Raw genomic sequence first — 71,727 nt, 5'->3', positions numbered from 1 at the left:
CCTCTTCAGGTGGTTGGGGAGTCCTTGCCCCAAGTGGAGGAGTTCAAGTATCTCGGGGTCTTGTTCACGAGTGAGGGAAGGATGGAGCGTGAGATCGACAGGCGGATCGGTGCAGCGACTGCATCACTGCAGCCGCTGCATCGGACCGTTGTGGTGAAGAGGGAGCTGAGCCGAAAGGCAAAGCTCTCTATTTACCGTTCGGTCTACGTTCCTACCCTCACCTATGGACATGAGCTTTGGGTAGTGACCGAAAGAACAAGATCGCGGATACAAGCGGTCGAAATGAGTTTCCTCCGCTGCGTGGCTGGGCGCTCCCTTAGAGATAAGGTGAGGAGCTCGGCCACACGGGGGGAGCTCGGAGTAGAGGAGCCAGCTGAGGTGGCTCGGGCAACTGTTCCGGATGCCTCCTGGGCGCCTCCCTCGGGAGGTGTTTCAGGCATGTCCCACCGGGAAGAGGCCCCAGGGAAGACCCAGGACACGCTGGAGAGACTATGTCTCTCGGCTGGCCTGGGAACGCCTCAGGATCCCCCCGGAGAAGTTAGAGGAAGTGTCTGGGGAGGAGGAAGTATGGGAGTCCCTGCTCAGACTGCTGCCCCCGCGACCCGGCCCCGGATAAAGCGGCAGAAGATGGATGGTTGCTCAGGGTCTTCTCATGAAAGGGGAGAGACTTGTGAAACCACCTTCAATGAGAGTGGATATTATACAACGTCTGCATGAAGGACACCAGGGCATTTCAAAGTGCAGGGCCAGAGCAAAACAGGTCGTTTGGTGGCCTAGCATCTCAGCACAAATAGGTTAAATGGTGGAAAATTGTGAAACATGTCAGAAACACAGGTTACAGAATCGTGAAGCTCTGCTGCCCCTGGCAGAAGGTCGGCATGGATCTGTTTGAATGGTCAAAAAAGCTGTATCTTCTTCTTGTTGACTTTTTCTCCAGATACATTGAAACAAACACACAACAGCAGAAGTTACTATTAAAGCTGTCAGAGACTTTTGCAAGACAGAGTTTCAGAGACTGTGTTTTCAGATAATGGGCCGCAGTTTTCGTCAGAGCAGTTCAGACAGTTTGCAAAAGTATCAATTCACACATGTTACGAGCAGCCCCAGATACCCCCAAGCAAATGGAGAGGCAGAGCGTGCTGTTCGCACTATCAAAGACTTGTGGAAAAAGGACAGTGACTACAACAGAGCGCTGCTGGCCTACAGGGCCACTCCACTGGAACATGGGTTCTCGCCAGCGCAGCTGCTCATGGGAAGAAACCTGCGCACCACTCTACCTCAACACACAACCAAGCTGGATCCTACATGGCCGGATTTACAGACTTTTCGAAAAAAGGATGAGGAAAGGAGACGTGAGCAGGCTAAACATTACAACCGTAGACACCGTGCCAGACCACTCCCAAAACTATCATCTGGACAGAAAGTGTGGATTACCACTGAGGAAACCACTGGATCTTTAGTTAGACCAGCCAATGCTCCCAGATCGTATGTGGTAGAGACTGACAGGGGTTTCCTGAGGAGAAACAGAAGGCACCTCAGACCGACAGGGACTATTACTAGTTCAGGTCGTCTGGTGAGACCTCCTGAGAGACTGAATTTGTAAAGATTCTAATGTTCCCATAAAATGCTGTTCTAAAGACATGTTAAGGTAAAATACACCTATGTTCAATACTAATGTGAAAAGAAATGCTTATGCTAAAATATGCTGTATATTTATGTTTATTTAAAATACTAAAATAGGTGTTTACTTTAAAGAGTATACCTTTAGCTAAAAGGAGGAGGTGTAGCGGTAGACTACTGTTCCCAGAATGCATTGCATCTAGGTTGTTGGGACTCCCTGTGATTGGAATAAACGTGCTTCTAAACCCAAGACGCTCGTGTCCCGAGTCTTCTTCATACAGTTTTTAGACAAATATTGAACATTTTCAACAACACATGTAGTACTCTGACACACATGCAGTACTTTCACACACATGCAGTACTTTCACACACATCCAGTACTCTGACACACATGCAGTACTTTCACACACATGCAGTACTTTCACACATATCCAGTACTCTGACACACATGCAGTACTTCCACACACATGCAGTACTTTCACACACATGTAGTACTCTGACACACATGCAGTACTTTCACACAAATGCAGTACTTTCACACACATGCAGTACTTTTTCCACAAATGTTGCACATTGCACTTCTTTACACAACCAAACTACATGTTATTGTTGTTGTTGATGTTGATGTGCTGGTATCCAAGCGTTACATTGCCGCCAGACTTTCTTCTTCGGACTTTCTTCTTCGGACTTTATTCTTCGGACTTTATTCTTCGGACTTTATTCTTCAGACTTTATTCTTCAGACTTTATTCTTCAGACTTTATTCTTCAGACTTTATTCTTCAGACTTTATTCTTCAGACTTTATTCTTCAGACTTTATTCTTCAGACTTTATTCTGTGTTTCAAAGCCCATGAGTTCAAAGCACGTTAGAACAGACTCGAACATTCCTTGGAATGAACGTTCCATTCCATGGCTCGAGCCTAACAAGAATAAAGTCTTTACTACACACATGTAGTACTTTTACGCAAGAATGCAGACACTCGCAATGGCTTCAGCCATTGCATATTATCTAGTTTACTTCTGTACCAACTCTGTGTTGCAACAATGGAATTTCCCTGTTGTGGGACAAATAAAGACTTCTCTTCTCTTATGTTTTCTCAGCTCGATGCCAATGATTTGACCCTTCTCAAACACACTGAAATATGTTCCATGACCATGGGATTTGTCTTTCCACATGGTTGTTTCAGAAATTAGAATCAGTTGAGTTTAAATACTGAAAGATCATCACTTGCAGCAGTTCTCCAGTGGGAGGCGCCACTTACTCTATTTGCTCAGTTCAATCTTAGTCTCCACTTTGTCTTGAGAAGTTCTTGTTTATTTTTCATGTGTTCAAAGTGGAGCTTTTGTGCTGTTGTTTCATAAAAAGAAACTTTAACCTTGAACTGATGATGTTTGTGTTTTTGTTTCCAACTGGAGTTTGACCTCAGTTAAACAACAAATGACCACATTTAGAAGCCAACGTCAGATTCTCTGGAACAAAGAAACAAAGATGAAGACAATAAAACGTTGACGCTTCAGTGACTCAGAGACTGAATACCTGAAGGGAGCAGCTCACGGCTGTTGTGTTTTTGGGTGTGTCTTGGTTTTATTACATGTGAACTATTAATAAACAAAGGCAGATTCCAGAGTCAGGCTCAACCTCTGACACTTCCTCCTGAGATCTGCTCCATCACGTCCTGAGACTGGCTTTAAACTCATGTGACGCTTTCTTTTCTACACTTCTGTTGTTGCCACTCTTCATTGCACTGTATTGTTTTAGGCTGATGCTTTTGTATTGCCTTTTGATTTGAAAGCACTTTGGGCGTGTTAAATATGAATATAAAGGCTCATTGAGTGACACCACTGGGTTGCCGGTTCAATTCCTGTTGGAGCAATGTCTCCTATTGATAAAAAAGAATGAATCCTTCAAAGTAATAAACTAATAAAATGGAAACAAGAACGTGAAGTCCCAGGTTCAGTTTGCCTCAAGTCACATCAACACTTTTGTGCTATTGTGCTCCTAAAACAAGAGAGGAGCACAAGTCAAGTCTGTGTTGGCCCTGGGTTGGCCCCTGTGGTGGCCCTTTTCCTCCTGACAGAGGAACATTCACATACTTTTGTTGTTTTGTTTCTTGCCTGAAATAAACAGCAGATGAACCTGCCTGAGCACCTGCAGGAATCATTAAGGATTTTATTTAAGTGACAGTCACAGGCTTTTGTTTCAACTGTTTGTTTTTCTCACGTAGTGCGCACAAAATCGAGCACAATGCGCTCGCCCACCTGCAAACACTCACTAACGCACTCCTCCACTCACGCACGCCCCGTGCATACTAATTAGTAGTAGGAAAATGGAACATTATTGTCGTAAACGGGCGAAGCACGTGCAAAAGTGGGCACTAAACGAGGCTTGTTTGTGCTAAGTGGCTCACAAATACGTTCCCCATCTCTTGCATGTTCCGTGCACATAAACATGTAATGCAAAAACAGAACACTATTACTGTATAGAGGGCCAAAAACACAAAGTGGGGGACCTCACTCAAAATTAACGAAAGTACCCGTCAGTGACCAGGGACCCACACCATGAAAATGCATCTGAAATACGTCAAAACAAAAAGGGTGGAGGTGTGTGTGCTATATTTAGAGATTAAATAATTACCCGCTGCTTGTCTTTTGGGGTGTTTTCATCATTTGAGTATGTCTCCTTTAAAATGGAGCTAAAACAGTCTCCATCCATTCTCTCCATTGTTTTATACAAGCCTCTCCAGCACTGCCAACGTTTTATGAACATATATTTATGAGATAGATGTAATAGATCAAATCAAAGCAGTAATAAAAACACTGAACACTTGATATTTTTGGGACTCTTTAATGATTTCATTCACTTAATTATCATATGATTAATTTAGACATGGTTTGTATTTTATGGAAATAAAAAATAATCTTATCCTTCTTTTCCTCTTTCTTTTCTCATTACGTTTACCAGTCATATGACCCACTGCCGTCACAATACTATGGTAGAACAATATGTCATAAAAATAGATGTGTAGCACTGTACTTTATAAGGCTGTGTTAAACAAGCATGAGAACAATCAAACTCAAAACCGTCCTTAAATATATGTTGTTGTTCTGACTCATTATCGTCATGGAATCTGAAGTCAAGTGATTACGTCAACAGGTTTAGTTGACGTGAAGGTGCAGGGCGTGACACGTAGTTATATTAACTGATGGAGAGCCTCAGCTCCACAGAAGGTTTTCAGAAGAGACTCAGGTGAAGCAGGAGAGACGATTCCCAAACCTCTGCAGCACACTCAAAACATGAAGAACACTCTGCTCCTTTCTCTGGCTTTAACCATCGCCCTGTCCATCAACTCAGGTGAGATTTGCTACAGTCCTGGTTTAGACCTGCTTTAGTCATGGTCTGGTCCTGGTTCAGTCCTCGTTTAGTCCTGGTTTAACCCGGCTTTGTTGCAGTCGCGGGCCTCAGCTGTACGACATGTTCTGATCCGAATGACTCAAACTGTGTGAGTACAATTTTGGCCCCGTGTCAAAATGGAGAGGTGCAATGTGTCTCTGCCACCATCCAAAGTATGTATACAATATTTAATCATTTATTTATATATTTCCTCTGATTCTGAACGCTCCTCTGATTCTGAACACTGTTCTTTCCATCACAGCCAAATCTGGCCCGAGCACCTCCACGACGAAAGTCAAAGGTTGTGCTGCGTCCAGCCTTTGTCCAGCCTCCATGACCCAGGACTTTTCTCTGAATGTTGGAAGTTCCCAAGTTTTGGCCAAAGCCGTTTGCTGCAGCAGCGACAACTGCAACACTGCAGACGCACCCGGTGAGTCATCCTGGTGTTCTATGTGCAGAAGGCCCCTGTGTTGGCCCCTGTGTTTGCCCCTTTGTTGACCCCTGTGTTGAACCCTGAGTTGAACCCTGTGTTGGCCCCTGTGTTGGACCATGTGTTGGCCCCTGTGGTAGCCCCTGTGTTGGCCCCTGTGTTGACCCCTGTGTTGTACCCTGAGTTGAACCCTGTGTTGGCCCCTGTGTTGGATCCTGTGTTGGCCCCTGTGGTGGCCCCTGTGTTGACCCATGTGGTGGCCTCTGTGTTGGCCCCTGTGTTGACCCATGTGTTGGCCCCTGTGTTGGCCCCCGTCTGACCTCTGAACTTTTTCACTTTCAGCTCCGTCCACTCCGGGCACTGGGAGCCTACAATGCTTCAGCTGTGACCCTACGACCGGCACCTGCAGCACAGGTCTGACCTGCAACACCCTGGAGAACAACTGCTTCAGCTCCAGAGGTCAGTAACATCTGGACACCTGCAGGGACAGAGCTGTACACCTGCAGGGACAGAGCTGGACACCTGCAGAGTTTTCTAAACTTTCTTGTGTGTTGTATTGCAGTGACTCCAAAGGGTAGCACGATGGAGGTCTTGGGTCTTGGCTGCGCTTCAGGAAACATTTGTGCTGCAGCAGCCGCACTCTCCTCGTCTCCTCTGCTTGTCGACGTTGGCACTGTCCATGGAACTCCAACCTGCTGCACCACCGCCAACTGTAACCCCCCGACCACCACTACTACTGCAGCACCTACAACAACTACTGCAGCACCTACTACTACTGCAGCACCTACTACTACTGCAGCACCTACTACTACTGCAGCACCGACTAGTAGTACTGCGGCACCTACAACTACTGCAGCACCTACTACTACTACTGCGGCACCTACAACTACTGCAGCACCTACTACTACTACTACTACTGCAGCACCTACTACCCCTACAACTGCTCCAACCGTCACCACAGGTCAGTCAAACTAATACATTTGGACTTGCAAAGTGCACATACTTTGTTTTGCAGTGTATCTTTTCTAAATATATATTTTGAATTTTTCAGCTCTAACCACCACAACCTCGACAGCTCCTACTTCTACCACCACCGCAGCTGCTACTTTGACTACTACTACTACTACTACTACTACTACTAGCACTACTGCAGGTACAGTGTTTGTCTGTGTGCTTGTGTTTCCACATTTGTTTTTGTCTTTTAGTTTAACACGTTTTATTTTTGTGTTTTCCAGGCGCCTCTTCAGTCTCGTCTCTGCTTCTGCTCCAGGTTCTCGCTCTTGTCCTCGCACTTGTCTTCTAAACACTCACATTAGAAGATCACAGTTGTATTTGACACAAACATTCATGTTGTAAGGTCTGTGCTCTGTGTGTATGATGAGTATTATTTGATTGAAATGTTGAAAGTTTGTGTTGACCAGTGAGGCCCTGAGGCCGAGGTGGACCCGGATCTGAAGGACATTTATTGCACTACTAATGCAAATGCAAATGTATTTATTTATTCATTATGTATCTATTTATTTATTTATGTTTAGAAATATTTAACAAACCAGAAATAAAAAAAATCATAATAAATCCTGTCTGATCATTTGGAATTAAATAAGCTTTGGTCACACATTCAATGTGACAGTTTCAATAATCTTCTACAACATTAACGGGGTTAGAGTTCATTCCCTTCAGAGGGTCATTGTTCCTCACACAGATATTCAGAGGGTCATTGTTCCTCACACAGATATTCAGAGGGTCATTGTCAAGAAATTAGACATAGAAATTAGACATAGGGTGCACTAACCCATCAGTGCACGTGGCACCAGGACACCCTAGGCCGGAGGTCAATGATCGACTTTGTTGTCGTGTCATCTGACCTCCGGCGGCGTGTCTTGGACACTCGGGTGAAGAGAGGGGCAGAGTTGTCAACCGATCACCATCTGGTGGTGAGTTGGATCCGCTGGCGGAGGAGGAAGCCGGACAGACTTGGCAGACCCAAATGCATTGTGAGGGTCTGTTGGGAACGTCTAGTGGAGCCCTCTGTCAGTAGGGTATTCAACTCGCACCTCCGGGAGAGCTTCTCCCATGTCCCGGGGGAGGCTGAGGACATTGAGTCGGAGTGGACCATGTTCTCCCAAGTTTCCCAAGTTTTGACCAAAGCCGTTTGCTGCAGCAGCGACAACTGCAACACTGCAGACGCACCCGGTGAGTCATCCTGGTGTTTTATGTGCAGAAGGCCCCTGTGTTTGCCCCTGTGTTGGCCCCTGTGTTGGCCCCTGTGGTGGCCCCTGTGTTGGCCCCTGTGTTGGCCCCTGTGTTGAACCCTGAGTTGAACCCTGTGTTGGCCCCTGTGTTGGCCCCTGTGTTGGACCCTGTGTTGGCCCCTGTGGTGGCCCCTGTGTTGGCCCCTGTGTTGACCCCTGTGTTGAACCCTGAGTTGAACCCTGTGTTGGCCCTTGTGTTGGCCCCTGTGTTGGACCCTGTGTTGGCCCCTGTGTTGGCCCCTGTGTTGGCCCCTGTGTTGGCCCCTGTGTTGGCCCCTTTGGTGAGCCCTGTGGTGGCCCCTGTGTTGACCCATGTGGTGGACCCTGTAGTGGCCCCTGTGTTGACGCATGTGGTGGCCCCTGTGTTGACCCATGTGGTGGCCCCTGTGGTGGCCCCTGTGTTGACCCATATGGTGGCCCGGGCACTGGGAGCCTACAATGCTTCAGCTGTGACCCTACGACCGGCACCTGCAGCACAGGTCTGACCTGCAACTCCCTGGAGAACAACTGCTTCAGCTCCAGAGGTCAGTAACATCTGGACACCTGCAGGGACAGAGCTGGACACCTGCAGGGACAGAGCTGGACACCTGTAGGGACAGAGCTGGACACCTGCAGAGTTTTCTAAACTTTCTTGTGTGTTGTATTGCAGTGACTCCAAAGGGTAGCACGATGGAGGTCCTGGGTCTTGGCTGCGCCTCAGGAAACATTTGTGCTGCAGCAGCCGCACTCTCCTCGTCTCCTCTGCTTGTCGACGTTGGCACTGTCCATGGAACTCCAACCTGCTGCACCACCGCCAACTGTAACCCCCCGACCACCACTACTACTGCAGCACCTACTACTACTACTGCAGCACCTACTACTACTACTGCAGCACCTACTACTACTAACGCAGCATCTACTACTACTACTGTAGCACCTACTACTACTACTGCAGCACCTACCACTACTACCGCAGCACCTACTACTACTACTGTATCCCCAACTACTACTACTGCATTCCCAACTACCACTACTGCAGCACCTACTACTACTACCGTAGCCCAAACTACTACTACCGCAGCACCTACTACTACTACTGCTGCCCCAACTACAACTACTGCAGCACCTACCACTACTACAACAACACCTACTACTACTACTACTACTACTACCGCAGACACAACTACTACAGCACCTACTACTACAACTACTGCAGCACCTACTACTACTACTACTCGAGCACCTACTACAACTACAACTGCTCCAACCGTCACCACAGGTCAGTCAAACTAATACATTTGGACTTGCAAAGTTCACATATTTCGTTTTGCTGTCCCGGTCTTCTTCATACATGGTGTCAGAAGTGGCGACCTTTCAGTCTCCGCGGCGTTTTCGGTGCAGCACTGTGCGGATAACTTGCAGAAGAAGTTTTCAGCAGTTTTTAGAGCGAAAAATGACCGTTGTGCGGGCGAAAGCAGTCACCAGCGTGAACTAACAGGTGTGTGCGCGCGCAGCCCCATCCACATGTCGGCGGAGGAAGAAGTGCAGAGCGACGGTGCATCAGAAAACTCCTGAACGCGACGACGCCAGGGATTCACAAAGAGAGATGGCGACCACTGTTCAAATAACTCCCCCAGAGACATTAGATTTTTCACGGCCTACAGATTGGCCAAAGTGGATCAGACGTTTTGAAAGGTTTACCAGATTTTGGCAAATCCCTCTCACGCCAGAGTCAAGGCCTCTCACAACTTTCATTACACCTTTTGCGAGGTTTCATTTCAAAAGACTTCCCTTCGGCATAGCATCAGCACCTGAACATTTCCAAAGGAGAATGTCACAGATGCTGGAGGACTTTGATGGTGTGATCTGTCATGCCGACGATGTGATGGTGTACGGCAGGGACAGACGGGAGCACGACCAGAGACTGCATTGTGTGCTTAAAAAGTTTCAAAAAGAAGGTCTCACACCTAACGAGAAGTGTGAGTTTGCAAAAAGTGAAATGATTTTTGTGGGACACAAAGTTTCGGCATCGAGGTGGATCCAGACATGGTAAAAACGAACCAGCAGCTGCCACAGCCCCAAAGTGTGGAGGACGTGCGCCGTCTCTTGGGCATGACTAACTATCTTGCCAAGTTCATGCCGCAGTTAGCCACAGTCACCACACCGCTTAAGGAGCTGCAGAAAGAGAGAAACAAGTGGATTTAGGCACAGCCGCAGGAAACGGCGTTTCAGAGAATAAAAGAAACCTTAAGTTCTCCGTAAGCGCTCGCTCAGTACTCCAGTACTAGTCGCTGTGGACGAAAGAATAAGCACTCATGGAGAGACTGCCCAGCTAAAGATGCACAGTGTCGTAAATGTCAGAAAAAAGGACATTTTGCGGTAGCTTGTCGTAGTAGTGAAGCAGCAGGTTTACGTGAAGTAACTGAAAATCTAAGTAATACAGACAGTGAAGATGAAGAGCTTGTGTTCTTAGGGGAAATAGGAACAAACAGGTCAGAACGCTGGGTTCAAAAGGTCAAGTTAAATGGGGAAAATGTTGAGTTTAAACATGACACAGGGGCAGATTTTACATCTATTCCAGAGAGACTGTACAGGCCAGACAGGGACGGAAAGCTACAGAAGCCTACAAAGAAACTACTAGGCCCAAGCAGTTACCCTCTTAAAGTTAGAGGCTGCTTTGGGGCGCAGTTGGTAGTAAAAGGGCGCACTACGTCACAAGATGTCTATCTGGTGTCAGGTCTAGTACAGCCATTGTTAAGTAGACCAGCATGTGAGGCTATATGTGACTGACCGTGGCTAAACCAGTTACAAATCTACCCGAGGACATTTTGAGTTACAGATTCTGAAAGTGTGAACTCAAAGCTTTCCAATGATGTCTCACTCATGTAGATCTGATAATATTTGAGTAAGTTGTGGTCATTTGAATGTATACAACTCTCAAACCCATTCACTGAGAAAACGGCTTCCAAAGTTTCTCACCGGAGTGAGCCCTGAGTCACAGGGGGGCTCATTTGCATCTCATTGAGATAAGCCCTCCCGCCTGTCACACTGACACCACCTCCCCCTACAGCTGTCACTAAAGACTCAAGAGGAGTGTTGTTATTGATGGTAACTGGACTTGAATCAGAATTAGAAGTTACTATATTAAAATGGAAATACTTGGATTACAAAAGGCCCTGAATAGAATCAAAGAATCAGAATAGAGTTCATTGCATTTGTCGATAAACATAATTCACAGGCGATTCAGTGCACCAACAATGGTGCACTGAATGATTCAACACAAACAACAAAAGATAAGATAAGATAAGATAGCCTTTAATGTTACAACGCAGTAGATACAGGGGGAAAGGACAGATAACTTATAGGAAGTTTAAAAAACACTCTTAATAGAAGAACTCTTATAAACAGATGCTAGGGCCAGGTATACGAACTGCAACGGGTCCATGGCTTTAAATATATGAGATAATAGATATGATATGTACACCACCAGAGTCCAATTACATCAGAGATCACATATTCATGTGCAATTACTGTCGGGATCACATGCAATGGTATTTATTTATTTGTCTATGGGAGTTTTTATTTATTTATAGGAGATCTTCTACTGAAAGCGTTTTTCAGACTTCCTATAAGTGATCTGTTCTTCTGTATCTACCTCTGTATCTACCTGCGTTGCACCAATGAAATTTCCCCATGTGGGACAATAAAGGAATATCTTATCTTATCTTATCCTCATCCTCTTCTTCCTCTGTGCACTCTTCTGTGACTCTCGGCTCTTGGCATCAAAGCTGTAAACAACTAACAGGACATTTAAGAAACAGGACATATTTAACTATATTTTTTTTTTTAACACAATGTGAGAGTTTCAATATAAATACCTGAAGTGCTGATAACTCTTGATCTTTGGAAGCCGTCTGAAGAAGGGACTCAGATGCTTCTGCCAGTCCAAGTTCTTGACAAACACTTTGCTATCCACCGTTCCAACAAGCTGTGGGATATTGAGGTGAGACTCAGGAGAGCTGTTTTCCACTACCTGATGACAAGGGCGACAATGTAAAAAAAATGAGAACAGAAGAAACATGTCTTAAGCAGAGAGCAGCACTGAAGTTTTGCCAGGCTAATGTTTACACATTACAGTAGTCAAATAATATAAACTAACCTCAGCGATGTCTTCCAAAATGTCAACCCTTCATGTATGCTCGCTTGATAAGTCCAAAGCCGCAATCAGGGGAGAATTTGGTGTGGCCAGCAATGAGGAAGTGGATGTCCATTGTGTTGTGAGAGTTGCTGTGACGTCATTTCCGGTGAGTGTGTCGCATTTTCCGAGCTGTTCGTTCTTAGAGCCTTTTACCGATTAATCCACGAATTATACACACTATTTACGCATCATATACACGAAAGTGAACGTTTGATTTCTCCGCAAACAATCCGGAGCCTCAAGCCGCTCGCTTTTCAGTATTTCGTGGATTAAAAAGCCCTCCTCACTTTCTAGCTCCAGCCTGAACTAGCCTAGCGTAGCCTAGCCGCTAGCGTCATGGCTGGATCTACCTTTACCTGTTTGAGCTGTCATATGTCGAGTCAGAACCCTGGCTCCTTCTCTGATGATAGGTGCGTGAAGTGCAGTGTAGTGGTAGTTTTGGAGGCCAGGGTTACGGAGTTAGAAGCGCGGATCCGCTGTTTAGAGGAGCTAAAGTCCAGTTATAGTTCGGTTTTAGCGCGAGGGCTACCGGACCGCGCTGCAGGGCGTAGCATTAGCATTAGCAGTAGCAGTAAGGCCGAGCTCAGCCCCTCAGCGCCTCCCGTGCAGCCGGGACTAGACCAGGAACAGAATAGGGACCATTTTGTGACAGTTCGGAGGGGACAAGGCGCTAAACGCCGAACCTCAGAGCGCCGTGAGCTTCACGTCTATAATAGGTTTTCTCCCCTCAGCGATCACATGCCCGCTGAACACACGAGAGAAACTCTTGTAATCGGGAGTTCTATTGTTAGAGACGTGAAGCTGCCAGCTGCTAGCGTTAGGTGTTACCCGTGGGCCAGAATGGGTGACATCGAAGGAAACCTTAGGATCTTAAAGCGGAGCAGGACCCGGTTCCGGCGAGTCGTGATTCACGCAGGCGGTAACGACGCCCGTCGGAGACAATCAGAGGTGCTCAAAGTTCAAGTAGCCGCGGTGTGTGACCTAGCGAAGTCGATGTCAGACACTGTAATATTTTCTGGTCCCCTGCCCAATCGGATCAATGCTGAATTGTACAGCCGTCTCTCAGCATTCAACAGCTGGTTATCCAGATGGTGCCCTCAAAACAACGTTGTCTTTATTGATAACTGGAGTGCGTTTTGGGGAAAGCCCGGGCTCATACGCAGGGATGGCATCCATCCGACTTCGGAGGGTACATCCCTATTAGTTCGGAATTTGACCGATAGTCTTAGTCGCGTTAAGTGACCATCTAGGGATGAGCCCCAGGTGCAGAGCAGCAGTTCAAGACGCTCCTCTGTCGCTGAACTCTCGCCCGTTCTGTTACATGTGAAGTGTTCAGATTCAAGACAGATAGAGACTGTGTGTGTCCCTCGTGTTCCTCGCACAAATAATGCCAAAAAGTCACATCTCAGAAAAAATATTTCAGGCGTCAGACCAAATAACTTAAGGAAAATAACAATCACAAATGACACAAATATACAAATGAATAAACATGTAAAATGTGGACTGCTAAACATTAGAGCAATTTCCTCCAAATCGCTCTTAGTTAATGAATTAATTAGTGACTATAACATAGATCTTCTAGCTCTAACTGAAACGTGGCTTCAACAAGATGACTACGTCAGACTAAATGAGTCCACCCCACCCAGCCATGTTAACTTTCAGACTGCCAGGAGCACAGGCCGAGGTGGTGGTGTGGCAGTGATCTCCCACTCAAGCCTACTCATGAGCCCTAAAACTAACAATGCATTTCACTCATTTGAAAGCCTTATGCTGTCAATCACATGTCCAAATATGAAAAACCAAAAAGGAGTTTTGTTCATAGTTATCTACCGACCTCCTGGTCCCTATTCAGAGTTTTTAACAGAGTTTTCTGACTTTATATCAAACTTAGTGTTAGCCTGGGATAAAATAGTTATAGTTGGAGACTTTAATATCCACGTGAACATGAGTGATGACGCTCTCAGTAATGCCTTCAGCGCCTTGTTAGACAGCATTGGTTTCACTCAGAATGTAAATAAACCGACTCACACTCACAAGAACACTCTGGATCTTGTCCTAACGTATGGAACAGAGATTAGTGACCTCAGTGTCCTCCCTCAAAACCCTATATTGTCAGATCATTTCCTAATTACCTTTCAGTTTATTCTTAAAGATCATCCAGTCCCACAAAATAAAGTTATAATGAAAAGGACAATATCTGAAAAATCTATCTCAAAATTCAAAGAAATAATAGAGCCAATATTCAGTGACATGTCATGTGATCCTGCTGAGAATAGTTTTAGTCCCAGTTTAAGTGATCAATGTGTCGACTTGACCATGAATTCTCTGAAGTCTGCTCTTGACGTTGTCGCGCCGTTAAAACAGAAGGTCATTAGGCCAAAGCGCGCCTCCCCATGGTACAACCAAGAACTGCGTTCACATAAACAAAAAGTTAGAAAGTTAGAGGGATTATTTCGTCGCTCTCACACAGAAGAATCCCTAAAAGCATGGAAAAGTTGCCTGCTGTCTTATAAGCAGGCTCTGCGTAAGGCCCAAACCAGATATTATTCAAATCTAATAGAAGTCAACAAAAGTAACACTAAATTCCTTTTCAGCACTGTAGCTAGGCTAACAAACTGTCACAGTGCAGTAGAGCCCTCAATCCCAGCTACACTTAGCTCTGATGATTTCCTCCTATTTTTAATAATAAAATAAAAACAATCAGAGATAAATTAGATGAAATTACCCCCGCTATTAGCCCTGAACTAGCCCAAGCTGTAAATCTAACGTCCCATATAAATCCACCTGTAAACTTAGAAAGGTTCACAGCTGTTGATCAAGCAGAGATAACTTCAGCCATTATGTCCTCTAAAAGCTCAACTTGTGTCCTAGACCCCATTCCAAGCAGACTCCTCAAAGACATTCTCCCCCTAATTATAGACCCTATTCTTAATATAATAAATACTTCACTCGAAAGTGGCTATGTTCCACAGTCCTTCAAACATGCAGTCATTAAACCTCTTCTGAAAAAGCCTAATCTAGATCCCGACCTATTGGTAAACTACAGACCTATTTCAAATCTTCCCTTCGTCTCTAAAATCCTTGAAAAAGTTGTAGTAAAACAGCTTTGTCGCCACCTGCAGGACAATAACTTATTTGAGGTTTTCCAGTCAGGGTTCAGAGCCCACCACAGCACTGAAACTGCACTAGTTAAAGTCACAAATGATTTGTTATTAGCCGCTGACGATGGACTGGTCTCAGTCCTGGTTCTGTTGGACCTGAGCGCAGCGTTTGACACCATTGACCACAACATTCTACTGCAGAGGTTAGAATGTGATGTAGGTGTTGGAGGAACAGCCCTCAGCTGGTTTAAATCCTATCTATCTGATAGGTTCCAATTTGTTAATGTAAACCAGAGCTCCTCACCATGCTCTAAAGTAATTTACGGTGTGCCACAGGGTTCGGTACTCGGTCCAATTCTGTTTACTCTTTATATGCTGCCATTAGGCAACATTATCAGAAAGCATGACATTAACTTCCACTGCTATGCAGACGACACTCAGCTGTATTTATCAATGAAACCTGATCAGAGCGATCAAGTAGACAGACTTAGTGCTTGTGTGAAGGAGATAAAAACCTGGATGACACTAAACTACCTGCTTCTTAACCCTGAAAAAAACGAGGTCATTGTGCTTGGCCCTAAGCATCTACGAGACTCTCTATCTGAGCAGATAGCCACACTGGACAATGCTAGTGTAGCCTCCAGTTCTACTGTAAGAAACCTTGGAGTCTTATTTGACCAGGAGCTCTCATTTAAAGCTCATATAAATCAAGCTTGTAAAACAGCCTATTTCCATTTGCGCAACATTTTTTCCCAAAGAGGTTTTTTTTGTAGTTTTTCCTGGCCGAGAAGGAGAGTCTAGGGACAGAGGACCCTGGGACATCGTCCCTCGCCACCACAGACATTGTCTGACTCCCTCGCCACCACAGACATTGTCTGACTCCCTCGCCACCACAGACATTGTCCGACTCCCTCGCCACCACAGACATTGTTGATTCATTTCTCCCTGTGGCCCTCAGAGGCAACTGTTGTTGTGATTTTGGGCCTTACAAAAATAAATTGATTTGATTTGATTTGATTAGTGAAGCTTACCCCCGGCTGCAGAGGGTTGGACGGAAAGTGTATCTGTAGTAGACAGAGAGAGAGAGAAAGGAGATTAGATTAATACATATGACATTTGATTAAGACGTATATGTCTCTATAATTGCTATTCTGCATTTGCACTATTATTAGTACCTGCTGTGCAAAGTCAAAGCTGTAATGCATCCTGATGTCTTTGCTTGCTGGCGGTGAGGGTCCAAAGACAGCACATTAGATTCTGTTGTAGAGATCTATGCGTGGCCTGCAGCTTCTGATGTGTGGGAGAAGCTGTTTCCACAGTGATCTGAAGCTTGATGTACAAACTGCAGGGTCACCTTAAAAACAGATGTTGCTTATGGTTAATTATACTCTAATCATTAAAACATGAAAATCACCAAAATAATGTTTTACACTTACCACGCTCCTTAGCAGACTTGACGTAGAGACAGGTCATGTCAGTCAGGGTGTCTTTGCCAATTCTGAAAAGGGGAAAAAAAGGATTAGGGTTAACAGTAATATGGGAATAACACGCTTCACAGATAACAGTTCACATTGTGACGTTAACGGTGTATTTAAGATGCAAAACGCGGAGATATTGGGACATCTGCCCTCGGCTAGCGGGGCTAGCTAGCTCACTTGAGATAACACGGCTCGTAAAAGCAAAACACTTGCAGAACAGCACACCAAAACATAAACTAACACTCGAGTTTAAAACCGGCGCACATTAAGTGATTAAAAGCGGGTGTTTTAGTCACAAAGCTTACCTGGTTCAGCCGTCCTGTTGTCTCTCCCAACACCGTGCACAGAGAGACACACAGGAAGCTGATAATGGCCAGGCAAGCGCGTGATTGGTTCGAGTGACGCAGTGCGTGCGTGACGTGCTACGTACGTAAGCCACGTGACCAGAAGTGGTATCGGGAGTTGTAGTTTTTTTCTCTTCCCACGCCGAAAAATAACCCGATAACATAGCAAAGTTTAGCTTACAACTTAGCTCCGAATAGCTGCGTTTAGCTCCGGGCTGTGGGGCTAACAGCCGGTTTAGCACCATAAAACACACACAAAGCACGACCCACACAACCCACGGGTCAAGAAATACTACATAAGTATATAATTTGTACAGACAAAACGCCGAAAAATAACCCGATAACATAGCAAAGTTTAGCTTACAACTTAGCTCCGAATAGCTGCGTTTAGCTCCAGGCTGTGGGGCTAACAGCCGGTTTAGCACCATAAAACACACACAAAGCACGACCCACACAACCCACGGGCCAACCCACGCCGAAAAATAACCCGATAACATGGTGATAACAGCAAGTAGTCACATTAAGCCCGTATTGCAGAGTGCACTGAAGCAACATGTTAGCTTAGCATTAGCTCCACCAGAGCAGACAAGTAAGATTCTAAAGTGATCACGAGACCGCCTTAAAACACAGCGTTAAAGCAATAATTTAGTAGTAAAGTAAAAGTGTACCTGAGTAAACAGTTCCGTTGCAATGTAGTCCAGGAAATGTAAGCTCTGAAGACTGTGCTCTGCAGACGGTCTGGAGTAATGAGAGGAAAACACGGAGCAGCAGCTGCCATGCGGATCACTGTTGATTGGTGGAAAATGTAAACAATACGTTGGCTAGAAAAAGGTGACGCCCCCCAGGAGAGCAGGAAAAAGACCCGAAAACTCCACATTTTTAACAGCTTAATGTATACGTTTAAGACAACCAATAGTGTTATCTGAAGCACACAGGGGCTTATTCATGACTTCAACTAGCACATTCTGCAAAAAAATGAAAATCACACATTTGAAGAAAAAAATCTTTTTGGGGTTTATCTCAGTTTCACCGAGGCCGACATGGTCCGGCATTTACGGCGCTCAGTCACATATGACTGGTGTACAGAGTAGACAGTCAGTGAAACTGAAACAGATTTCAGATCAGCTTACCCCGATGTGTTTAAGGGTTTAGGCAAGCTGAAAGAACCGTATCACATAGAGCTAGGGCAGGGTGCCATACCTGTGGCCCTGTCTGCCCCGCGACATCTTAAGTTCTCCGTAAGTGCTCGCTCAGTACTCCAATAATGCAGACACAAGAGTAGCTGCGGATGCATCGCCATACGGTATTGGAGCCGTACTCTCTCAGAAACAGTCGGACGGTTTGTGGCGGCCGGTGATCTACATTTCAAGAGGACTAACCGACACAGAGAGACGCTATGCCCAAATAGAAAAGGAGGCACTCGCTGCAACAATGGCATCTGAAAGACTTTCTTCTTAACTCATGGGACTACAGTTCACACTGATTACGGACCACAAGCCTTTGGTCCCTCTTCTGAGCACAAGAGGCCTGGATGTCCTACCTCCACGCATCCTGAGATTCCGCCTCAGGCTGCTACGATTCTCATTCAACATTGTCCATGTGCCTGGAAAAAACCTCGTCACCGCTGATGCCCTGTCACGAGCTCCTCTGGCTGGTCCGCTGGTCTCCAGTTGGAGAAAGAGGTAGAGGTTTTTGTGGACTGTGTAGTGTCTCAAACAGCGGGGGCTCGCCCATAGGGGGCGCTGAGGCGCCGCCCCACCTGACCTGACTGCCTGTTTTTATTTTATTTCATTTTTTAAATAATCTCTCATTTTGAAAAAAAACATCTGTGTTAATTAGATGCTATTGATGATTTTGCTTTATGGGTTTTGAACTCTCCAGAATTATATTTACATTAACTTTCAAGTTCCACGTTTAAAACGTGAACGCTTATCATGTTTGGTGTAGTAGCCAATAGGCTGTCTTGGCGGGGCGCTTGTTCGATCAGCCCCATTGTGCTGTATTTAAGCCAATGGCTCCCCTGTTGCTAGGCAAAAAAGAATACATATCCGCCAATCATCGTCGAGGAATTTTATGGGTTTGGGGCGCTGAAGACTAGCGCCCCAAAGTACCAAGATGCACCGCTGCAGCTGCTTGTTTACAGATGTTTTCATTCCAGCAGCGAACTGTGTAAAATGGCGACGTCGGATGAATTTGCCGCAAATTCAGTCAAATCTGCATCACTTTGAAGAAGAACTTTTGAGGAAAAGCTCATTTTAAAACAACTCGGACCTGACAAGCCAGAAGTGAACATAACCCAACAGACGAGCGAAAAGGGGAAAACATTCACCAGAACCTTTTCCCGAGATTGTGCGGGTGATAGTTGGACTCTGTCTTCATGGCAGGGATCACCCAGGGGTTCACTCACAGGAAGGCTATCATTTTTTTTGTGGTGATGAAATTGTGATATTTATAGGAAGTTCTAGTATTGTGCTCAGCCATGTGGATTCATGATGTCATTGTTTACATAGAGTAGATTGAAGAATAACCGAACAAAACTCTACTCCTGCTTGGCTCGCGGGTGCAATACTACATGCCGTTTCATTATATTTGGTAGGATGAAGGACACATTAGTTGTGAATACAATCACAGAGTTTGAAAGGTATTTTCCGTTAATAGCGGAGTGACAGCCGATTAAACAAAGTGATGCCGGCTAGCGAGCTAGTTTTAATGTGAGCACACTAGTTTTAACTGAGCGCTATGCTATTGCATGGCTGATTTGATTTTTTGTTTGGGATGACACACTGTTGTGGTAAATTAGTAGTTAGTTGTGGTTTTAGCAAACACCACTGTCGTACTTTTTACGATTACCGTAATTAACAGCCATATCGCGCAACAGATTTTCTCGTGCAGGCCACTTTACCTGGGGGGGAATCTCCCGCTTTACTACGTGTTATCGCCCCCTGGGATGACAAATAGGTTGAGAAGTATGCCTAAAATGCACCAGAATGCAGGAAATCACATCTACGAAATTCTAAATTTTAAATAGCCCCACCTAAAAAAGAAATCACCAGCCGCCACTTGTCTCAAATCACAGCCACAGAAAAAAGAGACCTTTGCAAGACAGAGTTTCAGAGACTGTGTTTTCAGATAATGGGCCGCAGTTTTCGTCAGAGCAGTTCAGACAGTTTGCAAAAGTATCAATTCACACATGTTACGAGCAGCCCCAGATACCCCCAAGCAAATGGAGAGGCAGAGCGTGCTATTCGCACTATCAAAGACTTGTGGAAAAAGGACAGTGACTACAACAGAGCGCTGCTGGCCTACAGGGCCACTCCACTGGAACATGGGTTCTCGCCAGCGCAGCTGCTCATGGGAAGAAACCTGCGCACCACTCTACCTCAACACACAACCAAGCTGGATCCTACATGGCCGGATTTACAGACTTTTCGAAAAAAGGATGAGGAAAGGAGACGTGAGCAGGCTAAACATTACAACCGTAGACACCGTGCCAGACCACTCCCAAAACTATCATCTGGACAGAAAGTGTGGATTACCACTGAGGAAACCACTGGATCTTTAGTTAGACCAGCCAATGCTCCCAGATCGTATGTGGTAGAGACTGACAGGGGTTTCCTGAGGAGAAACAGAAGGCACCTCAGACCGACAGGGACTATTACTAGTTCAGGTCGTCTGGTGAGACCTCCTGAGAGACTGAATTTGTAAAGATTCTAATGTTCCCATAAAATGCTGTTCTAAAGACATGTTAAGGTAAAATACACCTATGTTCAATACTAATGTGAAAAGAAATGCTTATGCTAAAATATGCTGTATATTTATGTTTATTTAAAATACTAAAGAGTATACCTTTAGCTAAAAGGAGGAGGTGTAGCTGTAGACTACTGTTCCCAGAATGCATTGCATCTAGGTTGTTGGGACTTCCTGTGATTGGAATAAACGTGCTTCTAAACCCAAGACGCTCGTGTCCCGAGTCTTCTTCATACAGTTTTTAGACAAATATTGAACATTTTCAACAACACATGTAGTACTCTGACACACATGCAGTACTTTCACACACATGCAGTACTTTCACACACATGCAGTACTCTGACACACATGCAGTACTTTCACACACATGCAGTACTTCAACACACATGCAGTACTTTCACACACATGCAGTACTTCCACACACATGCAGTACTTTCACACAAATGCAGTACTTTCACACACATGCAGTACTCTGACACACATGCAGTACTTTTTCCACAAATGTTGCACGTTGCACTTCTTTACACAACTAAACTAAATGTTATTGTTATTGTTGTTGTTGATGTTGTTGTTGTTTTATGGCGGCTGGTATCCAAGCGTTACATTGCCGCCAGACTTTATTCTTCAGACTTTATTCTTCAGACTTTATTCTTCAGACTTTATTCTTCATATTCTTCAGACTTTATTCTTCAGACTTTATTCTTCAGACTTTATTCTTCAGACTTTATTCTGTGTTTCAAAGCCCATGAGTTCAAAGCACGTTAGAACAGACTCGAACATTCCTTGGAATGAACATTCCATTCCATGGCTCGAGCCTAACAAGAATAAAGTCTTTACTACACACATGTAGTACTTTTACGCAAGAATGCAGACACTCGCAATGGCTTCAGCCATTGCATATTATCTAGTTTACTTCTGTACCAACTCTGTGTTGCAACAATGGAATTTCCCTGTTGTGGGACAAATAAAGACTTCTCTTCTCTTATGTTTTCTCAGCTCGATGCCAATGATTTGACCCTTCTCAAACACACTGAAATATGTTCCATGACCATGGGATTTGCCTTTCCACATGGTTGTTTCAGAAATTAGAATCAGTTGAGTTTAAATACTGAAAGATCATCACTTGCAGCAGTTCTCCAGTGGGAGGCGCCACTTACTCTATTTGCTCAGTTCAATCTTAGTCTCCACTTTGTCTTGAGAAGTTCTTGTTTATTTTTCATGTGTTCAAAGTGGAGCTTTTGTGCTGTTGTTTCATAAAAAGAAACTTTAACCTTGAACTGATGATGTTTGTGTTTTTGTTTCCAACTGGAGTTTGACCTCAGTTAAACAACAAATGACCACATTTAGAAGCCAACGTCAGATTCTCTGGAACAAAGAAACAAAGATGAAGACAATAAAACGTTGACGCTTCAGTGACTCAGAGACTGAATACCTGAAGGGAGCAGCTCACGGCTGTTGTGTTTTTGGGTGTGTCTTGGTTTTATTACATGTGAACTATTAATAAACAAAGGCAGATTCCAGAGTCAGGCTCAACCTCTGACACTTCCTCCTGAGATCTGCTCCATCACGTCCTGAGACTGGCTTTAAACTCATGTGACGCTTTCTTTTCTACACTTCTGTTGTTGCCACTCTTCATTGCACTGTATTGTTTTAGGCTGATGCTTTTGTATTGCCTTTTGATTTGAAAGCACTTTGGGCGTGTTAAATATGAATATAAAGGCTCATTGAGTGACACCACTGGGTTGCCGGTTCAATTCCTGTTGGAGCAATGTCTCCTATTGATAAAAAAGAATGACTCCTTCAAAGTAATAAACTAATAAAATGGAAACGAAAACGTGAAGTCCCAGGTCCAGTTTGCCTCAAGTCACATCAACACTTTTGTGCTATTGTGCTCCTAAAACAAGAGAGGAGCACAAGTCAAGTCTGTGTTGGCCCCTGGGTTGGCCCCTGTGGTGGCCCTTTTCCTCCTAACAGAGGAACATTCACATACTTTTGTTGTTTTGTTTCTTGCCTGAAATAAACAGCAGATGAACCTGTCTGAGCACCTGCAGGAATCATTAAGGATTTTATTTAAGTGACAGTCACAGGCTTTTGTTTCAACTGTTTGTTTTTCTCACGTAGTGCGCACAAAATCGAGCACAATGCGCTCGCCCACCTGCAAACACTCACTAACGCACTCCTCCACTCACGCACGCCCCGTGCATACTAATTAGTAGTAGGAAAATGGAACATTATTGTCGTAAACGGGCGAAGCACGTGCAAAAGTGGGCACTAAACGAGGCTCGTTTGTGCTAAGTGGCTCACAAATACGTTCCCCATCTCTTGCATGTTCCGTGCACATAAACATGTAATGCAAAAACAGAACACTATTACTGTATAGAGGGCCAAAAACACAAAGTGGGGGACCCCACTCAAAATTAACGAAAGTACCCGTCAGTGACCAGGGACCCACACCATGAAAATGCATCTGAAATACGTCAAAACAAAAAGGGTGGAGGTGTGTGTGCTATATTTAGAGATTAAATAATTACCCGCTGCTTGTCTTTTGGGGTGTTTTCATCATTTGAGTATGTCTCCTTTAAAATGGAGCTAAAACAGTCTCCATCCATTCTCTCCATTGTTTTATACAAGCCTCTCCAGCACTGCCAACGTTTTATGAACATATATTTATGAGATAGATGTAATAGATCAAATCAAAGCAGTAATAACAACACTGAACACTTGATATTTTTGGGACTCTTTAATGATTTCATTCACTTAATTATCATATGATTAATTTAGACATGGTTTGTATTTTATGGAAATAAAAAATAATCTTATCCTTCTTTTCCTCTTTCTTTTCTCATTACGTTTACCAGTCATATGACCCACTGCCGTCACAATACTATGGTAGAACAATATGTCATAAAAATAGATGTGTAGCACTGTACTTTATAAGGCTGTGTTAAACAAGCATGAGAACAATCAAACTCAAAACCGTCCTTAAATATATGTTGTTGTTCTGACTCATTATCGTCATGGAATCTGAAGTCAAGTGATTACGTCAACAGGTTTAGTTGACGTGAAGGTGCAGGGCGTGACACGTAGTTATATTAACTGATGGAGAGCCTCAGCTCCACAGAAGGTTTTCAGAAGAGACTCAGGTGAAGCAGGAGAGACGATTCCCAAACCTCTGCAGCACACTCAAAACATGAAGAACACTCTGCTCCTTTCTCTGGCTTTAACCATCGCCCTGTCCATCAACTCAGGTGAGATTTGCTACAGTCCTGGTTTAGACCTGCTTTAGTCATGGTCTGGTCCTGGTTCAGTCCTAGTTTAGTGCTGGTTTAACCCGGCTTTGTTGCAGTCGCGGGCCTCAGCTGTACGACATGTTCTGATCCGAATGACTCAAACTGTGTGAGTACAATTTTGGCCCCGTGTCAAAATGGAGAGGTGCAATGTGTCTCTGCCACCATCCAAAGTATGTATACAATATTTAATCATTTATTTATATATTTCCTCTGATTCTGAACGCTCCTCTGATTCTGAACACTGTTCTTTCCATCACAGCCAAATCTGGCCCGAGCACCTCCACGACGAAAGTCAAAGGTTGTGCTGCGTCCAGCCTTTGTCCAGCCTCCATGACCCAGGACTTTTCTCTGAATGTTGGAAGTTCCCAAGTTTTGGCCAAAGCCGTTTGCTGCAGCAGCGACAACTGCAACACTGCAGACGCACCCGGTGAGTCATCCTGGTGTTCTATGTGCAGAAGGCCCCTGTGTTGGCCCCTGTGTTGAACCCTGTTTTGGCCCCAGTGGTGGCCCCTGTGTTGACCCCTGTGTTGACCCCTGTGTTGAACCCTGTGTTGAACCCTGTGTTGGCCCCTGTGTTGAACCCTGTGTTTAACCCTGTGTTGGCCCCTGTGTTGGTCCCTGTGTTGGCCCCTGTGTTGAACCCTGTGTTGAACCCTGTGTTGGCCCCTGTGTTGGTCCCTGTGTTTGCCTCTGTGTTGGCCCCTGTGTATGCCCCTGTGTTGGCCCCTGTGTTGAACCCTGTGTTGAACCCTGTGTTGGCCCCTGTTTTTGCCCCTGTGGTGGCCCCTGTGTTTACCCCTGTGTTGAACCCTGTGTTGAACCCTGTGTTTACCCCTGTGTTGGCCCCTGTGTTGGCCCCTGTGTTGACCCCTGTGGTGGCCCCTGTGTTGTCCCCTGTGGTGGCCCCTGTGTTGACCCCTGTGTTGAACCCTGTGTTGAACCCTGTGTTGAACCCTGTGTTTGCCCCTGTGGTGGACCCTGTGGTGGCCCCTGTGTTGACCCATGTGGTGGCCCCTGTGTTGGCCCCTTTGGTGGGCCCTGTGGTGGCCCCTGTGTTGACCCATGTGGTGGCCCCTGTGTTGACCCATGTGGTGGCCCCTGTGTTGACCCATATGGTGGCCCCTGTGTTGGCCCCTGTGTTGGCCCCCGTCTGACCTCTGAACTTTTTTACTTTCAGCTCCGTCAACTCCGGGCACTGGGAGCCTACAATGCTTCAGCTGTGACCCAACGACCGGCACCTGCAGCACAGGTCTGACCTGCAACACCCTGGAGAACAACTGCTTCAGCTCCAGAGGTCAGTAACATCTGAACACCTGCAGGGACAGAGCTGGACACCTGCAGGGACAGAGCTGGACACCTGCAGAGTTTTCTAAACTTTCTTGTGTGTTGTATTGCAGTGACTCCAAAGGGTAGCACGATGGAGGTCTTGGGTCTTGGCTGCGCTTCAGGAAACATTTGTGCTGCAGCAGCCGCACTCTCCTCGTCTCCTCTGCTTGTCGACGTTGGCACTGTCAATGGAACTCCAACCTGCTGCACCACCGCCAACTGTAACCCCCCGACCACTACTACTACTGCAGCAGCACCTACTACTACTACTGCAGCCCCAACCACTACTAGTGCAGCACCTACTACTACTACTACTGTAGCACTTACAACTACTACCGCAGCACCTACTACTACTACTGCAGCCCCAACTACAACTACTGCAACCGCAGCCCCAACTACTACTACCGCTGCTCCAACTACTACTACCGCAGCACCTACCACTACTACTGCTGCCCCAACTACTATTACCGCAGCACCTACTACTACTACCGCAGCACCTACTAGTACTACTACTGCAGCACCTACCACTACTACCACAGCACCTACTACTACAACCGCAGCCCCAACTACTACTACCGCTGCCCCAACTACTACTACCGCAGCCCCAACTACTACTACTGCTGCCCCAACTACTACTACCGCAGCACCTACTACTACTACCGCAGCACCTACTACTACTACTGCAGCACCTACCACTACTACCGCAGCACCTACTACTGCAACCGCAGCCCCAACTACTATTACCGCAGCACCTACTACTACTACTGCAGCACCTACCACTACTACCACAGCACCTACTACTACAACCGCAGCCCCAACTACTACTACCGCTGCCCCAACTACTACTACCGCAGCCCCAACTACTACTACTGCTGCCCCAACTACTACTACCGCAGCACCTACTACTACTACCGCATCACCTACTACTACTACTGCAGCACCTACTACTACAACCGCAGCCCCAACTACTACTACCGCAGCACCTACCACTACTACTTCTGCCCCAACTACTACTACCGCAGCACCAACTACTACTACTGCAGCACCTACCACTACTACCGCAGCCACAACTACCGCAGTCCCAACTACAACTACCGAAGGACCTACCACTACTACTGCAGCACCAACCACTACTACTGCAGCACCAACCACTACTACTGCAGCACCAATTACCACTACTGCCGTTGTCCCTACTACTACTACGGCTGCCCCAACTACAACTACTGCAGCACCTACAACTACTACTGCAGAACCTACTACTACTACTGCAGCCCCAACTACAACTACTCCAGCACCTACTACTGCAACCGCAGCCCCAACTTCTACTACCGCTGGCCTAACTACTACTACGGCAGCCCCAACTACTACTACCGCAGCACCTACCACTAATACTGCTGCCCCAACTACTACTACCGCAGCACCTACTACTACTACCGCAGCACCTACTACTACTACTGCAGCACCTACCACTACTACCGCAGCACCTACTACTACAATCGCAGCCCCAACTACTTCTACGGCTGCTCCAACTACAACTACTGCAGCACCTACCCCTACTACCGCAGCACCTACTACTACAATCGCAGCCCTAACTACTACTGCCGCTGCCCCAACTACTACTACCGCTGCCCCAATTACAACTACTGCAGCACCTACCACTACGACCGCAACCCCAACTACAACTACAGCTGCTCCAACTACAACTACTGCAGCTCCTACCACTACTACTGCAGCCCCAACTACTACTACTGCAGCCCCACCTACTACTACAACAGCACCTACTACTACTACTGCAGCCCCAACTACTACTACCGCAGCCCCAACTACTACTACCGCAGCCCCAACCACAACTACTGCAGCACTTACTACTACAACCGCTGCCCCAACTACTACTACCGCAGCACCTACTACTACTACCGCAGCACCTACCACTACTACCGCTGCCGCAACTACTACTACTGCAGCACCTACTACTACTGCCGTTGTCCCAACTACTACTATTGCAGCACTTACCACTACTACCGCAGCCACAACTACCGCAGCCCCAACTACAACTACTGCAGCACCTACCACTACTACCGCAGCACCCACCAGTACTACCGCAACACCTACTACTACAACTGCAGCATCTACTACTACTAACGCAGCCCCAACTACTACTACTGCAGCACCTACCACTACTACCGCAGCACCCACCAGTACTACCGCAGCACCTACTACTACAACTGCAGCACCTACTACTACTACCGCAGCCCCAACTACTACTACCGCAGCACCTACCACTACTACCGCTGCCCCAACTACTACTACTGCAGCACCTACTACTACTGCCGTTGTCCCAACTACTACTATTGCAGCACTTACCACTACTACCGCAGCCACAACTACCGCAGCCCCAACTACAACTACTGCTGCACCTACCACTACTACCGCAGCACCTACTACTACTACTGCAGCCCCAATTACTACTACCGCAGCCCCAACTACTACTACCGCTACCCCAACTACAACTACTGCAGCACCCACCAGTACTACCGCAGCACCTACTACTACAACTGCAGCACCTACTACTACTACCGCAGCCCCAACCACTACTACAGCAGCACCTACCACTACTACCGCAGCACCTACTACTACTAATGCAGCCCCAACTACTACTACTGCAACCCCAACTACAACTACTGCAGCAGCTACCACTACTTCAGCAGCACCTACTACTACTACAACAGCACTAACTACTACTTCCGCTGCCCCAACTACTACTACCTCAGCCACAACTACAACTACTGCAGCACCTACCACTACTACCGCAGCACCTACTACTACTACTGCAGCCCGAATTACTACTACTGCAGCCCCAATTACTACTACCGCTACCCCAACTACAACTACTGCAGCACCTACCACTACTACCGCAGCACCTACTACTACTACTGCAGCACCTACTACTACTACTGCAACCCCAACTACTACTACTGCAGCCCCAACTACTACTACTGCAGCCCCAACAACTACTACTACAGCACCTACTACTACTACTACTACTGCAGCACCTACTACCCCTACAACTGCTCCAACCGTCACCACAGGTCAGTCAAACTAATACATTTGGACTTGCAAAGTTCACATACTTTGTTTTGCTGTGTATCATTTCTAAATATATATATTTTAATTTCTCAGCTCCAACCACCACAACCTCCACAGCTCCTACTTCTACCACCACCGCAGCTGCTACTTTGACTACTACTACTACTACTACTACTACTACTACTACTACTACTAGCACTACTGCAGGTACAGTGTTTGTCTGTGTGCTTGTGTTTCCACATTTGTTTTTGTCTTTTAGTTTAACACGTTTTATTTTTGTGTTTTCCAGGCGCCTCTTCAGTCTCGTCTCTGCTTCTGCTCCAGGTTCTCGCTCTTGTCCTCGCACTTGTCTTCTAAACACTCACATTAGAAGATCACAGTTGTATTTGACACAAACATTCATGTTGTAAGGTCTGTGCTCTGTGTGTATGATGAGTATCATTTGATTGAAATGTTGAAAGTTTGTGTTGACCAGTGAGGCCCTGAGGCCGAGGTGGACCCGGATCTTATTGCACTACTAATGCAAATGCAAATGTATTTATTTATTCATGTATGTATATATTTATTTATTTATTTATGTTTAGAAATATTTAACAAACCAGAAATAAAAAAATCATAATAAATCCTGTCTGATCTTTTCAAATTTAATTAGCTTTGGTCACACATTCAATGTGACAGTTTCAATAATCTTCTACAACATTAACGGGGTTAAAGTTCATTCACTTCAGTGTGTCATTGTTCCTCACACAGATATTCAGAGTGTCATTGTTCCTCACAGATCTTCAGTGTGTCATTGTTCCTCACACAGATCTTCAGCGTGTCATTGTTCCTCACAAAGATCTTCAGCGTGTCATTGTTCCTCACACAGATCTTCAGTGTGTCATTGTTCCTCACAAAGATCTTCAGCGTGTCATTGTTCCTCACACAGATCTTCAATTTAATTTATTTTTGTCACGCCCAAAACCACAACAGTTCCCTCTGAGGGCGACAGTGAAAAACAGATTAAAGAATGTTCATAGAGATGAGGGACGATGTCCCAGAGTCCTCTGTCCTTAGCTCCTCCTTCTGCAGGAACAACTACAAAATCTCCTCCGGAAAAAGTATAAACCTGGAGGAGTTCCACAGTGAAGGAGAGATCTGACTCTCACAGACGGACGCAAAAGAGACAGTGGAGCTGGAGCCACTCAGGAGGAGAACCAGTTCTTCAGGAGGAGATCCAGTTCTTCAGGAGGAGAACCGGTTCTTCAGGAGGAGAACCAGTTCTTCAGGAGGAGAACCAGTTCTTCAGGAGGAGAACCAGTTCAGAACCAGCTGTTCAGGAGGAGAACCAGTTCTTCAGGAGGAGAACCAGTTCAGAACCAGCTGTTCAGGAGGAGAACCAGTTCTTCAGGAGGTCGTTAGCAGCTAATGCTAATGCGAGTGGCTATGCTAAGAAACGTTAGCCTCATTTCCAACTCCAAACTATATTTTAGGATCAGACACAAAGTCCGTGCTCTTGAAAGCTTTGAGGGTGTGTCCGGTGCAGGGGGCGTGTCCGGTGCAGAGGGAGTGTCCGGTGCAGAGGGAGTGCCCGGTGCAGAGGGAGTGTCCGGTGCAGAGGGCGTGCCCGGTGCAGAGGGAGTGTCCGGTGCAGAGGGCGTGTCCGGTGCAGAGGGCGTGCCCGGTGCAGAGGGAGTGTCCGGTGCAGAGGGCGTGCCCGGTGCAGAGGGCGTGCCCGGTGCAGAGGGAGTGTCCGGTGCAGAGGGCGTGTCCGGTGCAAAGTATATACATTTGGATGCAGTACACAGTGGTCTCATACATATATATTTTTTACTTCATAACATTGTAAACATTATGTACTTTGATAAATTGTATACATTTGTCAAATCAAATCAAATCAAATCAATTTATTTTTGTAAGGCCCAAAATCACAACAACAGTTGCCTCTGAGGGCCACAGGGAGAAATGAATCAACAATGTCTGTGGTGGCGATGGAGTCAGACAATGTCTGTGGTGGCGAGGGACGATGTCCCAGGGTCCTCTGTCCTTAGACTCTCCTTCTCGGCCAGGAAAAACTACAAAAAAAACCTCTTTGGGAAAAAAGCGTAGAAACCTGGAGGAGTTCCAGTGAAGGAGAGATCCGACTCTCACAGACGGACAGACGGACACAAGGGAGACTGGAGCTGGACCCACTCTTCAGATGAGGGACCGTCTGAGTCGAGCTGGACCCACTCTTCAGGCAGATGAGGGACCGACTGAGGCGAACTGGACCCACTCTTCAGGCAGATGAGGGACCGACTGAGGCGAGCTGGACCCACTCTTCAGGCAGATGAGGGACCGTCCACACAGGGCAGGGACCACTTCACCAGGGGAGGGGCATCTGGGTCCACAGGTCCTCAGGAGTGAGAGAAAGAAAAGAAGGCGGTGAACAGTTTGCAAGTGGAATCAAATAATAAATATTGTTTGATAGCATAAGTAGTCAGAAGAAGAAGAGGATAGTGCTCAAGCTGTCATACTTCCCCCAGCATAGTTACTCCTAGGGCAGCGTAGCTAAAGCTGTGGGTTTATGTTTCTGTTCCTAACTACTCTGACCATAAGCGATTTCGAAGAGGAACGTTTTAAGCCTGGACTTAAATGAAGAGACTGTGTCAGCATATTTAACATGGACAGGAGCTGATTCCATAACACAGGGGCTTGGTAGCTAAACGCTCTACCTACTACAGTACATTTAGAGACTCTTGGCACCACCAGAAGGCCGGTATACTGAGAGCGAAGAGCTCTGTTTGGATGATATGGTTCTATAGCATCTTTGAGGTAGGATGGGGCCATGTCATTTATGGCTTTGTAGGTCAAGAGTAGAATTTTAAATTTGATTCTAAACTCGACGGGGAGCCAGTGAAGAGACTTCAGCACTGGCGTAATGTGCTCTCTTCTTTTTGTTCCTGTTAGTAATCTTGCTGCTGCATTTTGAACCAGTTGAAAGCTTTTTATGGAGCTTTTAGGACACGCTGCAAGCAGGAGTTACAGTAGTCTAATCTAGTCGTTACAAATGCATGGATAAGTTTTTCAGCATCACTTTTAGGCAGGATTCTTCTGATTTTGGCTATGTTGCGCAAATGGAAATAGGCTGTTTTACAAGCTTGATTTATATGAGCTTTAAATGAGAGCTCCTGGTCAAATAAGACTCCAAGGTTTCTTACAGTAGAACTGGAGGCTACACTGACATTGTCCAGTGTGACTATCTGCTCAGATAGAGAGTCTCGTAGATGCTTAGGACCAGCACAATGACCTCGGTTTTTTCAGGGTTAAGAAGCAGGTAGTTTAGTGTCATCCAGGTTTTTATCTCCTTCACACAAGCACTAAGTCTGTCTACTTGATCGCTCTGATCAGGTTTCATTGATAAATACAGCTGAGTGTCATCTGCATAGCAGTGGAAGTTAATGTCATGCTTTCTGATAATGTTGCCTAATGGCAGCATATAAAGAGTAAACAGAATTGGACCGAGTACCGAACCCTGTGGCACACCGTAAATTACTTTAGAGCTTGGTGAGGAGCTCTTGTTTACATTAACAAATTGGTACTTATCAGATAGATAGGATTTAAACCAGCTGAGGGCTGTTCCTCCAACACCTACATCACATTCTAACCTCTGCAGTAGAATGTTGTGGTCGATGGTGTCAAACGCTGCGCTCAGGTCCAACAGAACCAGGACTGAGACCAGTCCATCGTCAGCGGCTAATAACAAATCATTTGTGACTTTAACTAGTGCAGTTTCAGTGCTGTGGTGGGCTCTGAACCCTGACTGGAAAACTTCAAATAAGTTATTGTCCTGCAGGTGGCGACAAAGCTGTTTTACTACAACTTTTTCAAGGATTTTAGAGACGAAGGGAAGATTTGAAATAGGTCTGTAGTTTACCAATAGGTCCGGATCTAGATTAGGCTTTTTCAGAAGAGGTTTAATGACTGCCTATTTGAAGGACTGTGGAACATAGCCACTTTCGAGTGAAGTATTTATTATATTAAGAATAGGGTCTATAATTAGGGGAAGAATGTCTTTGAGGAGTCTGCTTGGAATGGGGTCTAGGACACAAGTTGAGCTTTTAGAGGACATAATGGCTGAAGTTATCTCTGCTTGATCAACAGCTGTGAACCTTTCTAAGTTTACAGGTGGATTTATATGGGACGTTAGATTTACAGCTTGGGCTAGTTCAGGGCTAATAGCGGGGGTAATTTCATCTAATTTATCTCTGATTGTTTTTATTTTATTGTTAAAAAATAGGAGGAAATCATCAGAGCTGAGTGTAGCTGGGATTGAGGGCTCTACTGCGCTGTGACAGTTTGTTAGCCTAGCTACAGTGCTGAAAAGGAATTTAGTGTTACTTTTGTTGACTTCTATTAGATTTGAATAATATCTGGTTTGGGCCTTACGCAGAGCCTGCTTATAGGACAGCAGGCAACTTTTCCATGCTTTTAGGGATTCTTCTGTGTGAGAGCGACGAAATAATCCCTCTAACTTTCTAACTCTTTGTTTATGTGAACGCAGTTCTTGGTTGTACCATGGGGAGGCGCGCTTTGGCCTAATGACCTTCTGTTTTAACGGCACGACAACTTCAAGAGCAGACTTCAGAGAATTCATGGTCACGTCGACAAATTGATCACTTATACTGGGACTAAAACTGTTCTCAGCAGGATCACATGACATGTCACTGAATATTGGCTCTATTATTTCTTTGAATTTTGAGATAGATTTTTCAGATATTGTCCTTTTCATTATAACTTTATTTTGTGGGACTGGATGATCTTTAAGAATAAACTGAAAGGTAATTAGGAAATGATCTGACAATATAGGGTTTTGAGGGAGGACACTGAGGTCACTAATCTCTGTTCCATACGTTAGGACAAGATCCAGAGTGTTCTTGTGAGTGTGAGTCGGTTTATTTACATTCTGAGTGAAACCAATGCTGTCTAACAAGGCGCTGAAGGCATTACTGAGAGCGTCATCACTCATGTTCACGTGGATATTAAAGTCTCCAACTATAACTATTTTATCCCAGGCTAACACTAAGTTTGATATAAAGTCAGAAAACTCTGTTAAAAACTCTGAGTAGGGACCAGGGGGTCGGTAGATAACTATGAACAAAACTCCTTTTTGGTTTTTCATATTTGGACATGTGATTGACAGCATAAGGCTTTCAAATGAGTGAAATGCATTGTTAGTTTTAGGGCTCATGAGTAGGCTTGAGTGGGAGATCACTGCCACACCACCACCTCGGCCTGTGCTCCTGGCAGTCTGAAAGTTAACATGGCTGGGTGGGGTGGACTCATTTAGTCTGACGTAGTCATCTTGTTGAAGCCACGTTTCAGTTAGAGCTAGAAGATCTATGTTATAGTCACTAATTAATTCATTAACTAAGAGCGATTTGGAGGAAATTGCTCTAATGTTTAGCAGTCCACATTTTACGTGTTTATTCAATTGTGTATTTGTGTCATTTGTGATTGTTATTTTCCTTAAGTTATTTGGTCTGACGCCTGAAATATTTCTTCTGAGATGTGACTTTTTGGCATTATTTGTACGAGGGACACGAGGGACACGAGGGACACACACAGTCTCTATCTGTCTTGAATCTGAACACTTCACATGTAACAGAACGGGCGAGAGTTCAGCGACAGAGGAGCGTCTTGAACTGCTGCTCTGCACCTGGGGCTCATCCCTAGATGGTCACTTAACACGACTAAGACTATCGGTCAAATTCCGAACTAATAGGGATGTACCCTCCGAAGTCGGATGGATGCCATCCCTGCGTATGAGCCCGGGCTTTCCCCAAAACGCACTCCAGTTATCAATAAAGACAACGTTGTTTTGAGGGCACCATCTAGATAACCAGTTGTTGAATGCTGAGAGACGGCTGTACAATTCAGCATTGATCCGATTGGGCAGGGGACCAGAAAATATTACAGTGTCCGACATCGACTTCGCTAGGTCACACACCGCGGCTACTTGAACTTTGAGCACCTCTGATTGTCTCCGCCGGGCGTCGTTACCGCCTGCGTGAACCACGACTCGCCGGAAACGGGTCCTACTCCGCTTTAAGATCCTAAGGTTTCCTTCGATGTCACCCATTCTGGCCCCCGGGTAACACCTAACGCTAGCAGCTGGCAGCTTCACGTCTCTAACAATAGAACTCCCGATTACAAGAGTTTCTCTAGTGTGTTCAGCGGGCGTGTGATCGCTGAGGGGAGAAAACCTATTATAGACGTGAAGCTCACGGCGCTCTAAGGTTCGGCGTTTAGCGCCTTGTCCCCTCCGAACTGTCACAAATTGGTCCCTATTCTGTTCCTGGTCTAGTCCCGGCTGCACGGGAGACGCTGAGGGGCTGAGCTCGGCCTTACTGCTACTGCTAATGCTAATGCTACGCCCTGCAGCGCGGTCCGGTAGCCCTCGCGCTAAAACCGAACTATAACTGGACTTAAGCTCCTCTAAACAGCGGATCCGCGCTTCTAACTCCGTAACCCTGGCCTCCAAAACTACCACTACACTGCACTTCACGCACCTATCATCAGAGAAGGAGCCAGGGTTCTGACTCGACATATGACAGCTCAAACAGGTAAAGGTAGATCCAGCCATGACGCTAGCGGCTAGGCTACGCTAGGCTAGTTCAGGCTGGATCAAGCGCGAAACAAGACCGAGATGACCACGAAACGAGCATGAGACACACGCGAATCAAGCGCGAAACAAGACCGAGATGACCACGAAACAAGCATGAGACATGCAAGCCTCGAAATAACGGGCCGGACACGGTCAATGACCGGCGCAAAAATCAGTTTTGACCGACTCCAAACTCAAGGTTCCGGACACTATGACCGACGCAATTTTTTTGCCGTAATATATATTTTTAATAGGGAAAAACAGCGCGGTGAACATGCCCAAAGCGATTCCTCTGCACAAACTCGGGCGCGCTGTACTACAGACCACGATTATTGCTGTAGTTCTACAGCGGTATCTGTCCGTGATCTAATGTCGATGAAAGCGGGCATCTGATTGGCCGCTGCGTTCGGTTGTGTTCGGTTGTACTCGGAAATGCCCAGTCTAATTTTGCGCCACAAGTGATTTCGAGGTTGGCAGGCGTCAATGTTATGAAGGCATGGTTGTAACGGTGAATTTACCATGTCAGGCTGCAATACCAAACCCGGCCACTAGGGGCGCGGCGCCTAATGAGCAGACAAACTTTCTTTGTGTTTTTATTCTTGATATGTGCCTCGGAGATGTTGTTAGCTCTTCCCTTTAGCCCCGTTTTTGTGTGTTAGTAGTTAGTGTGCGTCCATGAGACAGGTGGGTGTTTTGCTGTGCTTTATTGTGGGGTTAGAGATGAAAGTCGGAATGCTTGGTGTTGTTACAGAGGTTTAATATGCATATTACCTGGACCAGCTTCCAGCTAAGAGCTAAGCGCTAACGCTAATGCTAAGATAACCTGTAATTCCGTGTTCTTTAGCTAGATCTTGCTGGTATCATTTGGGCCTCTGTATTTATAAGTCAGCCTTATATGCATGTCCTTTAGAGTATGTTTCCTTTGGTGCCATTAGGGTAGTCTGATTATTATTTGTGAATAGATTAATAGTAGAGGCTTTGAGGCCTATCCTTTTTCATGAGGCTGCAGAGTGCTTGTTTATGTCCTGTTGGAAACTATATATGTATGTATATATATGATTGTTTATATATTGTCATTTAAGTAATCACCGTTTATTAGTATTATTATTAGTATCAGAGCACTGCTTGTGTTATTGCTACTGGATTACTTTATATGGAAATTGTTCTAATATTATGTTTATCGGTTTTGTTTACAGAACCACACACACACACATACACACACACATAGACGCTCATTATCTTCAATAAAAGGAAGTAACAATCCATCCTGCTTCAGTGCATTCTGACCGATGCCCACTCCGCGATCACAACTCTACTGAACTTGCCAGTAGGAGTGAAGCCCTCTTTTAAGATTGAGGTGTTTCAGAAGTCTCTCTTACAAATTGTGGTCCTTCGAGCTGGATAAGGGTGATTACGGAGTGAAGATGGATTATGATCTTCAGAGGAGCGGTGCCCGTCCACGGAGAACAGTACGACCTCCGGGATGAATGAGAGATTACGAGGGATACACAGGGCAACCTGCTCCACCAGAGCAGCACAGATCAGAGGGAGTCGCCGAGATGACACCCCTCCCACCTCACCAGGGACCATTGCAGGAAGTATCTCATCCCAGAGGTATGTTGGAACATCTGTCCCACACGAGTTCATGAACATTGTGCAGCAGCTACAAGAGGACAACAGGCGTCTTCAGCTGACGGTTACGGATATGAGGAGGCAACTAGATCGTGGCCCCTATTCTACTGGCCTACACCCAGTGCAGGCGGCAAGCGTCAGTAGCATTTCACCCAATGACACCTGGCTCTCCTCACATCCTCCCACCCAGACTTCACTGCATCAGGGACAGCCCACTTTACATGCAGCACAAGGATGTACTGAGGAACCAGAGGAGTGGCCCATTCCCCCACCTCCAGTTCATCTCCCATGTGACAATCCTGACCCCCCACACGTGAAGTTTGCTCCACCCCCCCAGCCACCGGCCATTGCCCAAGAGCTCAGCCAGCGTCTGCAGGAGCTACATGTGCAACGTACCGCAGCTGCAGTTACCACTAATACGGACACCCAAAACCGTGTGTCACAGCTCGCCCCAATATCTCAGACTTTTAGCACTAGTGTGGTGGGCAACATACTCTCTCCTCAACAAGTGTCTACCCCTACTCTGCCACTAACCACAAGGGAAAAGACCTACCGAGGCCCAACACCATCAATCCCAGAGTTCACACGAGCTGACCCCAGACAATTTGCTTGTTTAAGACTGGCTTTGGACAATATTCTCCCAGCCGACGCTACGGAGAGATTTAAATACCAGGTGTTACGTGATCACCTCCACTTTGAAGAGGCTCTTCTGGTTGCTGACTCCTACAGTAACTCTGTTCGTCCATACACTGACACCATGGCCTCCCTAATCAAGCACTTTGGTCAGCCACACCACCTGTCACTACAAAGAATAGCAGAGTTGATGGATGAGCCCAACATTCGCTCCAATGACATTACAAGTTTCAGAAAGTTTGCTCTAAGAGTTCGAGCACTAGTCGGCATGTTGGAGCAGCTCGGTCAAGATGGTTGCATAGAGCTACAGTGCGGGTCTCATGTGGCGAGACTCTCCAGGAAACTTCCTCAAGAACTACGAGCTGCCTTCCGCCGCTACCTCTATCCACAGAATAAGGGTGTGCCCTCACTGTAAGACTTTGCTGAGTGGTTGGAGTATGAGCTGGTCATTCAAGAGGGTGGAGATAGAGTCGACAAAGCTGACGAGAATCCAAGAGACAGAAGCAGCACGAGAAGAGATAAAAGAGCTTCAAGAGGGACTACCACAGTATTGCTTGGCGCCACTCAAGACGCCGCACCCCGAGAGCCCCCAGCCCCTCCTACTCCAGAAGGTCAGAACAGGCCCAAAGCACCCTGCATTTTCTAGAACAGTGTGCCAACTTCAAACTGCTAGCAAAGGAGCAGAAGACCAACTGGATTAAGTCAAACAACCACTGCTGGCGCTGTGGGCGGAACCATCAAGCCGCTCAGTGTCAACTTAGAGTGCAATGCAGGACATGCAAAGGTAAACATCTTGAGGCCCTGCACGAAGTGAACCTGCGTCCAACTGCACCCAGACCAGCAAACCAAATGGGAACTGAGCCCGAGTCCAAACCATCCACAGATGTTCTCTATCTAGATCGGCAAGCAGGATGCAACTAAGTCCTCCTAAAGATCATTAAAGTTATCCTGCAGAACGGTGGGCACACACTCGAGACATTTGCAATCCTCGATGATGGATCGGAGAGGACAATTCTGCTACAAGAAGCCACTCAAAGGCTGCAACTACAGGGGATCCCTGAGAGTCTCTCACTGCGCACTGTGAGAACATTACATGGGGCATCAGTGACCTTCAAAGTTTCGCCAGCCAATCAGCCAAGTAAGACCTTCACCATTGAGGGTGCCTTCACTGCAGATGATCTAGGCCTTGCTAAGCACTCATATCCTGTAGCAGCACTTCAGCAAAAGTACAGACATTTGCGAAAACTACCAATACATCCCTTTGCAAATGCACAGCCACTGCTACTGATCGGCTCGGACTGTCCCCACTTGGTCACCCCAATCCAACCTGTGTGCCTTGGTCCCCCAGGAGGCCCCGCCGCAGTCAAGACCAGGCTGGGTTGGGCACTACAAGGACCCGTTACGTCTATCCGACAACACAGTCAACCCCAACAATGACTCTTCCTCTCAACTGCATCCCACCAAACAGAGCTCTTCAGTCAGGTGGAAAAGTTGTGGCAACTTGACATTCTGCCTTACAGAAATGAGAAGCTTGGCACCCGGTCCCTGAGAGAGCAACAAGCCATGAGTCTTCTAGATGCAAAGACCACCAGAGTGAATGTGGAAGGTATAAATCGATATGCCACTCCCCTCCTACGTGTCAACAACATGCCCATACTATCTGTGCAACACGAGACAGTCCTCCCCAGTTTGCGGGGCACTGAAAAACGCCTCAGCCGATCCCCAGAGAAAGCTGCAGCTCACCAAGCAGAGATTCAAGAGCTAACAGATAAGCACACCTGGCGGTACGTGACATCAGTCTAAAATGCCGCGGATGACCTGACCAGAGGAAAAAGACTACAAGAACTTGTCAGTCCATCTCGCTGGGCATGTGGACCCTCATTTTTATTGCAACCGCCACAGCAATGGCCAGATCACCCAGTTCCCCCATGTGAAGACTTTGTCGCAGAAGAACGCCGCAGGCCCACCACATGCCTTGCCACATCTCTGAACAATGACCCAGTGCCTGAGGCTGAACAATTTGACAGTTTCAGCGACCTATTAAAGGAGACAGCAAAGTGCCTTCATGGGGCGGCCAGCGTGCCTGGAGACAGCCTTTCAGCAGACGACTTCAAAGCAGCCAAACTTTGCATCCTGAGATCTGCTCAAAGGGACAGTTTCCCTGACAAAGTTCAGAGCCTTTCAGCAGGGAAACCAGTGCTTGCAACGAGTCGCCTCAACACCCTGGCTCCTGAGTTTGACCAGTTACTGCAGCTCATACGAGTAGGTGGCCGACTCAGACGCTGCCAGGACATTGAAGCTGATGCCATGCATCCTGTAGTCCTGGAACCGAAGCACCCTGCGACTAGGTTACTCATCAAGCAGGCAGACACTGAGCTGAAACATCCCGGGGCAGAGAGAGTGTTTGCCGAACTGAGAAGGAGATTCTGGATCTTGCGCGGCCGTGAAGCCATCAGGCGGGAACAACGTTCCTGTCCAGAGTGTCAGAGGTGGAGAGCCAAGCCAGTCAACCCAAAAATGGCTGATCTTCCTCTCTCCCGCCTTAGGGTAAACCAGCCAGTCTTCTACTCCACTGGCATTGACTGCTTTGGCCCAATGCAAGTTAAAGTTGGACGAAGAAATGAGAAGCGCTGGGGCTTGCTCTTTAAATGCTTGACAACTCGAGCTGTCCATATTGAGGTACTGTCCAGCATCAACACTGACTCTTTCCTAATGGCACTAAGAAGATTTATCTCTCATAAACCTGCAGAGATACTGTGCGATCAAGGCACCAACTTCCGAGGTGGCGACCGGGAGCTACGGGAAACCTTCAACGCCCTGCATCCACCCTTACAGGCCCAACTAGCAGAGTACCAGATCAAGTTCCGCTTCAATCCTCCAAGTGCTCCACACTTTGGTGGGTCCTGGGAGCGGGAGATCAGATCCATCAAAGCAGCCCTAACATCTACTCTGGGCTCCCAAGTCGTAAGCTCAGAAGTACTCCAAACCGTGTTGATTGAGATAGAGGGAATACTCAACTCGAAACCACTGGGGTACGTGTCTTCTGACCTGGCCGACTCAGATCCCATTACCCCAAACCTGTTGCTGATGGGGCGGCTCGACCCTTCCCTTCCCAAGTGACGTATCACGATTTGGACCTGTCAAGTTTTAACGGACCGTTTTTGGACACACTTTCTGCGCCGCTACCTGCCAGCCCTACAAACTAGATCCAAGTGGCAGAAGGACACATCGCCCATTCAAGTTGGCACGGTAGTGATGATCAAAGACCCTCAACTACCCAGGGCGTCTTGGCCTGTTGGAAAGATCAGCAAAGTTTTCCCAGGCGCTGATGGTTCAGTTTGCTCTGCCGAAGTCAAAGTGAGGGACCGGACATATGTGAAACCCGTGAGTCGGCTCATTCGACTCCCTGCGGTGCCGGACCAAGATGGACAGTAAAGGCACATACTTCAAACTTGCTGGCACAAGTTTGGGGGCGTCAATGTTATGAAGGCATGGTTGTAACGGTGAATTTACCATGTCAGGCTGCAATACCAAACCCGGCCACTAGGGGCGCGGCGCCTAATGAGCAGACAAACTTTCTTTGTGTTTTTATTCTTGATATGTGCCTCGGAGATGTTGTTAGCTCTTCCCTTTAGCCCCGTTTTTGTGTGTTAGTAGTTAGTGTGCGTCCATGAGACAGGTGGGTGTTTTGCTGTGCTTTATTGTGGGGTTAGAGATGAAAGTCGGAATGCTTGGTGTTGTTACAGAGGTTTAACATGCATATTACCTGGACCAGCTTCCAGCTAAGAGCTAAGCGCTAACGCTAATGCTAAGATAACCTGTAATTCCGTGTTCTTTAGCTAGATCTTGCTGGTATCATTTGGGCCTCTGTATTTATAAGTCAGCCTTATATGCATGTCCTTTAGAGTATGTTTCCTTTGGTGCCATTAGGGTAGTCTGATTATTATTTGTGAATAGATTAATAGTAGAGGCTTTGAGGCCTACCCTTTTTCATGAGGCTGCAGAGTGCTTGCTTATGTCCTGTTGGAAACTATATATGTAAGATAAGATAAGATAATCCTTTATTGTATGTATATATATGATTGTTTATATATTGTCATTTAAGTAATCACCGTTTATTAGTATTATTATTAGTATCAGAGCACTGCTTGTGTTATTGCTACTGGATTACTTTATATGGAAATTGTTCTAATATTATGTTTATCTGTTTTGTTTACAGAACCACACACACACACACACACACAGAGAAACTTATGTACGCTCATTATCTTCAATAAAAGGAAGTAACAATCCATCCTGCTTCAGTGCATTCTGACCGATGCCCACTCCGCGATCACAACTCTACTGAACTAGCCAGTTGGAGTGAAGCCCTCTTTTAAGATTGAGGTGTTTCAGAAGTCTCTCTTACAGTCAATCTCCTCAGTCTTTTTAAAGTTGTTTGCAACAAAAGCTGTAATTTTGCACATTAGGGACAATGTCAATGTGGAAGTATCCAAGGGCCCCAAGGGCCCCGCCCCCTTTGGAGTTGTTAGCATCGTGGCAATGTGTATATGTTAGTAGTTTATTTTGTAGGCTGTTATTTTATATATTCCACAAGATCTCCTTGTGTCAAATGCTGTAAACAGTATTTATTTTGTATCTAATAAACATTATTATAATAAATTATACAGTTTTAAAGATCATGATCTCTGGTTTACATGAATTCCGTATTTGTGCTCTTCATATCAAATAACAGATAAAAGTACTTTAAATTGTTTTACATGCTAATAACCAGGTTTAAAACAACACATTTATCTTGTTCTTATGACGCCGCGATGCAGCGCGTGCTTGCGGGCCCCTGAAATTGCTGGGGGGCCCCTAACTTTTTTAGGTAGGGGGCCCCCCTGGCCTCTAACTTTGAAAATCTATTTCTCAGCCTGTAAATGATAACGAGACATGTTAATAAAAGTTCATTTTTCATCAATTATGTCATTTTGTTTTCCTTTCCTTGTGACCGATTCAGAATTAGCCATGACAGGTACAAAATGATCGGTACCTGTCATGTTGACAGGGACGTAAAAAAATAATGATTTCAAGGCTTGGACATGCTGTGTATTTAATGTGTATTATTGTTGTGAATTGTAATGTGTATTATTGTTGAATTAAAACTGCATTATTGTTGCATTAAAGGTGTATTATTGTTGAATTAAAACTGTATTATTGTTGCATTAAAGGTGCATTATTGTAACATTAAAGGTGCATTATTGTTGCATTAAAGGTGTATTATTGTTGAATTAAAACTGTATTATTGTTGCATTAAAGGTGCATTATTGTTTGCATTAAAGGTGTGTTATTTTTGGATTAAAGGTGCATTATTGTTGAATTAAAGATGTATTATTGTTGAAATAACGGTGCATTATTGTTGGATTAAAGGTGTTTTATTGTTGGATTAAAGGTGTATTATTGTTGTATTGATTGATTGATTGTTTTAGTTGGGGACGGCGCGATGAGTCACGTGACGCATGAAAAGATAAACACACATTCTTTTCCAAGCGCCACTGTTTCTGAGATAACGTCACTCCTTCCAAATATTATGGCTAAGCATGGAGGAGCTAAACAGCTGATTGTGCACGTGGGTGCAGTGGACATGCGGCGGGAACAGACTGAAGTTTTGAAAAAATACTTCTTGAAGTTATTCGACGTGCTTGATAAAATGGAAATCAAAACATTCATAAGTGGACCTCTTCCAAACATCGACAGGAGGATAAACAAGTTTAGCCGGCTTCTTCAGCTGAACACATGGCTGTCCAAAGAGTGTTCCCCGAGAGGACTACACTATATTGAGAACTTCTATCTATTCTGGAAACGAGAGGACCTGTTTAAGAGAAATGGCCCCCACCTATGCAGAGGTGGAGTGAGGGTGCTGACAGAGAACCTGCTCCACGCTCTGAGGCATTGGACTGGGCCTGGACAGGGTCCTGAGCAGATAGTTAGAGAAGAGAGGAATGAGAGAAGAATTCCTGCTCCATCAGCCAGAGACCGAGCCAATGTTTCAACATCAAAAGCACCACAACCTCAGCCTCCACCAAAGGATTCATCAGCAGCTGCTCCACCACCACCAGCAAAGGATTCAGCTCCAGCTGCTCCACATTCACCTCCACCGCCTCCAGCAAAGGAACAATCTTCAAAGGCCTTGGACCCATCTGTGACAAGCCCAACAACATCCCTGTCATCGCCCCTGCCTTCACACCAGCCCTGGGTTCCCCCTGCAACATCTACTCCCACTAAAGATTCATCATTCTCCTTCTCATCTCCACTCTCACCCATGGGCCTTCCCAGCCATTTTGAAAGTCTGATCAAATCAGGCATTAAGATGGCTCCACTCACGCCCAATATAGCAAGGGCTATGCCGACTACACCAACAAAAGCCCCACCACCCATCCCCCCTCGCCTTTCACCTGGTATCTCCCATAGCTTGGATGCACTGGGTCTCAGCGTTGCCGGGACTTATTGTCACATTAAAAATCAAACCAACCCGGGGCCCTATGTAAAAAGAGCCCCCCCTAGTGCTATTTCTTTAGCCACATCATCACAGAGATGGAAAAACAAAATGCGAGTCAGGCCCAATCTGAGAAATGTGATTCATATTCCCTGTGAAAAGATAAAGCCCAGTCTCACTGAAACTAGTCTGAAACTTGCTGTGCTAAATGTCAGATCCTTATGTAACAAATCTCTCTTAATTAATAATTTTATTTCTTCTTATAATCTTGATTTTATGTTTTTAACTGAAACATGGCTTGACAAAAACACAGGAAATGTAGTTCTGATAGAATCTGCTCCACCCAACTTTAAGTTTGAATCTGAAACACGAGAAAACAAAAAAGGGGGTGGAGTCTGTGCTGTCTTTAGAGATGAAATAATTACCCGCAGGTTGTCTTTTGGGGTGTTTTCATCATTTGAGTATGTATCCTTTAAAATGGAGCTAAAACGGTCTCCATCCATTCTCCTCATTGTTTTATACAAGCCTCCCCAGCACTGCCAAAGTTTTATTGATGATTTTACTGAGATGCTTTCAGTCATATGCACAGACTTTGATGGTTTGGTCATTACAGGTGATTTCAATGTGCATGTTGATTATATTTGTGACAGAAACGCTAAAGAGCTTGATGCTGTCCTTGAAACCTTCAGTCTTACTCAGCATGTGAGAGGCCCCACCCACAGCAAAGGACACACTCTAGATCTCATAATTACAAAGGGGGTAAATATTTCAAATGTTAATGTGATCGATGTTGCTCTGTCTGATCATTTCTGTGTCTTCTTTGACCTGTCTGTTTCTCCCAAACCTCCGGTTGGTCCTGCAGTTGTTCAGAGGAGACACATAAGTGAAGGCACAGGTGCACTGTTTATGGAAATGATAAACTTTGAAAATGTCTCATGTTCTAATGTAAATGATTTGTTGAACTCTGTTACATCTAGTGTTTTGAATGTTCTGGACACCATCGCCCCTATAAAGGCTAAAATGGTTAAAAATAAGCGGAAGGCGCCGTGGAGAAATGATGATTCGGTCAGGGCACAGAAAAGGGAGTGCCGCAGGGCCGAACGGAAATGGCGCAAGTCAAAGCTCCAGGTTCAAAAAGAGATTTACAAAGAAAAGCTGAACATGTACAACCTAATCTTATGTAGAACTAGGGAAAGATATTTTTCTGAAATAATTGGAAGCTGCAGTAACAACTCGCGTGTCCTGTTTGCCACAGTAAACAGATTAACAAACCCTCCAGCTCAGCTGCCGTTAGAACTCATTTCCACATCCAAGTGTAATGAGTTTGCATTATTCTTTAATGACAAAGTTCAGGGCATTAAAACTGCTATAAATCCCACAATGCAAAAAAATACCCTAAAACCACCAAGACACTTAGAGCTAACTCACTTTGCACCAGTAACTGACAAAACTGTCCATGAGATCATCACCAGTCTGAGTTCATCTACATGCTGCCTTGATGTGTTACCCACCAAATTTCTAAAGTCTGTGCTGAACAGTTTGTTAGCACCACTCACTCACATAGTTAACATGTCGCTTCAATCTGGAACATTCCCAATGTCTTTGAAAACTGCGGTCATAAAGCCTCTCCTAAAGAAGAGCAGTCTTGATGCCGCAGTACTGAGTCATTACCGGCCCATCTCTAATCTGCCATTTTGGGGCAAAGTCCTTGAAAAGGTTGTTTACCAACAGCTCACAGATTTCCTCTTAATAAACAACTCATTTGATGTTTTTCAGTCAGGTTTTAGACCTTATCACAGCACTGAGACTGCTCTTGTCAAGGTGACAAATGACATCCGCCTGAACACTGACACGGGCAAAGCCTCAGTCTTAATTCTGTTAGATCTGAGTGCTGCTTTTGACACTGTCGATCATGGGATCCTCTTACAGAGACTAGAGGACTGGGTGGGCATCACTGGCACTGCCCTAAACTGGTTAAGGTCCTATCTGGAAGACAGGAAGTACTTTGTTGAAATTGGTAGCTGTGTCTCAGACCACATGACCCTGCGTTTGTCTCCAGTAGATTAGACTACTGTAACAGCCTGCTCACTGGTCTCTCCAAACGAGCTGTAAAACAGCTGCAGTACATCCAGAACGCTGCTGCTCAGGTCCTGACTAGAACCAGGAAGTATGATCACATTAGTCCTGTTCTCAGGTCTCTGCACTGGCTCCCTGTGGCTCAGAGAATAGACTTTAAAGCAGCTCTGCTTGTGTACAAGTCTCTCCATGGCCTAGCACCAAAGTACATCTTGGATATGTTAGTGCCATATGAACCATCTCGGACTCTGAGGACCTCAGGGACCGGCCTCCTGCTGGTGCCAGAGTCAGGACTAAACATGGGGAATCTGCGTTTCAGTTTTATGCAGCTAAAATCTGGAACAGTCTTCCTGAAGATGTGAGACAGGCTTCTACTCTGACAATGTTCATACGTTCATACGTCATAAGGCGCTGGTACAGCTGGCAGCCCGGTGTAAACGCTCTCTCTTCTTTCTCACACTTGTTGTGCTTTATCTCCTATATTTTGTAAATATAGTTAGTATGTTTTTTCTACTTTACTGTACGATAGGGACACGCGCTGGAATAGTTTTTTAATTCAACTGTTTTTGACTTTTTTCGGCTGGATTTGAGCGTTTTTCGTTGCGTTCGTTGTGTTGTTGTGACGTGAGCTAGCTCCGAGCGAGCCCACCAGCCCCCCCCCCCCCCGCGCCCTCCGGCCGCGCTAAAGTACGGCGTGTCGTCGGTACACGTTTATATACACGTTTATATGAAAGAGGAACTTCACGAACGATCGGGACACGCACTGGAATCGCTTTAAATTAACTTGTTTTGACTTTATTCGGCTGGATTGAGTGTTTTCGTCGTGTCGTGGCGATGTGTCTTGGCTCCGGCCCCGCCCCCCGGCTCCGGCCCCGCCCCCGTACCGTGTTTACACAAAGGAGGAACTCATGAAACTGCGGAGAACAGTCGTCTTACCCGGAGATCGTCACGTTATCCCGGCGCAATACTGACCTAACCTAATACTGATGTGCAGTTCTGTCGTATGTGCAATTACTGTGAAATTCATGTGCAGTCTATGTGCTGTCGTGACACATATTCATGTGCAATTACTGTCGGGATCACATGCAATGGTATTTATTTATTTATTTGTCTATGGGAGTTTTTATTTGTTTATAGGAGATCTTCTACTGAAAGTGTTTTTCAGACTTCCTATAAGTGATCTGTTCTTCTGTATCTACCTCTGTATCTACCTGCGTTGCACCAATGAAATTTCCCCATGTGGGACAATAAAGGAATATCTTATCTTATCTTCAAATCTAAGCTAAAAACAGTTTTGTTTAGCTGCGCATATGACTGAAGGGATTTTTTCTTTGCACTCTTCTCTTTTGTTTGTGATTTTATTAGTTTAGAAAATCAGTTGGATTGATAATTTTTATTTTAGTTAATTTTATTGTAGTTAATTTTTATCGTTGCACTCTTCTCTTTTGTTTGTGATTTTATTAGTTTAGAAAATCAGTTGGATTGATAATATTTAATTTCGTTAATTTTATTGTATTTCTGTAATTTCTTTGTGATTTGAATGCATTTTTCCTGCTGTGTGAAGCACTTTGAATTGCCTTGTGTATGAAATGTGCTCTACAAATAAACGTGCCTTGCCTTGCCTTGCCTATTAAAGGTGCATTATTGTTGTATTAGAGGTGCATTATTGTTGCGTTAAAGATGTATTATTGTTGAATTAACGGTGCAATATTGTTGGATTAAAGGTGTATTATTGTTTTATTAAAGGTGTATTATTGTTGCATTAAAGGTGCATTATTGTTGTATTAGAGGTGCATCATTTTTGCATTAAAGGTGTATTATTGTTGTATTAATGGTGCATTATTGTTGGATTAGAGGTGCATTATCTTTGCATTTAAGGTGTATTATTGCTGCATTAAAGGTGCATTATTGTTGCATTAAAGGTGTATTATTGTTGCATTAAAGGTGCATTATTGTTGCATTAAATGTGTGTTGTTGTTGTTGTATTAAAGGTGCGTTATTGTTGGATTAAAGGTGTATTATTGTTGCATTAAAGGTGCATTATTGTTGCATTAAATGTGTGTTGTTGTTGTTGTATTAAAGGTGCGTTATTGTTGCATTAAAGGTGTATTATTGTTGGATTAAAGGTGCATTATTGTTGTTTTAAAGGTGCATTATTTTTGGATTAAAGGTGTATTATTGTTGTAATAAATATGTATTATTTTTGTATTAAAGGTGCATTGTTGTTGTATTAAAGGTGCATTGTTGTTGTATTAAAGGTGTGTTGTTGTTGTATTAAAGGTGCATTATTGTTGTTTTAAAGGTGAATTATTGTTATATTAAAGGTGCATTATTGTTTAATTAAAGGTGCATTATTGTTGAATTAAAGGTGCGTTATTGTTGGATTAAAGGTGTATTATTGTTGCATTAAAGGTGCATTACTGTTGCATTAAAGGTGTGTTATTGTTGTTGTTGTTGTTGTTGTTGTTGTTGTTGTATTAAAGGTGCATTATTGTTGAATTAAAAGTCCATTATTATTGCATTAAAGGTGTATTATTGTTGTATTAAAGGTGCATTATTGTTGTTTTAAAGGTGCATTATTTTTGCATTAAAGGTGTATTATTGTTCTAATAAATATGTATTATTGTTGCATTAAAGGTGCATTATTGTTGCATTAAAGGTGTATTATTGTTGCATTAAAGGTGCATTATTGTTGCATTAAAGGTGTGTTGTTGTTGTTGTTGTTGTTGTATTAAAGGTGCATTATTGTTGAATTAAAAGTGCATTATTGTTGGATTAAAGGTGTATTATTGTTGCATTAAAGGTGCATTATTGTTGTTTTAAAGGTGCATTATTTTTGGATTAAAGGTGTATTATTGTTGTAATAAATATGTATTATTTTTGAATTAAAGGTGCATTGTTGTTGAATTAAAGGTGTGTTGTTGTTGTTGTTGTTGTATTAAAGGTGCATTATTGTTGAATTAAAAGTGCATTATTGTTGTATTAAAGGTGTATTATTGTTGTATTAAAGGTGCATTATCGTTTTGTTAAAAGTGCATTATTGTTGGATTAAAGGTGTATTATTGTTGGATTAAAGGTGCATTATTGTTTATTAAAAGTGCATTATTGTTGGATTAATGGTGTAGTATTGCTGCATAGGAAAAGCTTCAGTTGTATCATCTGGACACTGTTTTGTCATTCTCAAGCTGCAGATCTAGTCTGAGTAAATCCTGCCCACCAGGGGAAACTTAAAACAGTGCAAACAAACAGTTTAACAAGAAGTAAAGTCGATATAGCACGAACAAAAGTAAAATTAGCCACAAAAGTGGAGAAATATCAATTATTTCAAACATAATACACAGCCCAAGTCTACAGGGGGCAAAGGTCACGTAACAGTATCCTCTTTTCAGGGACAATAAGGAAACTTAAAGGACACATATCATGCAAAATGTACTTTTTTAACATTTTAACATTGTTCCTCATCACAGAGACACAGACATTCTCTTGGGGCATTTTAGAGTTTACATTTCTTACCTAACCTACGTTTGCACGTGGGAGGACATCGGAAAGAACCCACAGTAACAATTTTTTTAAAACTCTAATTTTGCCCCTGCAGCTATCGAGAATAGTACATTTATATTTGAACTGCCCTGTGTTTGTAGAAAGTTTTATTGATTTGACTGAACAAACACAGTATGTGTGAGTTGCAGGTGTCCTGACTCGACCTGAGCTGCTGTTTGAGCTGATCACACAGGTGATATTCTCATTGATCACGTTCGCCTACAGAGTCAACAGGTCTGTGGACGACGCAATCAACCTGGCTCTCCACTTCACTCTGCAGCACCTGGACTCCCCGCACCACCTGGACTCACTCTCATCTGGCTCATCTCGGACGGGGATGAGTCTGTTTACAGGAGGGAGGTGAACCAGCTGGTGTCCTAGTAACAACCTGGAGTTCAACGCCCAGAAAACAGTGGAGATGATCGTGGACTTCAGCAAAGTCACAGCCCCCCAGCCCCCCCTCAACCATCACAGACTCTCCCATCTCCACTGTGGAATCCCTTCGCTTTCTCTGCACCACCATCACCCAGGACCTGAAGTGGGGGCCCACTATCAGCTCCCTCATCAAGAAGGCCCAGCAGAGGATGTACTTCCTGCGACAGCTGAGGAAAGCAAAGCTGCCAGCGGAGATGATGGTGCAGTTCTACACGGCCATCATTGAGTCCATCCTCACCTCCTCCATCACCTCCTCCATCACCTCCTCCATCACCGTGTGGTACGCTGGATTCACATCCTGGGACAAACAGAGACTACAGCGCCCTCTGCTGAGAAGGTGATCGGCTGCAGGCTTCCATCTCTGCAGGACCTGTACGTCTCCAGGCAGTGTTGGGAAAGTTCACTTTCTACATGAACTAGTTCAGTTCATAGTTCATAATTCAAAAGTTTGAACTAAGTTCACAGCTCCAAAAAATGAACTAGATCAGTTATTTTTTTCAATATTATGCTCTTATTTTTCTAAATTATTTCCACAGCCCAAATACAACCACAGGCAGCAATTATTTTATTAGTTTAATGTTGAAACTATGTGTCAGATTTCATCTTCATCCAATTTTGAATCCTTACCCAGGATTTACATTCACATTGAAGGGACAGACTTCCCCATGTGTTGCTGTCTCTTCAGCACCACACTAGCAGCAGCAGCAGCAGCTTTCAGCCCCACATTATATTCTCAAAAACATGAGGAAAAACTTGCTGGGCAAAGTTTGTACAGAAATGTTAGATTGTTCCCATCCTCTCCGACCGTATCATAAAACTCACGTAACTGCTCGTAGCAGGGCGACTCCTGCTGCTCTGTTGACACATGTCGCGGTCGCGTCAATGCTGCTTTGTGTTTTGATGCGCATGCGCAGTGCGGTGCGACACGTGAAATCTCTGTCCGTCTCCGCGATCTATCGCCTCTACAACTTTGGAGCTCTCACAGTTGCCAGACACAGGCTCTTTTTGGGCAACTTAACGGTGTTTTTCGCCTGGAAGTCTCTAGAAATCTGACACCTTATTGAGCGATAATAAAAAGAATGAATTTTGCCATTCACAGACACCAGAATGAACGCGTTCATATTATCGTTCGTCAGCAGTAAAACCGTTCGTTCAGCAAAATTATGAACGCGTTCATGAACTTTCGTTCAATGAACGCGTTCAGGCACAACACTGTCAACAGGACTCTGGGACGAGCAGGTCGGATCACAGCCGACCCTTTTCACCCGGCACACAGACTATTTGAGCCACTCCCCTCAGGCAGGAGGCCACTCCCCTCAGGCAGGAGGCCACTCCCCTCAGGCAGGAGGCCACTCCCCTCAGGACCAGAACCTCCCGCCACAAGAACAGTTTCTTTCCCTCTGCTGTTGAACTCATGAACACTGCCTAAGCACCTTGCACTCACTGCACTGTTCACTTCCTATTGCACTACATAACTTTATATTTTATGATGTACATATCATGCCGTTTTGTATTCAGTGTTCAATGTTTTGTTGTTTATGTTGCACCGAATCACAAGGACAAGTTCCTATGTTTGTGAATTTTGTTCATTGACAAATGGCAATGAACCTTATTCTGCTTCTGATTCTGTTTCCACATTCTACAGCACAACGGTGCTGCCCTCTGGTGGACAGAACCTCTCACTGCGCCGTCTCCCTCAGTTTGACCCAGGTCTGGTCCAACAGGAGCTCCTCACTTCTGCCTCTGCCACACAAACGCAGACGGCTCGCTTACAATCCACTCTTCACACAATATATGATGACCCGGGTCAAATGTCAGCACCGGGGTCACACTGCAAGAGGAAAGTGTTATAGTGGTTTAAACAAGAGCATTTTTGGCTGTTTGCATTTTAATTTTAAGATGATAAGTGCAAAATTCTGACTCCTGCAGAGATGACTCCTGAGGTGACTCCTGGAGTCTCCTAGAGTCACCTCAGTCGGAGTCATCTCTGCAGGAGTCACCTCAGGAGTCATCTTTTGGAGTTTGTGTGACTTTTTGTATGTCTTTTGACTGTTCACAAATCTGTGAATGACTCGACCACAGAACATTGGGCCTGAACCAATATCTGGGGAAAACATCCCGATAAACCGTCTCCACTTCGGACCGACTCACTAAACGAATCGAGCACATTTAAACTGTGACTCGACGATTCTAAACGGGTCAAAGCTCAAACTAACACGCTGAAGTCACGCTCATGGATCGCGTGTTGTTCCGGATGCAGCGACGCTCCGGGCTCTTTTCAGGATCAATAGCCGCTTTGGAAAGTCTCGAAAACATTTCCACTGTCAACGTTTGAGCTGCAGCAGGACTTGGATCGGCGACGGCGGCGGTTTGGGCCGGTTCAGGGGACGTTTGCGGCGGGAAACGGAGCGATCGCGGCGTTTTGAGAGCGCAAATCGGCGGCACTGAGCTGGAGACTGTGTGGAGGATGGTGAGCGAGCGCTGCGGTGTGTATTATGGCGAGTTATTTTAGTTTAGTTTGTTTCACACACTTTATTAAGGTGAAAATATGCTAACAGGAGGCTTCTAGACAGAGAATATTCACAAACAAAGATGAAAAAGTAAGAAATTGTTTGACATTTTGATGTGATGATGTAGTAAAAGGCCTTTACGTGTGTTTTAGAGTGTTTAGTCCAGACAAACATCATCAAAATGCGACAACATTGTTTTTTACAGTGAGTAGTCATGGATTGGTCATTATGATGGTTTGCGCTTCCAAATGTTGCCAGCAGAGGGCGCAGACCCCGTTGTGTATTGAATGTCTTCTCTTGAGGCGTTAATCCTTATCACTGACACTACAAGGTTTTTTCATGTGTGTTTTCCAGATTACAATCATCAAAATACGACTATGATTATATTTTTCATAGTCATGATCAGTCGATTAATCGCAGCAGCTTTAGCAGGATGTATGGATTTTATATCATATCTCGTAAACATTATGATCCAGAATAAACAAATATTGATTTTACTGAAGCAGAACGAGCCTCACTTGAGTCTGAGTTTGGGTTGCCATGTTGGGACTAAAAGGATATCTCCATATTTAGGAAGAATATTTTTGTAACAGCGATCAAATTATATATATTTTTTTCTGTTCTTCTCCCCCGACATAAATAAAATAAATAAAATAACTTTATTCCATTGTTTTGGAGTCTGCATGTTCTCCCCGTGTTACTGTGCATTCTCTCCGGCTCCTCACTGTCCAAACACATGCATGTGCACTCTAAATTGGCCCTAATGAATGAATATGAGACACAAAGTGACACATGTGAATGTGTGTCTGTGTGTCTGTCTCTATGGTAACCCTGCGACGAGCTGGCCCCTGTCCAGGGTGAGGCCCAAAGTCACTGAGACAGGCTCTTGTCACCTATGACCCTGAACGGGAACAAGAAAATGAATAAAATAAACTAAAAGTAAATCTTCCTGAGGAGGTGTTTCTGGCATGTCCCACCGGGGCAGACCCAGGACACGCTGGAGAGACTCTGTCTCTGTGTGGCCTGGGAACACCTCGGGATCCCCCCGGAGGACCTGGAGGAAATGTCTGGGGAGAGGGAAGTCTGGCTGTCCCTGCTTAGACTGATGCCCCAGCGGCCCTGGATAAGCAGAAGAAGCTCCAAAATAAGAGTCCGTAAGTGTCAGTTTTTGTTTCATGTGGACCCGCCCAGTGGCCCACAGACGCGACCCTTAAACAGGTCGACAAATCTGACCTCTGACCTCATCTACCGGCGAGTCTCCAACGCCGCCGATTGTCCAAACGGCTCCGAAGCAAGACGATGGAGCCTCTCAGCTGAAGCTAAGTGCTGCTGTAATGGAGTGAAGAAGAGGAAGAGGAGGAAGGTCACTTTGCAGCAGCAGCACAGGAAGAGGGCTGGATCATCACCAGGATCATCACCGCCGCTCTCACACCGACTCGGGGATTTCAGAGCGTCGTTTCTCTTATTTGTACCATCGAAAAGAGGGTTTGAAAAAGGGGCATTTCCGCACGAGGAAAGGGTGAGTTTGGAATGAGTTTGCAGTTTCTTTTTGCAAAATTTGAGCAAATATCGTATAATGATTTCCTGTTGTTTGGTAGATTTAAACTTGAAGAAAGTATGTACATTGGATAAAATTGTGCAGAAATCTTGTTTTTTAAATATGTTTTAGTCACAAATTGATCTTTTATGACCGATGACATCCTTTACCCAACCTCACTTCACATTAAACAATAATTTATTAAAAACACAATATCAAGAAATGTAAATTTATTCAAACTCGTGTTTTTAATTATTGTTTTTTTCGTTGTTGGCTTAAAGATTAAAGGTCAAATATTAACATTTTTACTCTTTTTATTTTATTTTTAACTCTACTCTGACTAAACCAGGACTAAACCAGGACTAAACCAGGTCTAAACCAGGTCTAAACCAGGACTAAATCAGGTCTAAACCAGGTCTAAACCAGGTCTAAACCGGGACTAAACCAGGTCTAAACCAGGACTAAACCAGGACTAAGTCAGGTCTAAACCAGGTCTAAACCAGGTCAAAACCGGGTCTAAACCGGGTCTAAACCGGGACTAAACCAGGACTAAACCAGGACTAAACCAGGACTAAACCAGGTCAAAACCGGGTCTAAACCAGGACTAAACCAGGACTAAACCAGGACTAAACCAGGACTAAACCAGGCCTAAATACTGTCAGGACATGATCAAAATATTTTGGTCCAGGTTCATATTAAAAAGTAACATTTGACTTCATATTTTTTTGCATACTCAATGCGCTGATATAACGCTCCACTGTCTGTCGCTAATATCGTTAGTTGAAACGTTGATTCGGGAGTCGTATTACCACATCTTTCTCTGCAGAGGAAGTTCTCGAGACAGAAAGAGAGAGGGAGAAGAGAGAGGGACAGAGAGAGGGAGAAGAGAGAGGGACAGAGAGAAGTAGAAGAGAGAGGGACAAAGAGAGGGAGAAGAGAGAGGGACAAAGAGAGGGAGAAGAGAGAGGGACAGAGAGAAGTAGAAGAGAGAGGGACAGAGAGAGGGAGAAGAGAGAGGGACAGAGAGAAGTAGAAGAGAGAGGGACAAAGAGAGAGACAGAGAGAGGGAGAAGAGAGAGGGACAGAGAGAAGTAGAAGAGAGAAGGACAGAGAGAGGGAGAAGAGAGAGGGGAAAGAGAGAGGGAAGGAGAGAAGAGAGAGGGAGAAGAGTAAAAGAGCGCACACATGAGGGCGTGGCTTTCACTGTAAACATTGTCCTCATAAATAATGCACAAAGCTGTTTGAAGTGTTTCATTCACATTTAGAGTCAATCTTCTCCGTCAACAGAACAAACAGATCAGATTTTGAGCTCTATTTGTGAAAAGCTGCGTATTCTGACTGAGAAGAGGACGAGTGGAGTGGGATTAAATCGTTGAAGGGGTGACCGTGAACGCAGACTCAACAAACAAAATAAGCTACAAAAGCAGGACAAATATGTGACTAAAAGTGTTAAAACTGTGACAAAAGCAACACAAATGTGTCTAAAAGTGACTAAAATACATCAAAAAGTAAAATAAAAGAGGCAAAAAGCAACAAAAAATGTACTGAAAGCATCAAACTTGCACCAAAAATAAATAAAAATGTGACAAAAAGCGTAAAAAAAAAGTCGAAAAGCCAAAATAAGTGACAAAAACACGACTGAAAGAGACAAACTTTGACTTGATCTCGTGCTAAAGCGCTGTGTTTCCACTGATGCTAACGACTATGTGGAGCCTTAGCAACACAAAGCTAGCAAAGCGTGTTAGCATCAGCTGTTTCCTGTTTATGTCCGCACGGCACTCGCTTTGTCAAGAGCCACAATCTGATATTTCCAGGTCATAATGCGTCTGACATGACCCAAAGCCAAAGCATGACATAAAGAGAGGTTCTTTAGCCACGCCCCTCACATGCAGAGAAGTCGAAGAAATGAGGCAAAACTGTTCCTGTGCACGCTAGCTTTAGCCACGCCCCTCACATGCAGAGAAGTCAAAGAAATGAGGCAAAACTGTTCCTGTGCACGCTCGCTTTAGCAATGCCCCTCACACACGCTAGCTTTAGCCATGCCCCTCACACACTAGCGTTAGCCATGCCCCTCACACACTAGCGTTAGCCACGCCCCTCACATACGCTAGCTTTAGCCATGCCCCACACATACGCTAGCTTTAGCCACGCCCCTCACACACAAACTGGAATGACTAAACGTCTTATTGTGACTCGCTCAGATCGACCTCAGGATTAAAAAGTATAATCTAACGTTCCTTCACCATTGGCGCTAACTCCTCCCCCTTTCCTCTCCCTGCAGCCTGTTCCCGCCGGAGGCCATGCCCGCCCTGGAGACAATCCCGCTGGGCGAGTGCACCCTGTCGCAGTCGCAGGAGCAGCTGTCGCCGCCCCTGTCCCGCACCGAGAGCACCGTCTTCAGCCTGTCGCGGGCGGAGTCGCTGTGGAACTCCTCGCAGCACTCGTCGTCGTCCGCCGCCGCTGCCACGCGCTGCTCTGACGTCTACTGGCTTCCCATACACCTCACGTCCACCGGGGGCAGCTTCCTCTTCTGCGGCGCGGTCATCAGCGGCCTGTACTTCGCCGGACACTGTCGGAAGGTGACCAACATCCTGGGCCCGGCGCTGCTCTCCATCGGGCTGATGGTGTTCGTGGTGGGCGTGGTCCTCATACCTATCACCAGAGAGAACAGGAAGCAGAGCATGAAGAAGCCGTTGTCGTACTATCGCCCGCCGGCGTTCAGCGTGTGAACGTCGCCTTCAGCGTGTGACGTTGCCGGGCGCTTTTTTGAGCACGGCGACGAGCGAGGCGTTTACGAGGAGGAGAGAGAGAGCGGAATGAAACTGTGACGTTTAAGGGGCCTTCACACCGCGGCGGCCAAAGCGTCCAGTTTACGTTCAAAGTCTATGTAAACACGCCTCAAACGCCTCCTGTGTTTTCCGTGGCACGATTTCTGCGTTTTCGTACGCTCTTGACGCTTTGAGCGAGGCGTCCAAAGCAGCTGGCGCCGACATATTCAGCTTTGTCCAACTTTCTGCGGCAGATGCGGCGCAGCAGCCAATCAGAGATGACGCTCCAGTGACGTGCTACGCACGACCCAGAAAAAGACCCAAAAACCTGCAAAAAAAATAAATCCTTAAGACGCAGCTCTTGGAGCAAATAATGATATTGACTAAACTCTGCTCAGCTGTGAAGTATATGCGGGTCCCAGACGGGCCCCGGAGCCCATCGCCTCCGCTTTTGGACTTTGTAAAGTTAATAAACTAAAGCCATGGTCCAACATTAAACTCCATTTACAGCACGAGAAAAGCAACACAGCACAACTCCTCCACTGAGCATGTGCAGGACGACTCGACTCCACTGCGCATGTGCAGGACGACTCGACTCCACTGCGCATGTGCAGGACGACTCGGACGCACGTCTGCTGCTGGTTTTTTTTTTACGGACATTGGACATGAGTCCGGGGCTTCGAGAACGCGCGTCCGGAGCGTTTGTCTTCAAATGTACAGGCGTCCAACTTCTGCGTCGGGCGCGAATTTGACGCCGCGGTCTGTACTAGGCTTTAGACCTCGGCAGGGGGAGGTTGTGACGGATGTGTTTGTGAAACGTCTCCTTAGGGTTAGATAGTGGAGGAGGTGAAGAGGAGGTGAAGAGGAGAAGAGGAGGAGAGAGGAGAGGCTGAGGAGAAGAGGAGCTGAAGAGGAGGAGAGGCAGATGAGGCTCATGGTTCAGGCTGTGAGGTGAGAGGACAGAAAGCGCTCAGTGAAAGCAGAAGCTAAACGTTCCGCCAGCGAGATGAACTCTCACAATACGACTCTTGACAGTTCATCTTGTTCGACTCCTGCCTTTGGCCCCGACCAATCGCAGCGCTGACGACGCCAGAGGGGCCTTTTCCAACTCAATTACATGTTTAAACGAATAAATAAGTTCACGAATACAGATTCAGAACATCCGGAGACCTTTCCTCACAACGTGTTCTGAGGTTTGGGAAGACTCTGAGGTTTGGGGAAACTCTGAGGTTTGGGGAGACTCTGAAGTTTGGGGAAACTCTGAGGTTTGGGGAGACTCTGAGGTTTGGGGAAACGCTGAGGTTTGGGGAAACTCTGAGGTTTGGGGACACTCTGAGGTTTGGGGAAACTCTGAGGTTTGGGAAGACTCTGAGGTTTGGGGAAACTCTGAGGTTTGGGGAAACTCTGAAGTTTGGGGAGACTCTGAGGTTTGGGGAAACTCTGAGGTTTGGGGAAACTCTCAAGTTTGGGGAAACTCTGAGGTTTGGGGAGACTCTGAGGTTTGGGGACACTCTGAAGTTTGGGGAAACTCTGAGGTTTGGGGAAACTCTGAGGTTTGGGAAGACTCTGAGGTTTGGGGAAACTCTGAGGTTTGGGGAAACTCTGAAGTTTGGGGAGACTCTGAGGTTTGGGGAAACTCTGAGGTTTGGGGAAACTCTCAAGTTTGGGGAAACTCTGAGGTTTGGGGAGACTCTGAGGTTTGGGGACACTCTGAAGTTTGGGGAAACTCTGAGGTTTGGGGAGACTCTGAGGTTTGGGAAGACTCTGAGGTTTGGGGAGACTCTGAGGTTTGGGGAGACTCTGAGGTTTGGGGAGACTCTGAGGTTTGGGAAGACTCTGAGGTTTGGGGAGATTCTGAGGTTTGGGAAGACTCAAGTTTGGGGAAACTCTGAGGTTTGGGGAGACTCTGAGGTTTGGGGAAACGCTGAGGTTTGGGGAAACTCTGAGGTTTGGGGAAACTCTGAGGTTTGGGGAGACTCTGAGGTTTGGGAAGACTCTGAGGTTTGGGGAAACTCTGAGGTTTGGGGAGACTGAGGTTTGGGGAGACTCTGAGGTTTGGGGAGACTGAGGTTTGGGAAGACTCTCAGGTTTGGGAAGACTCTGAGGTTTGGGGAGACTCTGAGGTTTGGGGAGACTTTCAAGTTTGGGGAAACTCTGAGGTTTGGGGAAACTCTGAGGTTTGGGGAGACTCTGAGGTTTGGGAAGACTCTGAGGTTTGGGGAAACTCTGAGGTTTGGGGAGACTCTGAAGTTTGGGGAGACTCTGAGGTTTGGGGAGACTCTGAGGTTTGGGGAGACGCTGAGGTTTGGGGAGACTCTGAGTTTTAGGGAGACTTTGAAGTTTGGGGAGACTCTGAGGTTTGGGGAGACTCTGAGGTTTGGGAAGACTCTGAGGTTTGGGGAGATTCTGAGGTTTGGGAAGACTCAAGTTTGGGGAAACTGAGGTTTGGGGAGACTCTGAGGTTTGGGGAAACGCTGAGGTTTGGGGAAACTCTGAGGTTTGGGGAAACTCTGAGGTTTGGGGAGACTCTGAGGTTTGGGAAGACTCTGAGGTTTGGGGAAACTCTGAGGTTTGGGGAGACTGAGGTTTGGGGAGACTCTGAGGTTTGGGGAGACTGAGGTTTGGGAAGACTCTCAGGTTTGGGAAGACTCTGAGGTTTGGGGAGACTCTGAGGTTTGGGGAGACTTTCAAGTTTGGGGAAACTCTGAGGTTTGGGGAAACTCTGAGGTTTGGGGAGACGCTGAGGTTTGGGAAGACTCTGAGGTTTGGGGAAACTCTGAGGTTTGGGGAGACTCTGAAGTTTGGGGAGACTCTGAGGTTTGGGGAGACTCTGAGGTTTGGGGAGACGCTGAGGTTTGGGGAGACTCTGAGTTTTAGGGAGACTTTGAAGTTTGGGGAGACTCTGAGGTTTGGGGAAACTCTGAAGTTTGGGGAGACTCTGAGGTTTGGGAAGACTCTGAGGTTTGGGGAGACTGAGGTTTGGGGAGACTCTGAGGTTTGGGGAGACTGAGGTTTGGGAAGACTCTGAGGTTTGGGAAGACTCTGAGGTTTGGGGAAACTCTGAGGTTTGGGGAGACTCTGAGGTTTGGGGAGACTTTGAAGTTTGCGAAGACTGAGGTTTGGGGAGACTCTGAGGTTTGGGAAGACTCTGAGGTTTGGGGAGACTCTGAGGTTTGGGAAGACTGAGGTTTGGGGAAACTCTGAGGTTTGGGGAAACTCTGAGGTTTGGGGAGACTCTGAGGTTTGGGGAGACTGAGGTTTGGGGAAACTCTGAGGTTTGGGGAAACTCTGAGGTTTGGGGAAACTCTGAGGTTTGGGAAGACTCTGAGGTTTGGGGAGACTCTGAGGTTTGGGGAAACTGAGGTTTGGGGAGACTCTGAGGTTTGGGGAGACTGAGGTTTGGGAAGACTCTGAGGTTTGGGAAGACTCTGAGGTTTGGGAAAACTCTGAGGTTTGGGGAGACTGAGGTTTGGGGAGACTTTGAAGTTTGGGAAGACTCTGAGGTTTGGGGAGACTCTGAGGTCTGGGGAGACTCTGAGGTTTGGGAAGACTCTGAGGTTTGGGGAGACTCTGAGGTTTGGGAAGACTCTGAGGTTTGGGGAGACTCTGAGGTTTGGGAAGACTCTGAGGTTTGGGAAGACTCTGAGGTTTGGGGAGACTGAGGTTTGGGAAGACTCTGAGGTTTGGGGAAACTCTGAGGTTTGGGGAAACTGAGGTTTGGGGAGACTCTGAGGTTTGGGGAGACTGAGGTTTGGGGAAACTCTGAGGTTTGGGGAGACTTTGAAGTTTGGGGAGACTCTGAGGTTTGGGGAGACTTTGAAGTTTGGGGAGACTCTGAGGTTTGGGGAGACTCTGCACAAGTGTCTTAAAATGTGCCACTTTAAAGCTTTAGATTTTGTAATATTTTCATGGATATCTTTGAACGCGTTTCTTCCTTTTGGCTGGTCGATGTGTTTCGGCTTCGGCACAAATCTTGCCACATTTCAGTTTGTTTGGCATGAAAACCGAATGTGTGTGAAACATGTGTAACGTAAAGATCGCCACGACGACCAATGATCGTGTTAAAGAGAGTTTAGAGGTTGAATGTTGAAATATTTTACATCTAAACGTTCTAAACGGCACGATAACATATGGTTTAACTTTGTGAAATGTGAAAAGTCAAACCTGCCATTTCAAGCCAAAGTCATCAGTGTTTTACTGGTCGTCACGACAACGGTGGAGACGGATGAAAAATCTTTTCAATGAAATGTTCTGAAGCATGACTTTATGTAAGACACTGGGGCTTTTTGGAATAAAAGACACTCGGCATTAAACACTTTCTCTCTGTTTGTCTAAGTCCATGTTCAAGTCCATGTCCATATCCATGTCCATGTTCAGGTCCATGTCCATATCCATGTCAATGTCCATGTTCAGGTCGATGTCCAAGTCCATGTCCATATCTATGTCCATGTCCATATCCATGTCCATGTCGATGTTCATGTCCAAGTCCATGTCCATATCCATGTCCATATCCATGTCCAAGTCCATGTCCAAGTCCATTTTCATGTCCATATCCATGCCGATGTTCATGTCCAAGTCCATGTCCATGTCCATATCCATGTCCATGTCCATGTCCATATCCATGTCCAAGTCCATGTCCATGTCCATAGCCATGTCCATATCCATGTCCAAGTCCAAGTCCATGTCCATGTCCATTTTCATGTTGATGTTCATGTCGATGTTCATGTTCATGTTCATGTTGATGTCCATGCCCATGTCCATGTTGATGTTCATGTCGATGTTCATGTTGATGTCCATGTTCATGGTCATGTTGATGTCCATGTCCATGTCCATGTCCATGTTGATGTTCATGTTCATGTTGATGTTCATGTCCACGTTCATTTTAATGTCCATGTCCATGTTCATGTTCATATTCATTTTCATGTTCATATTCATGTTCAGGTTGATGTCCATGTTGATGTTCATGTCCATGTCCATGTCCATGTTCATGTTCATGTTCATGTTCATGTCCATGTTCAGGTTGATGTCCATGTTCAGGTTGATGTCCATGTTCAGGTTGATGTCCATGTTGATGTTCATGTCCATGTCCATTTTCATGTTGATGTTCAGTTTAATGTTCACGGTTATGTCCATGTTGATGTTCATGTTGATGCTCATGTCCATGTTCATGTTGATGTCCATGTTGATATCCATGTCCATGTTCATGTTCATGTTCAGTTTAATGTTCACGGTTATGTTCATGTTCTGGTTAATGTCCATGTCCATGTTGATGTTCAGTTCAATGTTCATGGTTATGTTCATGTTCTGGTTAATGTCCATGTCCATGTTGTCCATGTCCATGTTCATGTTGATGTCCATGTTGATATCCATGTCCATGTTCATGTTCATGTTGATGTTCATGTTCATGTTCAGTTTAATGTTCACAGTTATGTCCATGTTCATGTTCATGTTCTGGTTAATGTCCATGTCCATGTTGATGTTCAGTTTAATGTTCATGGTTATGTTCATGTTCTGGTTAATGTCCATGTCCATGTTGATGTTCAGTTTAATGTTCATGGTTATGTTCACTTCAACGCCCACGTGGGCAATGACAGTGACACCTGGAGAGGGGTGATCGGGAAGAACGGCTTCCCCGATCTGAACCCGAGCGGTGTTCAGTTATTGGACTTCTGTGCTAGCCACGGATTGTCCATAACGAACACCATGTTCAAGCACAAGGATGTCCATCAGTGCACATGGCACCAGGACACCCTAGGCCGGAGGTCAATGATCGACTTTGTTGTCGTGTCATCAGACCTCCGGCCGCGTGTCTTGGACACTCGGGTGAAGAGAGGGGCAGAGTTGTCAACCGATCACCACCTGGTGGTGAGTTGGATCCGCTGGCGGAGGAGGAAGCCGGACAGACTTGGCAGACCCAAGCGCATTGTGAGGGTCTGTTGGGAACGTCTAGTGGAGCCCTCTGTCAGTAGGGTATTCAACTCGCACCTCCGGGAGAGCTTCTCCCATGTCCCGGGGGAGGCTGGGGACATTGAGTCCGAGTGGACCATGTTCTCCGCCTCCATTGTTGATGCGGCTGCTCGGAGTTGTGGTCGCAAGGTCTCCGGTGCCTGTCGTGGCGGCAACCCCCGAACCCGGTGGTGGACACCGGAAGTAACGGATGCCGTCAGACTGAAGAAGGAGGCCTATCAGGCCACTCTGGCTTGTAGGTCTTTGGAGGTCATCGACGGGTATCGGCAGGCCAAGCGAGCCGCGGCTCGTGCTGTCGCAGAGGCAAAAACCCGGGCCTGGGAGGAGTTCGGGGAGGCCATGGAGGAGGACTATCGGTCGGCACCAAAGAAATTCTGGCAAACCGTCCGTCGCCTCAGGAGGGGGAAGCAGTGTCTCACCAACACCGTTTACGGTGCGGGTGGAGGCCTGCTGACCTCAACTGGGGATGTCGTCGGACGGTGGAAGGAATACTTTGAGGATCTCCTTAATCCCTCAGTCACGTCTTCCGAAGAGGAAGTAGAGACCGGGGACTCGGAGGCTGGCTCATCCATCACCCAAGCTGAAGTCACTGAGGTTGTTCGCAAACTCCTCGGTGGCAGGGCTCCGGGGGTGGATGAGATCCGCCCTGAGTACCTAAAGTATCTGGATGTTGTCGGACTGTCTTGGTTGACACGTCTCTGCAACATCGCGTGGCGTTCGGGGACCGTGCCTCTGGACTGGCAGACCGGGGTGGTGGTCCCTCTGTTCAAGAAGGGGGATCGGAGGGTGTGTTCCAACTACAGAGGGATCACACTCCTCAGCCTCCCGGGTAAGGTCTATTCCAAGGTACTGGAGAGGAGAATCCGACCGATAGTCGAACCTCGGATTCAGGAGGAGCAGAGTGGTTTTCGTCCCGGTCGTGGAACACTGGACCAGCTCTATACCCTCCATCGGGTGCTCGAGGGCTCATGGGAGTTTGCCCAACCAGTCCACATGTGCTTTGTGGATCTGGAGAAGGCTTTCGACCGTGTCCCTCGGGGTTTCCTTTGGGGGGTGCTCCGGGAGTACGGGGTCCGGGGCCCTTTGCTCAGGGCTGTCCGGTCCCTGTATGACCGGAGCAGGAGCTGTGTTCGCATTGCCGGCACGAAGTCAGACCTGTTCCCAGTGCATGTTGGACTCCGCCAGGGCTGCCCTTTGTCACCGGTTCTGTTCATAATTTTTATGGACAGAATTTCTAGGCGCAGTCAGGGGTCGGAGGGTGTCCGGTTTGGGGACCACAGGATCTCATCTCTGCTGTTTGCAGACGATGTTGTCCTGATGGCTCCATCAAACCCGGACCTGCAACATGCACTGGGACGGTTTGCAGCCGAGTGTGAAGCGGCTGGGATGAGAATCAGCACCTCCAAATCCGAGGCCATGGTTCTCGACCGGAAAAAGGTGGCTTGCCCTCTCCAGGTGGGTGGGGTGTCCTTGCCCCAAGTGGAGGAGTTCAAGTATCTCGGGGTCTTGTTCACGAGTGAGGGAAGGATGGAGCGTGAGATCGACAGGCGGATCGGTGCAGCGACTGCATCACTGCAGCCGCTGCATCAGACTGTTGTGGTGAAGAGGGAGCTGAGCCGAAAGGCAAAGCTCTCTATTTACCGGTCGGTCTACGTTCCTACCCTCACCTATGGTCATGAGCTTTGGGTAGTGACCGAAAGAACAAGATCGCGGATACAAGCGGTCGAAATGAGTTTCCTCCGCCGTGTGGCTGGGCGCTCCCTTAGAGATAAGGTGAGGAGCTCGGCCATACGGGGGGAGCTCGGAGTAGAGCCGCTGCTCCTCCACGTCGAGAGGAGCCAGCTGAGGTGGCTCGGGCATCTGTTTCGGATGCCTCCTGGGCGCCTCCCTCGGGAGGTGTTTCAGGCATGTCCCACCGGGAAGAGGCCCCGGGGAAGACCCAGGACACGCTGGAGAGACTATGTCTCTCGGCTGGCCTGGGAACGCCTCGGGATCCCCCCGGAGGAGTTAGAGGAAGTGTCTGGGGAGAGGGAAGTCTGGGAGTCCCTGCTCAGACTGCTGCCCCCGCGACCCGGCCCCGGATAAAGCGGCAGAAGATGGATGGATGGATGGTTATGTTCATGTTCTGGTTAATGTCCATGTCGTCGATGTCGATGTTCATGTTTAGGTTCAGGTTCAGGTTCAGTTTGATGTTCACGTCGATGTTAAGGTGTCTCGCTCTCTCGTTCAGAGAAACGTCATCTCCATCAGTTCTTAAACATGACAGCTGCCGTCCGGTCCAGTCACTAATGCATTGTGGGAAAATCTCAAAGCGGCGTGTGAACCCAATGACATCAAAAGTACAGGAAGTGGTGAACGAGTGCGAGCGATCAATAATGAGCCGAGTTTGAAGCCACGTTTGAAGCCACGTTTGAAGCCATTTGTGCGTCTTCTTGGTCCGAGAGAGAATGGAACTATGTAAAGAGAGGATTTGACTATCGTCTGGAGCCGGAGGATTTACATATGATTTCAATCTGTTTTCTCTCAGACTCACGAGAAACACAACAAGAGAAGCGTCCTTTATCACACAATCAGTCAAATCACCACTTAAATCAAGTTTAATGGACATTAATATCACCGTTAGTCCAGATGGAAGGTGGTGGACAGTAACAAAGCACAAAAGTAAAAGTACTGCGTATTATTTAGCTACATTTGATAGTGGATACTTTTGATTTTAAAGTGCTTTTTCGTATGGTTTGAGGGGTGATTTTAACATTCATGTAGACGTTCTCCGTTCAAGCCTCAGCTGTAAGCAAAAACACAAACACACCAAATTCTCTTGGAAAAATATAAAGAATTGTGTTTAAATGTACTTTTGTTAACCAAAGACAAATCACCACATTTAATACTTTAACAGTTCTCAAAGTATGTGTGAAATACTTACTCACGGTTATTAACAACATGTTCAAACATGAATTATCAGGGTCAATATGAGTGAATTCACCTTTGAGATGGTACTTAAACACACACATGAAGTAAACATGACATAAACATGAAGTAAATATGAAGTAAACATGACAAAAACATGAAGTAAACATGAAGTATACATGAAGTAAACATGAAGTATTCATGAAGTAAATATGAAGTAAACATGAAGTAAACATGAAGTATATATCAAGTATACATGAAGTAACATGAAGTAAATATGAAGTAAACATCAGGGCCGTAGCCAAGGGGGGTTTGGGGGGTTCGAACGAACCGGCCATTTGGGCCAAAAAGGTCCGTCTTGAGGGACCACAGATATTAGCCCTTCGGGGTCGACGCCCGCACCGGTGCGTTTTGAAACATGGTCGGCTTTAGGACCGCGCAGCATGAAAACTAAGACGTAGACGGCTGCCATCGACGTCAAAGAGGAAGAACGAACGAGAGGAATCCTGCTGTTTTTGAGTAGTTTTGGAGAGTTTTAGTATTTCAAGTATTTCATTGTCAGTAATATAGTTGTTGTGAAGCAAAATGAGGGGCACACTTCATGTTGATCAAGTTTAGTCCTGGTTTAGACCTGCTTTAGTCCTGGTTTAGTCCTGGGTTGGACCTAGTTTAGACCTGGTTTAGTCCTGGTTTAGTCCTGGTTTAGTCCTGGTTTAGTCCTGGTTTATTCCTGGTTTAGTCCTGGTTTAGACCTGGTTTAGTTCTGGTTTAGACCTGGGTTGGACCTGGTTTAGTCCTGGTTTAGACCTGGGTTGGACCTGGTTTAGACCTGGTTTAGTTCTGGTTTAGACCTGGGTTGGACTTAGTTTAGTCCTGGTTTAGACCTGGGTTGGACCTGGTTTAGACCTGGTTTAGTCCTGGTTTAGACCTGGGTTGGACCTGGTTTAGACCTGGTTTAGTCCTGGTTTAGACCTGGGTTGGACCTGGTTTAGTCCTGGTTTAGACCTGGTTTAGTCCTGGTTTAGACCTGGGTTGGACCTGGTTTAGACCTGGTTTAGTCCTGGTTTAGACCTGGGTTGGACCTGGTTTAGTCCTGGTTTAGACCTGGTTTAGTCCTGGTTTAGACCTGGGTTGGACCTGGTTTAGACCTGGTTTAGTCCTGGTTTAGACCTGGGTTGGACCTGGTTTTGTTTAGCTGCACATATGACTGAAACTATTTTTTCTTTGCACTCTTCTCTTTTGTTTGTGATTTTATTAGTTTACACAATCAGTTGGATTGATATTTTTTAATTTAGTTAATTTTATTGTATTTCTGTTTCTGTAATTTCTTTGTGATTTGAATGCATTTTTCCTGCTGTGAAGCACTTTGAATTGCCTTGTGTATGAAATGTGCTCTACAAATAAACTTGCCTTGCCTTGCCTTGGTTTAGTCCTGGTTTAGTCCTGGTTTAGACCTGGTTTAGTCCTGGTTTAGTCCTGGCTTAGACCTGGGTTGGACCTGGTTTAGACCTGGTTTAGACCTGGCTTAGTCCTGGTTTAGTCCTGGTTTAGACCTGGTTTAGTCCTGGTTTAGTCCTGGCTTGGACCTGGTTTAGACCTGGTTTAGTCCTGATTTAGACCTGGTTTAGTCCTGGTTTAGTCCTGGTTTAGTCCTGGTTTAGACCTGGTTTAGACCTGGTTTAGTCCTGGTTTAGACCTGGTTTAGTCCTGGTTTAGTCCTGGCTCAGACCTGGGTTGGACCTGGTTTAGACCTGGTTTAGACCTGGTTTAGTCCTGGTTTAGTCCTGGCTTGGACCTGGTTTAGACCTGGTTTAGTCCTGATTTAGACCTGGTTTAGTCCTGGTTTAGACCTGGTTTAGTCCTGGTTTAGTCCTGGCTTGGACCTGGTTTAGACCTGGTTTAGTCCTGATTTAGACCTGGTTTAGTCCTGGTTTAGACCTGGTTTAGTCCTGGTTTAGTCCTGGCTTAGACCTGGGTTGGACCTGGTTTAGACCTGGTTTAGTCCTGGTTTAGTCCTGGCTTGGACCTGGTTTAGACCTGGTTTAGTCCTGGTTTAGTCCTGGCTTGGACCTGGTTTAGACCTGGTTTAGTCCTGATTTAGACCTGGTTTAGTCCTGGTTTAGACCTGGTTTAGTCCTGGTTTAGTCCTGGCTTAGACCTGGGTTGGACCTGGTTTAGAGTTCCTTCTGAACATCACTCACATGGAAGTACAAGGCCTGTGATGTGGCTCTCTCACTGTTTTGAGAAGTAGCACAAATAGAAAAACGCCTGAGGATTTACCTACTTTTTATTGTAAATAGTGGTTTATTGCTTGTATATATCACAAGGATACTTGTATATGTTCATATTTGCACCTTGTGGTTCAGTTTGAACCTTTTTAAATGCTTGGTTGAGCATGTTTGAGGGTTTTACAATGAAAAAAACATATTTTTTTCTACGGACTTTGTGTTTTCTGTGTTTGTTTAGGTCTAGTTATGTCGAAATAGTATGTCAAAGTGAAAAACTAACTAACTGATCATATAGGTGAGGTTGTGCTGAAAAAAAAGATGCCCAACATTGGTCTGGTAAACATTTCTTAATGGTGAACGTGTGAAATTAATGTATATGTGTATTTGTTGTTTTTTTTTGTGATAAAACATCATATGTATACATGTAAATTATCTACCTCATCATACTAAAAATGTCCACCTTGACACAAAAAGAACCCCCCCATAGAAATCCTGGCTACGGCCCTGAACATGAAGTAAACATGAAGTATACATGAAGTATACATGAAGTAAACATGAAGTAAACATGAAGTATACATGAAGTAAACATGAAGTCTACATGAAGTAAACATGAAGTATACATGAAGTATACATGAAGTAAACATGAAGTAAACATGAAGTATACATGAAGTAAACATGAAGTATACATGAAGTATACATGAAGTAAACATGAAGTAAACATGAAGTATACATGAAGTAAACATGAAGTCTACATGAAGTAAACATAAAGTATACATGAAGTAAACATGAAGTAAACATGAAGTAAACATGAAGTATACATGAAGTAAACATGAAGTCTACATGAAGTAAACATAAAGTATACATGAAGTAAACATGAAGTAAACATGAAGTATACATGAAGTAAACATGAAGTATACATGAAGTAAACATGAAGTCTACATGAAGTAAACATGAAGTATACATGAAGTAAACATGAAGTCTACATGAAGTAAACATAAAGTATACATGAAGTAAACATGAAGTAAACATGAAGTATACATGAAGTAAACATGAAGTATACATGAAGTAAACATGAAGTATACATGAAGTAAACATGAAGTAAACATGAAGTAAACATGAAGTATACATGAAGTAACATGAAGTATACATGAAGTAAACATGAAGTATACATGAAGTAAACCTGAAGTATACATGAAGTAAACATGAAGTAAACATGAAGTAAACATGAAGTATACATGAAGTAACATGAAGTATACATGAAGTAAACATGAAGTATACATGAAGTAAACCTGAAGTATAAATGAAGTAAACATGAACTAAACATGAAGTATACATGAAGTAACATGAAGTGAACATGAAGTAAACATGAAGTCTACATGACGTAAACATGAAGTAAACATGAAGTAAACATGAAGTATACATGAAGTAAACCTGAAGTATAAATGAAGTAAACATGAACTAAACATGAAGTATACATGAAGCAACATGAAGTATACATGAAGTAAACATGAAGTAAACATGAAACATGTTAAACGCACCATAACTCTGAGGGGAAAATCCACACATGTTCTGTGGATATTGATCAAATTAAGATAAGATAAGATATTGTCATGTCTGTGTCATAATTATCATGAGTCAAGACGATCTTGCTGCAAATGGGTCACAATGAATTTTAACTATTCTGTGTATTTTCTGATTATCTGTGGACTAGTCTAAACAATCTTAAAGCGGACGTCATAGCGAAGGTCAGGCCATTTTTATCAGACCCAAGCAACAGCAATATAAAACACAGCTAAATCTTGTGAAGAGTAAAACGTGGGACGCCTAGGTAACTAAAGGGAACTAAGAAACCTACTACTTGGCTTAAAGCACTCTACTGACAAGATTAGCTACCCTCTGTGGCTAGGTGAATTTTTTATTTAGTTAGTTAATTTAATTTTTTCAAGTTTGTATTCTATTTACATTTTTAATTTTAAATGTTCTATTTTTTAATATAATTTCAGTTTTTATTTTATTTTTAGTTTTATTTTAAATCTTTAAATTTTAATATCATTTTTTTCCCTAAACGTATTTTATTTCATTTATATTCAGTTATAATTATTGTTCGAATTATAATAATAATAGTTATTAATTTTATTGTTTTGTTTGTTTTTGAAATACCACTGACTGCCACACTTTTTTATTATCAAATAATAATAATAATTAAAAAATATAGCCGCAAGCGGCAATGATCGGCCCTCGCCACGCCGCCGCCACACCGCCGCCACGCCGCAAGAGGAGGGGGCGCTAACGCGCCCCAATTGTCCTTTTATCACGCCTACTGCTGAATCTGTGACGCTGTCACATGTTCTCCCCTTTGTTTTACCATCAAAAAGCAATTTTATTTTGAATTCTTGGCAAAATGTGCGGCTTTGCCGCACAGACACCGTGACTCTTTGAATGAAAATGTGGATAACTTTTGATGGTCCTGAAGATGAGTCTCACCAAATTTCAGGTTAATAGGGCTGACGCCCTGGGAGGAGTTTGTGAAAGTCTAAAGTGTAAACATGTTCTGGCCCCATTGGAATAACATGGGAGGTTTCGGTCATCGTTACGGCAACGCCATAACAATTATGACATGGGTCTCATTGACTTTTTTGATGGGGATGCTAAAATTGAGTTGTGTGTCAAATTTCATATAATTTCGCAAAACTAAACATTTAACCTCCATATAAAATCTGTAGGGGGCGCTGTGGCGCCAAATGAATTTATTTCACTTCAAGTAGGTTTAGGGCAAAGAGTTTAACAACTGATTCTAATTTGACGCAATTCGGACTTTATCTGCGCAAACGGCAGAAATTTTAAATATGGGAGATTTCTGAAATCGGAGACCGTGAGAGGTATCAATGTAATTTGGATAACTTTTGATGTCCCACTCCTCAGTAGCATTTTCACCAAATTTCAGCTTTTTAGGGCCAACGCCCTGGGAGGAGTTCGTAAAAGTACGACGTTTGGAAAAACTCCGAAGTCATGTTTAGCCATTTTTGAAGCAATATGGCCGACATTTGGTTCGGGGGACGGTGTTGCCGTAATAATATTTTTTACTTCTCTTGTCACCATCTACCTCTGCGCCAAATTTCATGATTCTACGATCAGATTTTTTTTGGGTCATTTCCCATCTCTCAATGCATTTTTTGGTACATTTGGTGGCGCTGACGCGCCAATTTTTTTTATTTTAGAAAAGGGAAATAGCCAGAATGTAGAGAGGCACGATTTTTAGAGGTGTGCAAATTTTTGTGACTTTTCGTCAATGTTCACTGGGTGAAAAATAGGGGGGTTGGTCCCGAGAAGAAGAAGAAAGAAAGAAAGAAAGAATAATATTCCGATGCGAAAACAATGTTTCCCATTTTTCAAATATCATAAACTATACATTTTCGGAAAGCGCTCGCGCTTTCCTACCTCATGGTGTGGGTCCCTGGTCACTGACGGGTACTTTCGATAATTTTGAGTGGGCTCCGCCCACTTTGTGTTTTTGGCCCTCTATACAGTAATAATGTTCAATTTTTGCATTACATGCTTATATGCACGGAACATGCAAGAGATGGGGAACGTATTCGTGAGCTACTTAGCGCAAATGAGTGCTTTATATGGGGATGACGACCGCTTCGCGGTCGTCATCCCAATGTAAAGTGCTCGTTTAGTGCGAACTTTTGCACGGGCTTCGCCCGTTTACAACGGTAATGTTCCATTTTCCTACAACTAATTAGTATGCACGGGGCGTGCATGAGTGGAGGAGTGCGTTAGTGAGTGTTTGGAAGTGGGCGAGCGCTTCGCGCTCGATTTCGTGCGCACTACGTGCGCACTTTCGCAGCCGTGCTTCGCACGGCCTTACGAGATTAATAGGCCTCTCGCCAGCTTGTGGCGCTCGGGCCTAATTAAGATATAGATCAATTTAATAAAATGGACCTTATTCCATTCAAAACGAATACATTTTTGAAGGATCTGGAAAACACAATCTGTGCAAATGAACAAAACCCAAAGGAAGCAAAAAAAGCAAACTACACAAATGAAGAACCTCTTCAAAAAATATGCAGAGAAAAGATTGATTAATTACGGTGATGAAGCAGTGGCTCCCACAGAACAACAATGGAATTGTATTAATGAATATC

At 45.3% G+C, this 71,727-nt stretch overlaps 4 protein-coding genes across 4 annotated transcripts; all 4 read left to right on the top strand.

Moving 5' to 3' along the window:
• Window positions 1-19,925: 19,925 nt before the first annotated feature.
• On the top strand, window positions 19,926-25,132 carry LOC140358767 (uncharacterized). The gene is made up of 5 exons (XM_072443815.1): window positions 19,926-20,247; window positions 23,654-23,788; window positions 23,887-24,000; window positions 24,090-24,257; window positions 25,008-25,132. The coding sequence occupies exons 1-5, from the start codon at window positions 19,926-19,928 to the stop codon at window positions 25,130-25,132; spliced, it is 864 nt and encodes a 287-aa protein (XP_072299916.1).
• A 99-nt stretch (window positions 25,133-25,231) lies between these two features.
• On the top strand, window positions 25,232-28,839 carry LOC140357615 (uncharacterized). Its single transcript, XM_072442130.1, has 3 exons — window positions 25,232-28,245; window positions 28,337-28,450; window positions 28,533-28,839. The coding sequence occupies exons 1-3, from the start codon at window positions 25,248-25,250 to the stop codon at window positions 28,598-28,600; spliced, it is 3,180 nt and encodes a 1,059-aa protein (XP_072298231.1). The 5' UTR covers window positions 25,232-25,247; the 3' UTR covers window positions 28,601-28,839.
• Window positions 28,840-36,286: 7,447 nt separating this feature from the next.
• LOC140357614 (uncharacterized) lies at window positions 36,287-37,708 on the top strand. The gene is made up of 2 exons (XM_072442129.1): window positions 36,287-37,360; window positions 37,414-37,708. The coding sequence occupies exons 1-2, from the start codon at window positions 36,352-36,354 to the stop codon at window positions 37,527-37,529; spliced, it is 1,125 nt and encodes a 374-aa protein (XP_072298230.1). The 5' UTR covers window positions 36,287-36,351; the 3' UTR covers window positions 37,530-37,708.
• An 18,276-nt stretch (window positions 37,709-55,984) lies between these two features.
• LOC140357613 (phosphoinositide-interacting protein-like) lies at window positions 55,985-56,639 on the top strand. Its single transcript, XM_072442128.1, has one exon. It carries the CDS (start codon window positions 56,010-56,012, stop codon window positions 56,436-56,438), a length of 429 nt encoding a protein of 142 aa, XP_072298229.1. The 5' UTR covers window positions 55,985-56,009; the 3' UTR covers window positions 56,439-56,639.
• The last annotated feature ends 15,088 nt before the right edge of the window (window positions 56,640-71,727 follow it).

This window comes from Eucyclogobius newberryi, unplaced genomic scaffold, assembly GCF_026437365.1.
Source record: "Eucyclogobius newberryi isolate DKJ021-1_F unplaced genomic scaffold, fEucNew1.0.hap1 SCAF_13, whole genome shotgun sequence".
NCBI lineage: Eukaryota > Metazoa > Chordata > Actinopteri > Gobiiformes > Gobiidae > Eucyclogobius > Eucyclogobius newberryi.
Note: the sequence above shows the minus strand (reverse complement) of the source record. Positions and strands in the feature narration are given on the sequence as shown.

Coding starts and splice junctions, on each gene's coding strand:
- LOC140358767 (XM_072443815.1), top strand. CDS start 19,926: ATGGGCCGCAGTTTTCGTCAGAGCAGTTCAGACAGTTTGCAAAAGTAT. Junction 23,789..23,886: donor CGCCCTGTCCATCAACTCAG/GTGAGATTTGCT, acceptor GCTTTGTTGCAG/TCGCGGGCCTCAGCTGTACG. Junction 24,258..25,007: donor CAACACTGCAGACGCACCCG/GTGAGTCATCCT, acceptor TTTTACTTTCAG/CTCCGTCAACTCCGGGCACT.
- LOC140357615 (XM_072442130.1), top strand. CDS start 25,248: ATGGAGGTCTTGGGTCTTGGCTGCGCTTCAGGAAACATTTGTGCTGCA. Junction 28,246..28,336: donor TGCTCCAACCGTCACCACAG/GTCAGTCAAACT, acceptor TTAATTTCTCAG/CTCCAACCACCACAACCTCC. Junction 28,451..28,532: donor TACTACTAGCACTACTGCAG/GTACAGTGTTTG, acceptor TGTGTTTTCCAG/GCGCCTCTTCAGTCTCGTCT.
- LOC140357614 (XM_072442129.1), top strand. CDS start 36,352: ATGAATGAGAGATTACGAGGGATACACAGGGCAACCTGCTCCACCAGA. Junction 37,361..37,413: donor TCGCTCCAATGACATTACAA/GTTTCAGAAAGT, acceptor ATGTTGGAGCAG/CTCGGTCAAGATGGTTGCAT.
- LOC140357613 (XM_072442128.1), top strand. CDS start 56,010: ATGCCCGCCCTGGAGACAATCCCGCTGGGCGAGTGCACCCTGTCGCAG.